The 72,089-nt window shown below is 33.6% G+C and overlaps 1 protein-coding gene across 1 annotated transcript; it reads left to right on the forward strand.

The window, feature by feature from the left end:
- Nucleotides 1-8,322: 8,322 nt before the first annotated feature.
- Nucleotides 8,323-52,504, forward strand: LOC107505291 (serine/threonine-protein kinase MRCK alpha-like). The gene is made up of 11 exons (XM_036218261.1): nt 8,323-8,677; nt 10,898-10,991; nt 11,355-11,485; nt 12,224-12,288; nt 14,407-14,483; nt 34,254-34,364; nt 42,897-42,980; nt 44,911-45,016; nt 45,371-45,507; nt 46,176-46,315; nt 52,447-52,504. The coding sequence occupies exons 1-11, from the start codon at nt 8,607-8,609 to the stop codon at nt 52,502-52,504; spliced, it is 1,074 nt and encodes a 357-aa protein (XP_036074154.1). The 5' UTR covers nt 8,323-8,606.
- The last annotated feature ends 19,585 nt before the right edge of the window (nt 52,505-72,089 follow it).

Raw genomic sequence — 72,089 nt, forward strand, 5'->3', positions numbered from 1 at the left:
GACATATGTGCAGGGAACCTTTACCAGAACGTTGGAGGATATGTCCAGAACCAGTTCAGGGAGGAACCAGGTGACCTGATAGGAACCTCAGCTAAAATGGAACCTTACATGTCTGCCAATGGTTTGCTCTGGGTCATCTAGAGTGAAGAAAACATTCATATGTACCCTGAACAAAAATATGATCAAACCATAAAGCAAAAGGACTTCAAGACATGCTTCTTCCTCCCATTTCAATAACTGAGATTTAAAGGAAGGAGTCAGACACTTGGCACAGTTTTCTTTGGCACAGGGAACAAATGGGACCCTTTGTGACTGACCACTCTCTGTGCTTGGTGCTCCTTTGCTCGATGTCCTGGGGTGAGCCATTTCCCCTCTCTTGCCCTTAGTTCCTCTCGTGATCTGTAACCAAGGGGGTTTGCTAAGATTCATTCCCACTAACTCTCCTTTGTGGCCATCACAGGGGCCTTTGTCTCCTCAGATGAGCCTCAGGATTGATTGAAATGAATTGAATCTGTCTGGGAAACAATGTAGAGTCAGCCGAATGTGAAATGGGTAGAGAGCAACACAAGAGCCCATTATGAGTTGCCATGTTGGTCCAATTGGTAGGTGCTCAGAGACGAGCTGAAAGAAGAAGTCGTGGAACCAGGGCAATGCAAAGGAGAGCATTCTATGGGTTTGGATGACTGTATGATGACATGTTTCCACTATTGTAATACTGTATAGAATAGTTGCACTGCTCTAAAAAACCTCTGTGCCTGCCTATTCATTCCTCACCTCTCCCCTTGACAACTGATCTTTTACTGTCTCCATAGTTTTGCCATTTCTAGAATGTCATAGAGTTGGAACCATATAGTATGTAGCCTTTTCAGATTGGTTTCTTTCACTTAGTAATTTGCAGTTTAGTTTCCTCTGTCTTTTTGTGACTTGATAGTTCAGTTCGTTTTAGCACTGAATAATATTTCATTGTCTTGATGTACCACAGTTTATCAATCCATTCTCCTATCTAGTTGCTTCCAAGTTTTGGTAACTATAAATAAAGCTGCTACAAACATCTCTGTGCAGGATTTTGTGTAGTCATAACATTTCAATTCATTCGAGTAAAACTCAACGAACTCCATTCTGGGTTTGTATGGTAAGAGTATCTTTAGTATATACCCAGACATAAATATATATAATCAAATACATTGCTGCTATTGTTATTTTGAACAAATTGATACTGTTGGGTCAATTAGAATAAGAAAAATACAGTTGCCCCTTGAACAACATGGGTCTGAACTGCTTCAGTCCATGTATACATGGATTTTTCAAAATAAATATCTAGACTCTTTTTGATCTGCATTTGGGAGTCTATGGATATGGAGTGCTGACTGGAAGCTTTAATCTATGCCATTTAATGCAGGAGATTTGAAGCATACTCCTTCACTTTCGGTATCTCTAGGGGTTCCTGGAAGCAATCCCTTGCAATACAGAAAGACGACTTAAATTTGGGAGGAGTCAAAGATTATACACGGATTTTCAAAAGCATGTGGGTGGGAGAATCACTGTCCTTAACTCCTGTGTTGTTCAAGGGTTAACTGCAAAAAAAATTTATTCTACCTTCAATTTATTATTATTTTTTAAATTTATTTTTATTATGGTAATATTGGTTAATGAAATTCACTGTTTCAGGTATACAATTCAACAGTAAGGTATTCATGTATATTGCACTGTGTGTTCACCGCCCATAGATAAATTTCTTTCTGTCACCTCATATTTGACCCCTTTCACCCCATCTACTGCCCGCTTCCCCTCTTCCCCGCTCACCCGCTACTCTCTGGTAACCACTAACCTACTGTCTGTGTCCATGAGTCTCTGTTTGTTTGTCCTGTTTGTTTCCTGCTTTTGAGTTTATATCCCACATATAAGTGACATCATGTGGTTTTCAACTTTTTCTGTCTGGTTTATTTCGCTTAGCATGATTATCTCAAGGTGCATCCACATTGTCCCAAATGGCAGTATTTCACCTCTTCTTATGGCTGAGTGATATTTCATGTGTATATGTACAACAGCTTCTTTAACTAATCATGTGTCATAGGACACTTTGGTTGCTTCCATGTCCTTGCCACCATGAATAATGCTGCAATGAACATCAGTGTGCAAATATCTTTTCGGATACAGGTTTTCAAGTCTTTGGGGTATATACTCAGTAGAGGGATTACTGGGTCATATGGTAGGTCAATTCTCAGTTTTTTTGAGGAAACTCCATACTGTTTTCCACAGTGGCTGTACCAATTTGCAGTCCCATCAGCAGTGCATGAGAGTTCTTATTTCTCCACATCCTCTGCAACCCTTGTTATTACTTGTCCTGTTGATTATAACTATTCTAACAGGTGTGAGATGGTATCTCATTGTAGTTTTGATTTGCATTTTTCTAATAGCTAGCGATGTTGAGCATCTTTTCATATATAGTTTAGTCACTTGCGTGTCTTCTTGGGAGAAGTGTCTGTTCAGGTTCACTGCCCATTTTTCAGTTGGATTTTTTAAATATATATATTGTTATTGAGTTGTTTGAGTTCTTTGTATATTTTGGATATTAGGCCCTTATCAGAGGTGTTCCTTGCAAATATATTTTCCCATTTGGATGGTTATCTCTTTACCTTGTTGATGGTTTCTTTTGCTGTGTAGAAAGAAGCTTTTTAGTTTGATGTAGTCCCATTCATTTATTATAGCTTTTACTTACCTTGACTTTGAGGTCAAATTCATAAAATCTTCTTTAAGTCCGAAGTCCTTGAGTTTAGTTCCTATGTTTGCTTCCATGCAATTTGTTGTTTCAGCTCTTATATTCAGGTTCTTAATCCATTTGAGTTGATTTTGGTGTGTGGTGATAGACAACAGTCTACTTTCATTCTTTTGCCAGTGGCTTTCCAGTTTTCCCAGCACCATTTATTGAAAAGGCTTTCCTTTCTCCACTGTATGTTTTAGGCTCCTTTGTCAAAAATTTATTCTCCATATAAACACGAGTTTACTTCTGGATTCTTGATTCTGTTCCATTGGTCTGTGTGATCTGATTTTCTTCCGATATCAGGCCGTTTTTATTATTGTCACTTCGTAGTATAATTTTAAGTCAGGCCAAGTGATGACTCCAGACTCATCCTTTTTTCTCAGATAGCTTTGGCGGTTCAGGGTCTTTTGTGCTTCCATACAAATCTAATGTTTTTTTTTTTTGTATTTCTTTAAAACATGCCAATGAGATTTTGATGGGGATTGCATTAAATCTGTATAACATTTTAGGTAATAAGGTCATTTTAACTATGTTGATTCTTCTGATTCAAGAACACAGGATATCTTTCCATTTTTTGTGTCTTCCTCAATTTCTTTTAAAAGAACCTTATAGTTTTCATTATATTGGTCCTTCACGTTTCATTAGATTATTCCTAGATATTTTGTTCTTTTTGTTGCAATTGCAAAAGGAATTAGTTTTACTGCTTTTATTTCTGATGCTCATTATTAGAGTATAGGAATGCTATGGATTTTTAAACATTGATTTTGTATCCAGAAACATTACTGTATTTCTTTATTGTTTCTAGTAGTGCTCTTGTGGAGTCGTTAGGATTTTCTATATAGAGAATCATGTCAACCACGAATGGTGACAATTTGAGTTCTTCATTTCTTATTTAAATGCCTTTTATATCTTTCTCTTGCCTGACTGCACTCGCTAGGACCTCCAATGTTATATTGAATAACAGTGGTGAGAGTAGACAGCCTTGCCTTCTTCCTGATCTTAGAGGGAAGGTATTTAGTTTTTTACCATGTTAGCTGAGGGCTTGTCATTATATGGCCTTTATTATGTTAAGATACTTTCCTTCTATACCAATTTTGTGAAGTGTTTTGATCATAAATGGATGCTATATCTTGTAGAAGACTTTTTCTGCATCTATTGATATGATCATATCATTCTTATTTTCTAATTTGTTTATGTGATGTATCACATTAATCGATTTGCATTTGTTGAACCATCTGTGTGCCCCTGGGATGAAGCCCACTTGATCGTGGTGTATAATCTTTTTTACTATGTTGCCGTATTCAGTTCACTGGTATCTTATTTAGGATTTTTGCATCTGTGTTCATGAGAGATACTAGTCCGTAGTTTTCTTTTTCGTGTTATCTTTGCCAGGTTTTAGTATCGGAGTAATATTGGCCTCAAAATGAGTTGGGAAGTATTGCTTGTCTTCGACTTTTTGGAAGAGTTTGAGGAGAATAGGTATAAAATCTTCTTTGAATGTTTGGTGGAATTCACTGGTGAATCCATGTGGTCCTGGAGTTTTACTTTTTGGTAGGTTTTTGATAATTGTTTCAATTTCCATACCACTAACTGGTCTATTTAGATTGTCCAGTTCTTCTTGATTCAGTCTAGGAAGATTGTATTTTTCTAAGTACTGGTCTAATTCTAGGTTATTCAATTTGGCGTTATATATTTTTTCATAGTATTCTTGTATTTCTGCAGTGTGAGTCATTATTTTCCCTCTTTCATCTCTGATTTTGTTTATTTGTATCCTCTCTCTGTTTTTGTCTTTAGTCCTGTCAGTAATTGCTTTATCTATTTTGGGGATCCCTGATTGGGAGCATAGATATTCATAAATGTTATGAATTCTTGGTGCATGATTCTCTTTATCATTATGAATTGCCCCTCAGTATCTTGCTTTATCATTTTATTTTGAAGTCTATTTCATCTAATATTAGGACTGCTATTCCCTCTTTTCTCTGAATGCCATTTACTTGAAATATCATTTTCCACCCTTTCACTTTGAGTCTATATTTATCTTAGGAACAGAGATGTGTCTCCTGGAGGCAGCATATGGTTGGGGTTTGGGTTTGTTTTTTGATCGAATCTGCAACTCTGTCTCTTTTTATTGGTGAGTTCAGTCTATTTATATTTAGGGTGATTATTGAAATCTGAGGCCTTCTTATAGCCATTTTATGCTTTGTTTTCTGGTATCTCGGTGTTTCCATTGCTCCCTTGTTCTTGTGTTTCTGTTTTCTTTATTTTGGTGGCTTTTGTGGATTTACCCTCTGGTCCTTCTTGTTTGATGTTATATACTTCAGTTCTGAATCTTTGGCATGTGCTCACCATTATGAATATGTAAAGGATAGTTATCTATGTCTATATCTATATCTTCTATATCTGTACCTGTATCTGTATCTATATCTATCTATCTATCTATCTATCTATCTATCTATCTATCATCTATCTGTCATCTATTTATATGTATATATATATATATATATATATATATATATATATATATAGTCATTCCTTTTCTTCTGTATGTGCCTTATCTCCATTCTCCTTTGTGAATTTGGATCTTTGAATCCTCCCCTTTTCAGTCATTGTTGTCTCCATTTATCCCTATGTATGCTGAACATTCGTTACCATCTTGCTATAGCAAATCTCTTCATATTGTTTAAACTTACAATGTCCTGTTCTTAGTAAGAGTTGCATTCCTCTACTTCTATTTGACTGATAGTCACCTTACTCCTAATTATGTATTTTTTTTTGTCATTTTGTTTTATGTGAACTGACCCATTTCAGTATTTTCTGTAATGCAGGCTTGGTAGTGCAGAATTCCCTTAATTTTTGTATGTCTGGAAAGGTCTTTATTTTTCCTTCATACCTAAAGGAGAACTTGGCTGGATATATTATTCTTGGCTGGTATTTCATTTCATTTAATAGTCTGAATATTTGATTCCACTACTTTCTGGGTTTTAAGGTTTGTGCTGAGAAGTCCAGTGATAATCTAATGCATTTGTCTAGGTTACCACTTCTTTTCCCTGGATGCCTTGAAAATTCTTTCTTTGTCATTGATTTTTTATACTTTTAACACAATGTGTCTTGCAGAAGGCCTTTTTAGATTGAGATAATTGGATGTTCTGTTGACTTCTTGAATTCTAAGCTCTAGCTCATTCCTTAGATTTCGGAAATTTCTCATCAACTGTTTACCTGAAAATGCTTTTAATCCCTGCTCCTTTTCCCTCCTTTTGAGAATACCCATTATTCTTATGTTTCCTCTTCTGATGGTAACAGCTAGTTCTTATATTTCTCTTTCATTACTTTTCATTTAATGGTTTCTCTCTTCCACTTTCTGATTTATTTCTAGATTTCTGTCTTCAATATCACTGATTCTTTCTTCCATTTGATTGACTCTATTTCCCATGCTTGCTACTTCATTCTTCATCTCTTTCAATGTGTTCTTGATCTCCAAAAGTTCTATTTGGTTCTTTTTAAGAGATACAATCTCCTCACTAAAAATCTCATGCTGCTGATGTAGATTTTGTTTGTTTGTTTGTTTTTCAATTCCTGGAATGGTTGATATGAATTATTTTGGATTTCATTGATTTTTTTCAGAAGTACCATCTGGAATTCTCTTCATTTAAGTCACACATTTCTATGTCTGTAAGCTTATTTTCTGGAGATTTTTCTCTTTCTTTCTGAGCTGCCTTGTCACTTTGGTTGTTCATGCTGTTCAATGGACTATTTCTCCACCTTGGAACTAATGGAAGTGTATTCTGAATTTTTCAAGGAAGAAGTTATTCATTCATTAATTCATTCATTCATTTACTTACTTATTTATCTGTCTGCCTATCTATTTATTTATTTATTTATTTATTTATTTATTTATTAATATTTCTCTTTAGCCTGTTGCAAGGAAGGCACTTTTATTTTGATTTCCAGTAGGTGGCATTGAGCCTCTTGTATCCTTTCTTTGTATAAAGCCTTAATGATACTCTTTTTTTTTCTTACAGATGTTTAATCATACTCGCTACTCTCAGTCTCAGTCCTTGTCAGTGTTGACAGTTTCAGTAGCATTTGCTCAGTTTCTCCTGCGGTTCTGTGGTGTTCAGTCTCAGAGGATATGAGGGGAGGGGCCCTTTGGGTTGGGGGATTGGGGCTGCAGCTCAGCTTTGTTTTGCAACGACGGTTGGTAGAAATCAACTCTTGTTTCTCTGCCATTCCCTCTTCTCTGCTCTTTGCCCTGAAGACCGGCCCTGCCATCAGCTGCATAGAGCTTACTGCTCTCCCAGGCAGGGCTGTTCAGGAAATTCGCTGCACCTTCTCCCCTATCCTTCCTCCTACAAGGAGCGCCATCTGAAAGAGGCAGCTTCTTTGTTTCTCCCAGTCCACTGCTGGATATCTGAGGTTGTGACCTGTGATAGCTCTTATGCGCAGATCTGATGCTTAGATGTGTTGGTGTGCAGTTTGGGTGTTTTTTGTTGAGTTTTAGATGTTTAGCTTATTGTTGTTTCAAGGAGAGAGATTTGGGGATGTCTCACTCTGCCATGTTTTTCCCGCTTTAAATTTCTATTCTTTAAGTCACCTAGTTTATGGTGTTTTGTTATAGTAGGTGGAGCAAACTAAATAGGATACAATTGAGCATCAAAATAAGGAATAAGATGAAATATAAGTCCATGAATGCATACTCATATAAATAAATTAATGAATAAATATAAATGAGAGTAAAGGAAAAAACATTTCTCACAGTGAATTCCAATTAAAAATGTAGAAGGAATAGTGGTGTTAGAGCCATGTCTTGCAAGCATAACAGGAACATTCGGGTAAGAATGATCAGTGGATGAAAGTTTAATGAGGGAAAGAATACCTATTTAATCTTGAAACATTTCCCCACAAAATAGCTTGTTAGTTACAAATGGAAAAAAGAAAATTTGCAATAAAAAACCTGGTTACCCAAATGATGAACTAAATGCACCAAATGATCCTGGATTAGATCTTGAATCTAGGAAAAAAATCTCAGAAGGACATTTTTGGTACAATTAGAAAAATTAGAATATGGGCTGTGTTTTAGTTAATAGTGTTGTGTCAATATTGAATTTCTAGTTTTTTATTCTGTACTGTGGTTATGTAAGAGATATTTTTATTTTAAGTATTTAAGGGGTAATAAGGCCTAAGGTCTGCAACTTATTTTCAAATGATTCAGAAAACAAACAAACAAATAAAACACCATGCACATGTTATGTATCTGAAGAGCCACAATGAGAGAGAGCATGCGAAAGAGAGAGAAATGGGACAAAATGGTACATTTGATAAAGAATTTATAGCTTTGTCTATTATACTTTTCCACAAGTTTGAAACTACATCAAAATTAAAGGCTATAGAAAGGATATGTGTCAACGAAGCAGAAGAAAACTATAAAAATCATAATTCCTGCTTGCTTCGCCCCCCCCCCCATTATATAAAAGTTCATAAATAAAAGGCTGTATTGAATGATCCAGTGTTACAGGGTCATTATCGGAATGATCTCTTAGATTTTTCCCACCCTATTGTCCTTGGAGGGATTTCCTTCCTCCTCAGAGGTTAGGCCATTAAACATGGGTTCCCATGAAGCATCTACAGTTGAGTCTTTATGTTTAACTGCCACTTGGGCTGGAGCCATCCTTGGAATCCTGGAGCAGGACTCTTCCAGCCACAGAGAGCAGCAGTTGGGCTAATACCAGCAGTTGGGCTAATACCAGCAGCTCCTCTGGACTGTTGGAGGACTGGGAACTTGACTTTCAGGCCTCTCTGACCCACCAAGAACACCAGGAGGGGAACCCCTGGGAGTGTCCCTGTTACTATGAGCAAAGAGAAAACTCCCTTATTCTGTAGGATGAACGATTATAAGCCCCTGCAGAATGTCTCAGGCAGGTATGTAAGGCCCATATTATCAGTTCTTTTCCTATTAATTTATGAGTAATAACCCTAGTATCCTTTTTAATATAATAAATAGTGGCTGCACTCATAGTTGGGTTTCAGGGCTTTTGCTTTTTTTAAAAGGAAAATTTCTATTTTACAAATTGTAACAGGAAATGCTACTTTAAAATACTGGAAGCACTGTGTTTAAAATGCATCATAAAATTTTTGACTTAAAAATTAACTCTGTTTATTATTCCTAAATATTCTTCAATTCAGTTTTCTGATTTATCCAATCTAAGTTTCTGATTGAGACTTAAAATTATGGCAATTTCTGTAAGGTAACTCTTTGGATATATATTTAATAATATATAACAAAAAGTCATATGCCCAGCAAAGTACAGACATCAGAAGATAGAAGATATATATATATAGATAGATAGATAAATAGATATAGATAGATATAGATATATAGATATATAGATATATAGATATATAGATATAGATATCAGATTCAAAGAAATATATTTTCAGATATGTATACATATGTCCTGATACAATCATATATACACATAATATAAGTATAAACACATTTTTTGGATATTTCTAACTACTCTGCCAGTTAAGTTTGTATTAATACCTTATTTTGTGCCTTCAGTTCAGAGATGTTTTGTAACAGGTCTGGGCTACATAACTTTTAGGTACTTGAATCAAAATGGTTCCCAGGACTATGTGACTCAATGCGTGTACTACTTTCACTGTTATGTTTCTTCTCTGAACACATCGTGGTTTGAGTTTGTCTTGTCTAACCTATTTTAATTTTCATTTGTTCATGGGTAGTTATTTCCATTTTATTCCCATAAAACATTGTGCAAATGTTGTGCCAATTTTACGTCTTTGATTATTAATATACAGGAAAGCCCGTGCCTGAAAATACTTTTTTCTCCTAAAAGTCTTTTGTATCATGTATCATGTGTAAGTATATTTGAGATGGAGGCTTATTTCAACAAGTTCTACTATAATTACATTATATAGTATAAAAGCATCATAATTGAGCCCAACAATATCTCTGTTGATCAGATTCAAAGAAATAGGTTTTCCAAGTATATCGAGTTCAGTTATATGAGATTCAGTGATACTGTCTCTTATGGTAAGGATACTAGATGCTCTAATTTTTCATTAGCAATAAAAATATTCAAAATTATGTGATTAGTTGCTGTAGGGAATATACTTTCTAAGGTGCTCAGGAAATGTGATTATTTCCTGGTTGGTGTTGATTTTAATACAGAAGAGTTATTATTCTACAAGGGATGCTACCTTCACATAGATCACATGGCTGGTGGAGACATTGAGAGTAGGATTCTTATTTCATTCTCCTTGTGTTTGGTCAAGAACTCTGATAGTTCCATTTCAATCCTAATGCCAGTATCATCTAGGATTTTAAATCCAGATTATGATTTATTCACAGTAGCTTAGACTTAATCAGGAGTTACTAATATGTTGCCACTATTCTTTTGTCCTTTGTTTCCCTCTTTCTTAAATTCAGTTTTTGCTTTGCACTAGAGAACATCTCGGAGGAATTCTTTCAGAAAAGGCTGTGTGCAATAAACTTTCTATCTCTTTGTGTGCACAAAAATATCTTTAGTTTGCTTGTACACTGAATTCTTATTTGCTAGCCTCAGAACTTTCTAGGGAGTGATAAGACTAACCATCCCAGTAACTGGGCCATCCTTCTCGGAGTGGAGGTTAATGCTGGTACATTAATAAGTGGTGAATATTATACATATTGCTTACCAGTAAGCTATTTCACAGATGGGCATAGTGTAGAATTTCAATGCCCACATTAAAACTTAAATTAATTCCTAATTAAGAATGAAAAGTTTGGGGAAAAAAAGTGACCTTTCTTAATCAAGTCAATAAATCTGTTATTGCCTTGAGAGAATTAATGATTTTTCCAACTGCATAATTTGAACTAGGACACAGTCTACTCCCACACATTCAATGTGTCTTAAATTTAGCCAGACACTTCACATTGTCTAAGAACTTTGTGAAAATTTTGGTAGCATCTCTAGGTTTTTACTCCTTTATTTCTTTGGTAGTAAATTATTTTTTGTGACTCCTTAAATAGTCTTATGTTAAGATTTACTATAATGTATATATATCTTGTATCTCTAGGTTGATTAAGTTTTTTACACATTTGCATTTGATATCTCCCTTTTACTTTCTATATTCTAGCATCAGGGCTGAAAAGGATTCCCAAAGCTTTACCTTAGAAAGAATCAAAGAAGTGGAGTCTTTAAGAAATTCCAGCTTGGTTACAGGAGCAAGAGTGAGTGTCAGTTATAGCCCTGGAAGGCTCATAGAATGGAAAAAAAGTAAAGCTAAAAACAATGATGAAGTTGCCAAATGATGTCAGTTTATCTAGGTTTCTACCTACAAAATACCTTTTCATAAAAAATTAGCCTTTAGTTTGGGGGGCAATTATCATTATAATAAGCATAAAAATAAGACTGTTTATATGAGTCTTTAATATTGTCTCCAAATTTAATGAAAATAATATATTTTAATGAGCAATTTTTCTATTTACTATTCAGGAACAGTAATAGTCCCAAGCACCTCCTAAGTTTTTCTGGATTTGTTTTAAAATGTAAATATAAAATGGAAATGAAAACCTACTTACCTGATTTTGTAGAAAACGCTGGGGATGATGGAGCAATTTGATAAACGGGACATGTCAGCTATGCTTAAGTTGGAGTCGGCTCTGGACAGAGAGCGAATTTTCAGACAAGTCCTCCCAGAGGCTGCTCCAGTCACTCTAGACTGGTAAGCCCAGATGTCAAAGTAGTTACAGTGACTTTACATGTTCAGTCTCTTTCTATAACATAAAGTTTAATTCTATGCTCTCAAAAGAAAAGAATTCTTCTATGAAATGAAAAGTTATGAAAATCAGAGAGTGATTATTACTTTTAACATACGTATTTCCCACAGGCTTTAATTGGTTCCAGTATCTTCACAAAATGGTATCAATAATACTGAATAATACTGAAAATTGACACATTTGTGAATGAAGTTTTTGTTTTCTTCTTATTTGCAAAATTTCAATTCGCTAGCACTCCAAATCCTCATGTAAGGAATACCTTGTATATGTAGAAAACATTTTAAAATGAAAACAGAATGAGGTAAATTAAAAATTGTGGTCTATTTTCCATAGATCCTTAACTTCTGAAAGATCTATTGATGTTGGTTTCCACATATTTTTAATTACAGCTAATCACTTACATTGTATATTGCCATATGTATATTTTTTTAAAAGTGCCTCTCCTCATTTTGTTTGCTGGTTTGTGAAGCATTTTATTCCATTCTTTCCACACAAATACAGCAAATTAAACTCCAGTAATGTGAATGACATTATGATATAATATTTTAAGTATAGATTTCGGCTGGACTAAAAATTCTAACCACATTAGCCCCACATTTCAGTTATGTGGGATCCAATTATAGGTCAATTGTCTTCATCACTTAATGCTTAATGACGTTTTCCTTCCTTTCTGCTTCTTTTAGTAAAATGAAAGCCAGAGAGAAGTACCAATCCGACCTGTGGTTAGAAATTGAACACCTGAATAAGGGTGAGGAACTAACATCTAAAAGGGTATGGGGCTAATTGCTGTCTAAATCAGGACCTATTGCTCTCCACTTCCAGGGGTCCATGTACAATTTAGAGATTTTTGTATCATAGTAAAAGCAAGATATTTTGCTTTAAGTGGAACTGCTATTGTTCAGTACCATAAAATATTTCATAAACCATTTTTATAATTGATAAAAAAGTTTTTTCTCATAGCAGTGACTTCTCAGTTTGGAATTCTGCAATGTGTTGCAGCATGAGGCCAAACCACTTTGGCGGTGTGAAAGGCTGCTGCTGTTCAAGCTAGACAGGATGGAGGGGATGCATGCCTTTGTCCATAGCTATTTGGGGAGACTGTAATTTGCAGCCAGGATACATCATGAGAGACTCACTTGACGGACAGTGGGATGTTCATGATCATCCTCCACATTTGATTTGTGAAGTGCCTTCCACTTTTGATTATTTATTAGCCTTTTTTTTTCTTTATTAAGATTTCCTGGACATTTTCCCAAGAATTTGGAAGCTAGTCATATGTTGCACTTTTAAATACATGAATTTCTTAATTTTCTTTCATTTTGAGGATATTAATGATATGAAAACTAAGAAAAAAATAAACTGTTAATGTAACCCTTTAAACGAAGGGATATTTTATTTTCTTAATAGAGACCCTTTTTGTTAATGACAAATTAGTATACCTTCTTGCACATATATGAGTTCCCTTTGCCTTCAATCCACAGTTCTTCAGGTCACATTGGACTGAATCTGTGTGCAGTGGGCCTGTACCAGCTAATGAATATTTGGGAGGATAGAGGGTAGGGTAATAAGGAGCTCAGGATAGGTCAACTCCGGAAAGCAGTGATCCTCCAATAGATATTTGAGGATCGACTTTTCATGGACAATAGTTAAAGAGAATTTGAGTACCCTTACAAAAATGAAAATTAAGGTAGATTCTAATTCAAGAGAGGTGTAAGGAGGCATAAGGAGGTGCTGAATGTAAGATAAGTGATTGTAGAGCATTCAGGTGGTAGTGGCCTGGGGTGGCTGCTCCAGCACAGAAGTCAAGGCCAGAGTATTGCTCACTATAGAATACCAGTAGATGTGGTACTTTGGATCCCAAAACAATGATTGATGGGAGTACTGGCAGGCTGGACAGTTTTTAGAAGCAACTTAAAAGAGAAAGACCATATATTATCTTGGTTTATGAAATTAACATTTTAACCTAGAGTTTTATTTTTACCATTATTTTCTCTCTAAATGCTGCAGAGTAATAAAATCTTTCAGCAGTGTTATGTGACATTTCTGAGTACACTTTCTTATTTGACTATTTAGCAATTATGTTTGCAGTTTAAGCTGAAAAACTCTCACTCTTGACAATGTCAGTTGCTTAAGTTTTGCTTGTTAGAGAAAATCTAAATTTGTGCTTTTTCTTCTCTGATATTTCAATAGAATTATAATAATTCATTATTACAGGAATTATTTTGAATATTTAAAATTAGTACAATTGCTAGGTTTCTTTAAAATTCCTTTGAGGAGAAAACCTTGTAGTTGGATACTTTATTTTACCTAAATAAGTAACACCTTGATACTATGATAAAAGTACCAAACTATGTTCTTATTATAGATAACTGAGGTTAGAAGTGCATACTAGATTCCTGGAAGAAGTAACTAGAAATTAAGTCCTTGAATGAGGAGAAACTAGCATTAACAAAGTAGTCATTGTTGGCATGACCATACTGAAATCCCCGTGGGTCTTCTGAAAATGTTTAAAGTTTTATTTAAATGCAATAATATTGGGGAAACAGGAGCAATGATTTGATAGACAGGAGTTAAATAATTTATAAAGCATGTAATATATTTATGTACTTTCATGATTAGTTTTCCATGAACTTGAAAATTATTTCATTTGACATGCAGAATGTTGAAATATATAAATGTATTTAATAGAAAAAATATATAAATAAATATATAAATATAAACATTTTATTTTAAATATTTATATATGATAAATAAGATTCTTTCTGAAAAATATTGTTTGAGAACAATTTTAAATAGATTAAAACTGAAAAAAAGGCATGGACATTAATTTCAAATTTCTAGCTTTAAAACTGCCATTGTCTCCCAGGTTTAGTGCGACAAGACCAAAGTTCATCTTCCTTGGCACTTTTTAATGCAACTGCCAATGTTGTGGCTCAGTGTGAAGTAAGTACTAAGCTTAAGTATGTTCTACATCTACTTCAGAAGTCACTGGTGTTCTCAGAATGACACTTTTCTCTTGTCCTACAACTGTTTTATTATCATTTCATGTTAGAAGACTGAGGATTTGACATAAGCACATAAGGAATAAACAGGTGTTGGTGGGAAGTAAGGCTGCACATTTTCATAAATTGTAGTCACCTGTATCAGAATTAACATAACAAATAAAAGATGTTACATTGTGTACTATGACATATATAGAAGTGCATCAAACACCTGAGTGACCCCCATTCAGGTGGGAAGCATGGCTGCCACCTCAGAGCATGTTTTGCTTAGTCCCAAATCCTCCCTCTCTGTTGGGGGCTACTCTGCTGCTCATAGTACCAACTTCCTCATTTTTATGATGTTTTGACACTTGATATGTGCATCCCTAAACAACAGAATTAATTTTGGAATGCAGGTACATAAGTTGTTATGTGCAGCAATAATGTGATCAGCTGTATTTCTGCCTAATGCCCCATTCTGTTGTTGATAGAGCTTTGGATATGTGTATGGCTCCAGTCCTACAAATAGGAACTATATCAGTTATTTTAATAGAGATATTTAACTTAATTTTTTTAAAAAAGCTTTATTGGGGTCCCATTGATTTGTAAAAATCTATACATATTTAGCATATACAATTTGATGCTTTTGAACATATGCATACACCTGTGAAAACATGATTACAATTAAGGTAATGTATGCATCTATTACCTCCAAAAGCTTTCTTGTGTGTCTTCATTATTTTGGTTGTAAGAACACTTAACATGAAATAAACTCCCTTAATTTTTTAGTGCACAATACAATAGGCAAATGTTGTACAGCAGAGCTCTACGACTTATTTATCTTGTATAACTGAACTTTTATACCTATTGACTGACATCTCTTCACTTCTCCCAACCCCTGGCAACAATCATTCTATCCTCTACTTCTATTAGTTAAACACTTTTAGATTTCTTACGTAAGTGGAGTCATACAGTATTTGTCCTTCTATGTATGACTGGCTTACTTCACTTAGCAAAATATCTTCTGGGTTCATCAATGTAGTAGAGACATTTTAAAATGGGAGAATTGTTTAGATAGACATTGGAGGATTAAAAGGCAAAGGGCAGAAAGTGAGGTACACAGAGATGGCAATTATAAGGAGCAGCTACCACTTCTGGGGCTTGATAGATAAAATTAAAGGGTTGGGTTTTCAGAACTTGGAAGAGGGACAACCCAGACCTCTGAGGTGGTACTGAAGATGGCTCACAGAGTGCAGAATATAACCGCAGACTGGGACCAACTGCTACTTGAATGGAGAACTCTGCAGGTGATTATAGAGTCATTGTGCATTAGGCAAGAGGAAACACCCAGATTTTTTAGAGATTATAAATACTGACTCTATGTTGATGCTAATTCCTGAGACCCAAGACACCAGTATTGTCCAGTCGGCATAGAGCTATATCACACTGGGTGGTAAGTGATATTTTGGCTTGAGACTGTCTCTCAGTGGACCAAGTGTATCCATGGATCTAACCTGTGGTTGGTGCCATGGTTGCTTAATACACAATAGGAATAAACATACTCCAAAGCTAGTATGACTCATGCATCACCTCCATGGCCCAGGTTGTGGCGGAGGCCTATTATGGTAAGAGGAACCGAATGGAAGCCCTGAGACCCCTCTAGGATATCCCATTAGGCAGAATCCTAATTGACCTTTAAGATTTCTGCCTCTTGGTGTACACACCCTGTACAATGCCTTCCCCTTGAATGTGGGTGGGACCAGTGAAAATGATAGAATATCACTCTTATTACTAGGTTACTAATCAGCTAATTTTGAGTTAATATAAAGAGAGATTATACTAGGTGGACCTGATCTCAACAAGTACACTCTTTACAAGAAGGCGGAGTGTGAGAGAGATGCCTTCCTGTCGTCCTTGAAGATGGAGCACTCAGGAGTTCAATTCTGGAGCTGCAAGGAAATGAATTCTGTTAACAACCATGGGAGTTGGAAAGAAGACCTAGGGCTTAACATTAGAAACTAATGCTTTTTAACACCTTGATTTCAGCCTTATGAGACCCTGAGCCAAGAACCCAGCCTAGTTTCCTGATGTGCTTAACTGGGAGATAATAAATATGTATTGTTTTGGGGTGCCAGGTTTGTTGTAATTTTTTACTCAGCAATAGAAAACTCAAACAAATAGTAAAGCAAAAGCAATGCCATGTCCTGGGAACAGTTGCAGAGGGTAGTGCAAAAAATTTTAAATGCAGGACTTGTTGTCTTCATCAATTCTCCTTTCAGCCTAGAAATGTACACGCAGCAAAAATACCTTTCAGGGATGAGGGTAAAATATATTTTTCATTTATAGACAAATGAAAACTAAGAGAAGAACATTTGTCATCAATGGAAGTAATGCCTCTAAAGAATGTGAATTAGGCAGAAATAAACTGATCTCAAATGATAAGTGTAAGATAAGAGATGAAAAAGAACAAAGAATGTGGTAAATATGTAATTAAATATAAATTAATGTTGACTGAATAAAATAGTGATAATAATGTCTAGAGAATTAAAGAATGAGACACAATAAGATGGCTTTAAGAATGGAGACATTAATATTTAATTCAGAAGAGGGGCAAATGAATTTAAATATTTAAGATCCATGTATTGTCTAGGAGGGTAAATTTTGATCAAATTCAGATTTATGGACTTAATTGTGCATAATTTAATTTCTAAGAAAACTACAAGTGGAACAGACACTATGAATGAGTGGAAAGGTAAAAAAGTAAGGATAAACCTGTACAACTAATCTAACAAGTCAAGAAAGAAGAGGAAACAAAATAATGAATAAATATCACAAATGGTAAACACAAACACAAACTAAAATAGTAGGGATAAATCTCAATAAACTATTAATGAAATTGATTGCAAGTTAAGAAAACACTACGGTAAGAAAATAAGAATTATCAGAGTAGATAAAAATAAAATCTAATATGTTCATAAGGGAAACTTACAGACAGCTTTAATATCCATTAAACATTAGCTAAAAAAAAAAGGCTAAGATGTTGTATAAATGCTAGATAAAATGAAATCTAAAGCAAAACATTATTATTGGAAGGTAAAAAGGTCAATTATGTGATAAAAAGTTACTTTAATCTAAATAGTCATACCAGTTTTAAATATATGTGGACCAAGTAATGTGGCCTAAAATATATAAAATATGAAAATTAATAGAAATAGGAAAAGAAATAGTCAAATCCATAGTAGAGGAAGGTCTAAACACATATTTCTCAGTAGTTATAGAAAATATTTGAACAAAATAACCTACTGTGCAAATGTAGAACAGTACACATAACAAATGCTGAACGTATTCTCTTTTTAAAATCACAAAAACTTCCGTTTTCAAAAAGCAAGCATATGATGGACTGCAAACTAAGTCTCAACAAATGCCAGTGCGTTGAAATAATAAAAAGTATGTTCTCTGACTATGAGAGAGCTAAGTTAGAATTAAATATTTAAAAAAATATACTAAATTCTTGCACATGAATTAATAAATACATTTTAAAGTAAATCATGAGTCAAAGGAGAAATTATAATGAAAATTAGAAAATAGTTTAATCTGAATAATAACAAAAATATTATACATCAAAACTATGGAATGTAGCTAAAGCAATATTTAGAAAAAATTTATAGACTTATGTACACAAAATTGAAAAGAAGAAAGCCTTAAAATTTAATGAAATAAACATTCATTTTAAGAAGTTACAGAAAGAACAGTGATTTAAACCAAAAAGGTAGAAGGCAAAGAATAATAAGCAGAAAAGCAAAAATTAATTATATAAAAAAAGTAAAAAAGAGTGAATGAAATGGTAAAGCCAATATTTTCAACTTGATAAACTAATAAAAGCAATAAAAGTATATGGCATGGTTCATTAAGAAACAAACAAACCAAAAAAAAAAAAAAAAAGAAAGAAAGAAAAAAAAAATAGTAAAATGAGCATCATATCTGGGACAGATAGTTAAGGATAATAAAGTACATAATGACTTTTAGACCATTTTAAAGTATTAAAGTTTTCATGTCAATGTCTAAAAAAGGGACAAATTATTATAAAATATCACTATTAAAATCAGCTCAAGAAAAAAATGTAAAAAATCTGAGTATTCTTATAATCATTAAAGAAATTGAGTCTGGTTTTAATTATCATCCCACAAATAAGCACCAAGCTCAGATAACTTTTATGAAACATTCAAGAAGAGGTAATTCCAATTTTATACAAAATCTTTCTGGAAAAAGAAAAGATGGTACACTCCCTGAGATGGTTAATTTTATGTTTCAAGTTAACTAGGCCACAGATGCCCAGACATTTATTCAAGCATTGTTCTGAGTGTGTCTGTGAAAGCTTTTTTTTTTTTTGTGGGGTGGGGGGATAAAATTAACATTTGAATCAATACACTTCGTAAAGCATATTGCCCTCCCTAATGTTGAAGGCCTCCATAGACACAAAGGCTGACCTGGAGAATAAGAGAAAACTCTTCCTGATTGACTATTGAACTTGGACATCAATCTTTTTATGCCTCTGGATTCGTACTGAAACATTGGCTCTTCTTCGGTCTAAGTGCCAGCTTTTGGACTGAAATTGATATCAACAGCTCTTCTGAGTCTCAGGCCTTCAGTTTTGACTGAAACTACACAATTGGCTCTCACAAGGCTCCACTTTGCCAACTGCAGTACTTGAGATTTCCAACGTCTATAATCATGTGAACTAATTACTTACAATATCTATCATCTCTCTTTCTATCTATCATCTATCTATCTATCTATCTATCTATCTATCTATCTATCTATCTATTAATCTATCATCTATCTATAGATCATCTATCATCATTCTCTATCTATCTATCTATTTATCTAATCTATCATCTATCTATAGATATAGATAAAATACATGCATGTAATGATATATAAAAGGTAAATAAATGAGGAAATATTTTGAGAAATTAGCTCATGTGTTTATGAAACAGAACCAATAGGCAATATAGATATAGATAGATAGATAGATATTGAGGTATAAACAATATAGATATTGATACAGTTAAATATAGATATATAGGTATCCTGCTGGTTCTGTTCCTCTGGAAAACCCTAACTAAGACAGTTTTGGTATCATGAAGAAGAGTGATGATATTACGAATATCTAAAATGTGGAAGTGGCTATGGAGGTCGGTAATGGGTAGGGACCAGGAAAGTTTTGTGTTTGAGAGGTATGCATGCTGAACAAAGCCCAGATTTCCATGAAGGGACCATTGGTCAAAATAAGGATGTCAAAGGTGATTCTGGTGAGAGCTCGGAAAGAAAAAGTGAGAGCTACAGAATATGTAAATAATCACATAAATAATCTTACAGAATACATAAATAATTATAAACAGAATATTAGTAAAAATATGGATGTTAAGGGCCATTCTGGTGAGGATGCAGATGGAAATGAGGAAAAGATTATTGGAAATTGGAGAAAAGGTGATCTGTTATAGAATGGCAAAGAAATTGGCTGAACCATGTTCTAGTGTTTTGTGGAAGGTAGAACTTGCAAATGATAAAATTGGATATTTAGCAGAGATTTCTAAGCAAGGTACTGAAGGTGTTGCTTAGGTCCTTCTTACTGCTTATAGTAAAATCCAATAGGAGAAATATAAATTGAAGAAATAATTGTTAAGCAAAAATAAATTATAAATTTAGAAAATTCTCAATCTATCCACAGTGCAAAAAATGAGAAACCTTGGCCTGGACAAGAACCCTTGTTAGAGGCCCCAGAGCCAGTATACCCAGTGGCCAGCTTCTGACTGATCAGGAGCACCACCCAGGTCAAATCCAAGGACAACATACCCAAAGGGCAGACTGGGCAGACACCAGAGCCCTGCTAAAGTGAATCCTGCTCTGTAGAGTCAGTCTCTGTGCAACAGCTCCTCCACTGTAGTCACTGTCCAGTCCTCACAACCAATCAGCCAGAAGGTCAATCCCTACCATTGATGTGCAAACAGCAATCAAGACTCAACTACAATAAGAAAGCACACGCAACCCACATAAAGGACATACCTAGAGCACATGGCTCAGGTGACAAGGGAGTCTGTGCCACTGGGCCCTACGAGACACCTACTACATAAGGTCACCCTATTAAGATCATGAGACATAGCAGCCCTACATAATACATAGAAACATAGAGAGGCAGCCAAAATAGGGAGGCAAAGAAACATGTCCCAAATGAAAGAAAATGACATAGCTCCAGAAAAAGAACTCAACAAAAATGGAGACAAACAATCTACCAGATTAAGAGTTTAAAACGCTGGTTATAAGGATGCTCAGTAAACTTAGGGGAAGAGTAGGTGAACTCAGTGAGAACTTTAAGAAAGGGATAGAAAACATAAAAAAGAAACAGTAAAGAAGAATACAATAATTAAAATAAAGGATATATTAGAAGGAATTAATAAAAGATTAGATGAAGCAGAGGGTCAAATCAGTGATTTAGAAGAGAAGGTAGCATAAAACACCCAATCAAAACAGCAAAAAGAAAAAAAAATTAAAAATGAGGCTAGTTTAATGGTCCTCTGGGACAATATCAAAAGTATCAACATTTACATCATAGGGATAATGGAGGGAGGAGAGAAAGGTATTGAAACCCTATTTGAAGAAATAATGACAGAAAACTTCCCTAACCTAGTGAAGGAAATAGACATATAAGCCCAGGAAGTATGGAGAATCCCAAAAGAGATGAACTCAAAGAGGCCCACACCAAGACACATCATAATTAAAATTCCCAGGTTTAAAGACAAAGAAAGATACTTCAAAGCAGCAAGAAAAAAGCAGTTAGTTACATATAAGGGAGCTACAATAAGACTGTCAGCTTATTTCTCAACAGAAATTTTGCAGGCCAGAAGGGATTGGCATGAAATATTCAAAGTAATGAAAAATAAGGACCCACAACCAAGATTACTCAGAAAAGCCATTATTTAGAATTGAAGGAGAATTAAACAGCTTCCCAGACAAGAAAAAGCTGAAGGAGTCTATCCACATCAAATGAATATTACAAGAAATCTTAGAGAGACTTCTTTAAGAAGAAGAAGAAAAGGTAAAAAATGTGAATAATAATATGACAATAGTTGTATATTTATCGAAGATTACTTTAAATGTAACTGGATTACTTGTTCCAATCAAAAGATGGAGTTGCTGAATGGATAAGAAAACAAACCTGTTACACATGCTACCTACAGGTTACTCACTTTAGATCAAAAGACACAAAGACTGAAAGTAAAGGGATGGAAAAAGATATTTCATGAGAATGAAATCAAAAAAGAAAAGCTGGGGTAGCAATACTTATATCAGACTACATAGACTTTAAAACAAAGGCTATAACAAGAGAAAAAGAGGGACCCAGAAATTCTACCCTGAGTATTCGACTGGAGAAACACTATTTTAAATGGACATGTGACTCCATATGTTCATTGAATCATTATTTACAATAGCCAAAATATGGAGGAAACCTGGGTGTCCCTCAATGGATAAATAGATAAAGAAGCAGTGGTAGATATATACATTGGAATAGTACTCAGCCATGAAAAATAATAAAATCTTGCCATTTGCAACAAGATGAATGAACCTAGAGGATATTTTGGTGAATGAAGTCAGAAAGAGAAAAATAAATGCCATATGATTTTACTTACATGGGGAACTTAAAGAACAAAATAAACAAACAAAATAAGAAAAATAAACAGAATATTTTGATATTTTGCCAGTTGCTAGATGGAGGGGGTGAAAAAAGGAAAGGGATTAAGAAGTACATATTAGTAGTTATAAAATTGTCATGGGGTTATAACATAACTTAAAAAATCTAGTCAATACTACTGTAATAACTATGTATGTGTCAGATGGGGTGATTATTGGTGTGATCACTTTATAAGTTATATAAATATATAATAACTATGTTGTACACTTGATACTAATATATTATCTGCCAACTATAATTGAAAAAATTATTATTAAAAAAGAATTTTAAAAACATTGTTAAACCAAATTTAGTTATATATGAAAATGATACAGCATGACCAATTTGCTATGATTTCAGTAATACAAAATTTGACACTAGAAAATGAATTAGCTTAACACAGTAACAGATTAAGAATAAAAAACATATAATTTTAGTCAAAACAAAAAACATCTGATAAAATACAACATTCTTTTCACAAAAACAAAAATGAAAACCCTCTTTCCAAGCTTGAAATATCTTAATATGATGAAAAGTATAAATAACAGCAACAAAATTCATAGCAAATAGCATAATAAAGGTGAAATACTGAAACGTTTTCATTTTTATGTTTAGGAACAAGAAAAGTATGCCTGCTATGACTGTTCTTATTTAATATAATATGGAGGGCCTTTTCCATAAATTATTAGAATTAATAAAAGAGTTTAGCAAGGTGTTTGACTACTATGTTTATACAGAAATCAATATACAGAATAGATTGTATATACTGAATATATTGACTACAATGTCAGTATAGAGAAATCAATATACAATTCACCATGTCAATATAAAGAAATCAAATGTATTTCTATATACCAATAAGAAATATTAAACGATTTTTATCAGGCACCATTTATAATAGCATAAAAAATCAAATATTTAGAAATAAATTTAACCGTGGCTAAAGGACCTCTAGGAATAAATATTATAAAATTTAAAGAAGTACATTTGAAAAGGCCTAAATTAAATGGAGAGTCACAATATATTCCTAGATTGAATGACTCAATATCATAAAGATGTTAAATCTCCCTTAACCGTTTATATATCAATTTAATCAAGATTTTATCAAGAGTGAAGATTCAAATATCAAGATACAATGTGATAAAAATCCTAATGCTTTTAAAGAAATGATATCTATTTATTTTTTAAAAATATGTATATGAAAATGCAAAAGGCCAAAAAAGTAAAAATGCTTTTGAAGAACAATTTGGCTGAGCTTGCTCTGTAAAATGTGAAGATTTATTACAAAGTACAATAATTAAATCAATATGCTATTGGCAAAAACATAAACACATAGACCAATGGAACACAGTATTCTCCAGAAACAATATATCTGTTGATACTTGATCGATTATAAAGCAAGAACTACAGAGAAATGGGGAAAGATCAGTACAACATAAGCCTCACAGTGGAGAAAGATATTTGCAGCACATACAACTAACAGAGGCTCATATCCAGAAACATACAAGTAACCCTATAAATCTGTAAATAAGGCAGTCAACCCAGGGGCAAGAAACTTAACAAGCAATCCATTAAAAGAGGACATCCGAATAGATAATAAGCATATTAAAAGATCTAATCCTCATGATCTGCCACTTGTTAACTGAAAAATAGTATCAAGTAGGTGTTTTTTTTCACCAAAAGTATTTATTAGGGAAAAATGAAGGGGTTGCAACTCAGAGCATGGAAACTTGGCAAGCCACATGCACACTTTAGCTTGCGTACCAAGATGGCAAGGTATTTACATAAGGGAAAAAGATGTAAAGGGAAGGGAAAGTTAGAACCATAGAGCTTTATTATAAACACAGGAGTCTTCCTGTAGGGGTCTTGCAATTAGGCAGAGCATGAGAACTTCCATAAGCCCAAGCTCTTCCCATGGGCCTTTCTGACTGATTATGTTTGTTTAAAGTTCCAGTTTATCTTTATCACATTGCACCATGAAAATAAAATGGTTAAAATAAAAAGATGGCAAATGCAAGTATGGTGAGTATTTAGAGCGAAGGGAAACTGCATGTACTATAATTCCATTTCTAGAAGTACATCCTATAGGAATCCTTGCACATTATATGCCAGAAAATATGCACAAGAAATTTTAGAACAACTAAGCAAGAAACAAACCCAAATGTTCATCAAACTGCATGATGAATAAAGAAATTCTCTTATATTAATATAACGAAATACTATACGGTAATAAAAGTGAATGAATTACAGCTATATACAATACTATGAATGAATATCATCAGCATAATTTTGAGTGAAAAAAATTCAGGCACAAAAGAGAACACACTATGAGCAAATTAAACTACAGGTATGTCAGTCTCAGCTTATGTCTAAGACATTCCCTTCCCATGGCCTTGTTATTTGTAGAGAGTGCCACAGAGTTTTTCTGATCAGGGCCAATGTTGTGGCTAGACCAGCCCTGATGGTTCTTATTATAATCACAAGATACACTTCAACAAAAACCCCTAGGTAACTTTAAGGAACAAGATTTTTCACTCACAGGTCCTGCAGGTACCTGAACACCTGTAGGCCACATAGCAAGATTGCAGGTAGGGAGGGAGGGAGGGAGGGAGCTCGAATATAGGGTTCTACCTTTATTAGGATAGAAGGTGGGATATCTTGAGTTTTGTGGGTTCACTCTTTATTGTCTAATTTAAAGACAGAGAGCGGTAATTAGGACACAGAAGGGATGAGTGAGGTCACTTTACTAGTCAGTCATCTAGGTCAGGGATCTCCAACCCCTGGGCCATGGACTGGTATTTGTCTGTGGTCTGTTAGAAAAACCGGACCACATAGCAGTACATGAGTGGCAGGCAAGCGAGTGTAGCTTCATATGTATTTGCAGCCACTCCCCAGCCCTAGCATCACTGCCTAGTTCCACCTCATATCATCAGGCATTAGATTCCCATAGGAGCACTAATCCCTGGCACCAAAAAGGTTGGGGACTGCTGATCTAAGTCATCCAGGGCTTTCTGAAAAAGAGATCTTCATGGGTGGAGGTGAACTACTTCCTTATCTTGTTATACTAGTAGCTGTGTCATGCAACTGGCAGAATGTTTATTCAAGATGGATGTATTTTTAAGTGTATGGCTCTGCAATCAAAAGCTTAATGGCAGGAACATACATTATAGTAGTGTTTAGGGACACATACCTAAGGTGACAAATTTTTAAATGAATGCATAGAGGTGATTACTGTATCAAAGGTGATTTTCCTTTGGAATGAAAGAGGTTGTGACTGGACACATGAGGAGTGTCTGGCTGCTGGAAGAGATCTATTTTCGATGTAGGCAGTACTTTCCTGGCTGTTAACATTATAATAATTAACATTATATATTTAATTTATGCCCTTTTCTCTTCATCCCTCATATTTCACACTGAAAAACAAGTTAACTATAAAAATAAAAGGAAAGAAAGAGAGAGAGAGAGAGAAGTGATTTAAACAGTATAGCTGGTGAAATAGAAGGTGGGGTGAGTGCGAATGATATGGCTATGTTCAGAAGTTTGGAGGTGGTGTGTAGAGGTAGCAGCTGATGGAGATGGAAAGACTTGAGTTTCAGTTGTGCTGGCAATGAGATATAAGCTGGCTATGCCCACTGAAGCTCTCCTACAATTTGGCTCATGGCCCTATTAGGGAATACATCTCTTAAAAAATAAGTGACAGGCAAATATAGTTGGTTTTTAAAATTCTAACCATCAGTGTTAGAGTTAATTATTTTGGGGGGAGGCCTGTTGATTTCTAAAATATTAGCCACATAGAAAATGTTACCAGGAATTAATCCAAAAGCAGCCTTTTAAGCTCTTCACACCTCAAAAACATCAATCTAATATTATATGAACAGTATATATTTCACAATAGTGGTCACATGAATTAATAATGGTAGATACTGTTTTCAACTTGAAAAAATACATAGGGCATTTGGGGATTTAAGCCACATGTTTGATGCTGCCTTGAACTTAAAAGCTTAAGATGCCAGAATGGTACTTCTGAAAAAACTGGTGAGATCCTAAATGAATTATATCAACAATTTCAAGAACTGAAAAAACAATTAGATGAGCAGAATGAGTTCTTTAGCAAAGAGAATGAAACCCTCGAAAAGAACAGAATAGACCTTCTGGAGATAAAGAACACACTGCAAAAGTTGAAAAATGAAATAACAAGCTTGGGAAATAGAGTCCACCAAATGGAGGAAAGGATCAGTGATATTGAAGACAGAATTCTAGAAATAAATCAGAAGGAAGAAGAGAGAAACTGAAAAATGAAAAATAATGAAAGAAAAATACAAGAACTAGCTGATACCATCGAGAGAGAAGACTTAAGAATAATGGGCATTATCAAAGGTGAGAAAAAGGAGCAGGGACTAGAAAGCATTTCAGACAAAGAGTTGACAAGAATTTCTCAAATCTAACGAATGAGCTAGAGCTCAGAATTCAAGAAATCAACAGAACACCCAATTATCTCAACCCAAAAAGGCTTTCACCAAGACACGTTGTATTAAAATTATTAAAAATCAGTGAAAATCATTCCATTTGCTATTGCAACAAAAAGAATAAAATACCTAGGAATAAATTTAATGAAACATGTGAAGGACCTATAATGAAACCAAGACACTACTAAAAGAAGTAAAAGAAGATACAAAGAAATGGAAAAATATTCTGTGTTCTTGGATTGGAAAAATCAACATAGTTAAATGACCATATTACCTAAAGCCTTATACAGATTTAATTCTTTCCCCATCAAAATCCTATTGGCATTTTAAAAGAAATAGAACAAAAAATCATCAGATTTATATGGAAGCTCAAAAGACCCCGAATTGCCAAAGCCATCTTGAGAACAAAGAATGAGGCTGGAGGCATCACTCTGCTCAACTTCAAATTATACTACAAAGTGACAGTAATCAAAATGGCAAGGTATTGGTAGCAAAACAGTCACACGGACCAGTGGAACAGAATGAATCAATCACATGGGGAGATAATTTTTGCCAAAAAAGCCAGACACATACAGTGGAGAAAGGAAAACCTCTTCAATAAATGGTTCTGGAGAAACTGGAAAGCCACCTGCAAAAGAATGAAACTAGACTGTTGTCTATCACTGCACACCAAAATTAATTCAAGATGGATTAAGGACCTGAATATAAGACCTGAAACAATAAAACACAGAGAAGAACATAGGAACTCAGTTCAAGGACCTTGGACTTAAGAGGATTTTATGAATTTGACCTCAAATGCAAGGGAAATAAAAGCAAAAATAAATGAATGAGACTACATCAAACTAAAAAGCTTCTGCTCAGCAAAAGAAACCATCAACAAGGTAAAGAAACAACCATTCAAATGGGAAAATATATTTGCAAGCGATTCCTTAGATAAGGGCCTAATATCCAAAATATACAAAGAACTCATATGACTCAATAACAACAAAAAATCAAATGTCCCAATAAAAAAATGAGCAGAGGACCTGAAGAGACACTTCTCCCTAGAAGACATACAAATGTTTAACAAATATATGAAAATGCTCAAAATTGCTAGCTATTAGGGAAATGCAAATCAAAACTGCAATGAGATACTATCTCACATCTGTTAGAATGGCTGTAATCAATAGGACAAGTAGTAACAAATGTTGGAGAGGATGTGGGAGAAAAATGAAACCTCACATACTGCTGTTGAGACTGCAAATTGGTACAGCCATTATGGAAAACAGTATGGAGGTTCCTCAAAAAATGAAGAATTAGTCTACTATATGATCCAGTAATCCCAACACTGGGTATTTACCCCAAAGACTTGAAAACACATATTTGAAAAGGTATTTGCCCATGGATATTCATTGCAGCATTATTCACGGTGGCCAGGACATAGTAGCAACTGAAGTGTACTTCGATAGATGATTAGATAAAGAAGCTATGGTGCATATATACAATGGAATATTACTCAGCCATAACAAGAGATGAAATCTATTATTGGTGAAACATGGATGAACCTCACAAAATAAGCCAGTCAGAAAAAGTTGAAAACCACATGGTATCACTTATATGTGAAATATAAACCCAAAGCAACAAATGAACACGACAAAGAAACAGATGCTCATGGACATGAACAATAGACTAGTTGTTACCAGAGTTTAGGGTTCGGAGGCAGAGGTAGATGGGATAAAAGGGTCAAATATGTTGTGACAAAAAGAAATCTAACTTTGGGCAGTGAACACAGAATACAATATATGTATTACTTACTGTTGAATTGTATATTTGCAACTTATTGGATTTTGTTAATCAGAGTCATCATAAAAAAATAAATAAATAAAAAGAACCACCCAAAGAAGACAGAGAGTAAAAGATTTTGAATCTAGTTGAAGAAATAATGACAGAAACCTTCCTTAAAGTGGCAAAGGAATTAGACATACACGTCCAAGAAGCACAAAGTGTCCCAAGTAAGAAGAATTCAAACAAACCTACACCAAGACACATCATAATTAAAATGCCAAAGGTCAAATACAAAGAGAGAATCTAAAAGGGGCAAGAAAAGACAACTAGTTAATTACTTCCAAGGGTATCCCCCATAAGTATGTCAGTTGATTTTTCCACAGAAACTTCATAGACCAGAAAGGACTGGCAAGAAATAATCAAAGTTATGAAAAAAAACAAGAATCCACAGTCATGAATACTCTACACAACAAGGCTTTCAATTAAAATGGAAGATGAGATAGATCTTTCTAGACAGGGAAAAGTTTAAATAATTTATCATCGCCAAGCCAGTATTACAAGAGATATTAAAGAGACACGCTGTCTATAAAAGACCCACTTCAGATCAAATGACACACACAGACTGAAAGTAAATGGATAGAAAAAGATATTTTAAACAAAGGGAAATAAAAAAAAAAGCCAGGGTAGTAATACTTATATCAGAAAAAATAGACTTTAAAACAAAGGCTATAATAAGAGACAAAGAAGAACATTACATAATGATAGAGGGATCAATACATTAAGAGGACACAACCCTAGTAAACATATACACACTCAACATAGGAGCACCTACATATATAAAATAATTATTGACTCACATAAAAAGAGAGATCAACAGTAATACACTCATAGTAGGAGACTTTAATACCCCATTGACACCAATGGACAATCTTCTAGACAAAAAATCAATAAGAAAACAACAGGCCTTAAAGACACACCAGGCCAGATAGATTAAATAGACATTTTCAGAGCATTTCACCCCAAAGCGGCAAAATATATATTCTTCTCAGGTGCACATAGAACTTTTTCGAGGATAGGCCACATGTTAGGACACAAAACAAGTGTCAGTAAATTTAAGAAGATTGATATTATAGCAACCTTCTCTAATCACAATGTTATGAAATTAGAAATCAACTACAAGAAAAAAACTGGAAAATACACAAACACATGGAGGCTAAATAGCACACTTTCAAACAATGAATGGGTTAACAATGAGATCGAGGAAGAAATCAAAAGATACCTAGATAAATAAAAATGAAAACACAATGGTTCAAAAAAAATCTATGGGACACAGCAAAAGCGGTCTTAAGAGGAAAATTCATAGCAATACAGGCCTACCTTAAGAAACAAGAAAAAGCTCAAATAAATAATCTAACCTTACACCTAAGAGGACTGACAAAAGAACAACAAACAAAGCCTGAAGTGAGTAGAAGGAAGGAAATAATAACAGAGCAGAAATAAACAAAATAGAGTCTAGGAAAATAATACAAAAGATTAATGAAACCAAGAGCTGATTCTTTGAAAGGATAAACAAAACTGACTGACCTTTAACCAGATTCATCAGGGAAAAAAGAGACAGGACTCTAAATAAAATCAGAAATAAAAGAGCAGAAATAACTACAGATTCCATAGAAATACAAAGGATCATAAGAAAATACTATGAGCAATTATATACCAACAACTTAGACAATCTGAATTTAAAAATGGGCACATTCCTAGAAACATACAATCTCTCAAGCCTGAGTCAAGAAGAAAGAGAAAATCTGAACTGACTGATTACCACCAATGAAATAGAATCAGTAATCAAAAACGTCCCAAAAAAAACAAAAGTTCTCAACCAGGTGGCTTCATCAGCGAATTTTATCAAACATTCAAAGAAATAACACCTATTCTCAAACTATTCCAAAAAATTCAAAAAGAAGGAAGGCTCCCTAACACCTTTTATGAGGCCACCATCTTCTTGATTCCAAACCAGACAAAGACATTACAATAAAAGAAAACTATAGGCCGATATTTCTTATGAACATTGATGCAAAAATCCTCACAAAATATTAGTAAACTGAATTCTGCTATGTGTTAAAAATATCATACACTGTGACCAAGTTGGACTTATTCCTGGGATGCAAAGCTGGTACAATACCCACAAATCAATTAATGTGATACACCACATTAATGAATTGAAAGGTAAAAGTCATACGATCATATCAATAGTTGCAGAAAAAGCATTTGGCAAAACCCAGCTTCCATTTATAACAAAAACTCTCAGCAAAGTGGGAATAGAGGGAACATACCTCAACATAATGAAGGCCGTATGTGACAAACCTACAACTAACATCATACTCACTGGAGAAAGGTTAAGCATTTTCCTTAAGATCAGGAACAAGACAAAGATGCCCACTTTCACCACTCCTCTTCAACATTGTATTGGAAGTCTTAGCCACAGCAATAAGACAAGAAAGAGAAACAAAAGGCGTCCAAATTGGAAAGGAAGAAGTAAAACTCTCGTTATTTGCTGATGACATGATGCCATATACAGAGAACCCTAAAGATTCCACCAAAAAACTCTTAGAACTGATCAACGAATTCAGTCAAATAACAGGATACAAAATTCGTTATCAGAAGTCAGTGTTATTTTTATATATCAATGATGAACTTTCAGAAAGAGAAATTAAGAAAACAATCCATTATCGTAATTCAAATTATAGTTGCATTAAAAACAATAAAATACCTGGGGAGAAAATTAACCAAGGAGGTAAAAGACCTGTTCTCAGAAAATTACGTCATTGAAAAAAGAAATTGAAAAAGATACAAATAAATGGAAGCATATATCGTGCTCATGGGTAGGAAGAATCAACATCATTAAAATGGCCATGCAACCCAAAGCAATCTATAGATTCAATGCAATCTCTATCAAAATATCAATGGCATTTTTCAGAGAGCTAGAACAAATAATCCTAAAATTTATATGGAACCATAAAAGACCCTGAATAGCCATGGCAATCTTGAGAAAGAAGAACAAAGTAGGAGGTATCATATTACCTGATATCAAACCATACTACAAGGCTACAATAATCAAAACAGTATGGTACTGGCATAAAAACAGATACATTGAGCAGGGGAATAGAATAGAGAACCCAGAAATAAATGCACATCTTTACACACACTTAATATATGACAAAGGAGGCAAGAAAATACAATGGGGTAAAGATAGTCTCTTCAGTAAATGGTTTCAGGAAAACTGGACAAATACATAACTATCTATCTATTTATATCTATCTCTATCTCTATCTCTATCTCTATCTCTATCTCTATCTCTATCTCTATATCTATATCTATATATACACCTTAAACAAGAATAGACTCAAAATGGATCAAAAACTTAAATGTAAAACCCAAAAGCATAAAATTTCTAGTAGAAAACATGGATAGTAAACTCTCTGATATTGCTATTAGTAATTCCTTTTCAGACATATCTCCTCAAACAAGGAGACAAAGGAAAAAATAAACAAATGGGACTACATCAAACTAAAATTTTTTGCACAGCAAAGGAAACCATCAACAATACGAAAAGATGACCAACTAAATGGGAGAAGAAGATATTCGCTTATTATACATCTGAAAAGAGGTTGATATCCAAAATATATACTACTCAGCAACTAAAAACAAACTATCCAATTAAAAAGTAGGCCAAAGACTTGAATAGATATTTCTCCAAAAAGGAAATATAGATGGCTAATAGACATATGAAAAGATGCTCAAGTTCACTAATCGTCAGAGAAATGTAAATTAAAACCACAGTGAGGTATTACCTCGCACCTGTCAAAATGAGTATCATCAATAAATCAGAGAGCAATAAATATTGACGAGGATATGGAGAAAAGGGAATCCTCATACAGTGTTGGTGGGATTGCAAGTAAGAGTGGCCAATATGGAAAACAGTCTAGAGGTTTCTCAAAAAATTAAAAATGAATATGCCTTTTGACCCAGCAATCACACTTCTGGGTACTTATCCAAAGAAAACCAAAATAATAATCGATAAAGATTTATGCACCCCATCCCTATTTTCATGGCCGCACAATTTACAATAGCTAAGATATGGAAGCAACCTAAATGTCCATCAACAGACAATTGGATGAAGAAGTTATGGTTCATATATATAATAGAATATTACCCAGCCATTAAAAAATAAAATTTTACCATTCATAATGACATGGGGGACCCAGAAGTTATTATGCTGAGTGACATAAGTCAGACAGAGGAAGATAAATACCATATGATTTCACTTATCTGCAGAATCTAAGGAACAAAAAGAGCAAACTAATCAAAGACAGACTCACAAATATAGAGGACAAATATAGAGGGGAGAGGGTGGGAGGACTGGGAGAAAGGGGTGAAAGGTTAAAGAAGTACAAATTAGTAGTTGATATATAATCATGGTGATGGGGAGCACAGCATAGGGAATGCAGTTAGCATTAATGTAATGGCTAGGGAGAGAGCCAGAGGAGAGAGCGAGTTATCAGGAGGATCGTTTCATATCTATATAAATGTCTAACCAATCTACTATATACTTAAAAGGAAAAAAAAAAAAAAAAAGAAAAAGAAAAAAGAAAAAAAAAGAAAAAGAAAAAAATAGCCTTTATGATTTTGGAAATCACTAAATTATGCCCTGTATGATCTGCCATATTAAAGTTTAAAAATTCTTATTATAAAAGATGATAATCCTAAGTGTCAGTATTTTTATGGTTTAAAATAAGCAGGGGTTTGAGTTTGTGCCGTAAGTCACAATGTTGATTAGTTTCTTTTAGTTTTATTTAATGCCAGTGTAAGGGAGGAAAACTCTCCTCTACCCTCTTTGGGTCTCTGGGTGAGCCTAAGAATTTAAATGACAAAGACAGTTTAACAGGAGAAAAGCCTACGAATTTTATTGAGTTTCTACATGTACGTAGGAGCTTTTACCAGAGAATGAAGACCCAAAGAAGTGACCAGAATAGGAAGATTTTATACCTTTTAGACAAAGAAGCAATAAGTTGTTGGTGAAGAATTGACAATACAGAGGAGTTGGGCTATGGATACTAAATGGTGAAGAAGTAACTAGGAAGTTAAAAGTTAAAGGAGGTTTGTTATGTGGCTTTCTTACCCCAGAATTTCCTGTCCCCAGTGATAAAAATGTCTTCCTTCCTCCTAACACTTTTCATAGGGGAGATTTTTACATGCTTTCAGGAGGACAAAGGAGGGTCAGAGTATCCTTCCTGCAATGGCTGTTTCTCAAGCAACTTTAATTTAAAATAATTAATATGCAAAAGTGACATATTTGGGGTTGGCATATTTGAATCCCTTCATCAGATACCCTCAGGGACAGGGTTATTTAGTTTGTTATCTATTTCTTTATTACCCACTCTGGATGGAATCCACCTGCTCAATTTCTTTTCTTCTTCTTCTTCTTCTTTTTTTTTTTTTTTTGACATCATAGTACATCCATATGGAATGAAAGGACAAAGGTGCTAAAGAATACATGCTGAGGAAAAGAACTCAGCAGTACCGGCAGGACAGCATTATCCACTGTTGTAGCATTCTATCTATATATAGCCTTATATGTTGAAATACTTCTAACAAAAATGCTAAAATTATAGACTTGTTATTAAGAAATACTGTAATGTTTATGACTTACATTAAAAGCTGTGAATTCTATACAGTGATCTCTTGAATATTTGTTTTTCCTAATGTGTTTTTCTAGACTGATCCAGTTGAGAACATATTTGAACAGAATCTAAAGATCAAGTTTTACATCAGTTCTGGGTCCACATCTTCATCCTCATACAGTGGAGATGAAGCAGACTCAGTTAAGGTGCCTCACTGGGTTATCTTTGCTCCCCACCTATTGACTTGTTTCTCTCCTAATAAATACATTGCTTAGTTAGACACAATCTATTAGAAATTATTAAGTTTAATTGATAATTTTAGAAGATTTTAAACTCAAATGAGAAAGCTCTTTCTGAAAATCAATGAAAAAATTCTACTTGCATTTGAACAATGAGCTTAATGACAATGTCTACTATGAAGCAAGGATTTAAAAGAGCAGAGAGCAGTTATGTGAAATATGAAATGATTGGTTCAACCGTGTTGAAAACCACTAGGAAACCTGGTCTGGCAGGGACAATTCCCTTGCTATTTGCATTGCTTTAATTAAGATTTATTAATATAACAGGAACATTTTATATAATCATATCAGAATATCGAATCTGCTATTATATATTAAAGTATAAAATTACTTGTGACTGCACTTACTAAAATTAGAAGTAAGTTTATATCTTCTGCATAATGCTACAAACAACTCTTTATTAGCTCTTCATGTTAATTAGAGTATATACTTCTCTGCAAAAGAAAATATTTCTTCCAGAAGTCAAAAGGTTTTATGTCTCCCTGCTCACATTCTTGCTCTTCAAAAAAGCCATTCCCTTTCTTCTCTGTATCTCACTCACCCTGGTTAATCCTGGCAAAGGCTCTTCGCCACCCACTTTAGAATCCTTGGGTTGGGCTGAGAATTCTGACAGAGGTATGCAGTTTAGTTTGGAAAACTTCAGGGTAGCTTATAGCCAGGCCAGAACTTATTTTCATATTCTGCTCAGAACCTCTGAAATTTTGATAACAATTTTATCCTATTTTTTAAAAATTTTAATACTGAAATATTTCTATCATAGAGAAAGGTACAGGAATAATTTATCACAAACCCACGTACCTGCTACCCACAAATTTAGAAAAACAGCTCGCCATTTTTGATTCAGATAAAAAACAATTAAGGTGATACTAAAACAGTTGAATTCATATAATGCATTCTTCTCTCCTGGGAGGTTCCTGGATATTCCAAAATAGTGTTATTTTTTCTGTCCACCCTCTTATACTTTCTGTCATGCACATGCATCTTTAAAGTACATAGAATTGCTTGGTCTGTTTAAAACACATAAATATTATACTTACTGTTTTGTGATTTATTTTTTTTTATACCACTTAGTCCTGACAAGATAGATAATTCATTTTGAGTACTGTGTAAAATTCCTGTACATAAACATACTTAGAATTACATAACCACGCTTCTTTTGGTGGACATTTAGATCAACTATATTTTTCATTATTATACTTTATTATGATGAGCATATTGGGACCTATTTGCTTGTACACATATGAGAGAGTTTGTTGGTTATTGGCTAGTAGAAATGCATATTTTCAATGTAAACTTTTACCAACAGGGTGGTTTAATCTTTTGGAACAATCACAATTTTTATAGAAATATTGCAAGCACAGTGTAAATAAATTTTTTCTAAACTATTTGAAAGTTGACATCTTGTTTATCTTGAATACTTTAGTGTATATTTCTTACAAATAAGAATGTTCTGTTACATATACACACACAATACAGCCATCATCATTAACATCGATGCATTAGTACCATCTAATCCTTAGACCCCATTCAAGTCTAACAATTGTCCCTATTATAACAAAAGAATCCCTTTCAAAATCGAGCTTTACATTTGGTTGTCATGGCTCTTTAGTCTCTTTCCACATGGAACAGTTTCTTACTATTTGATTTCATGACTTTGTGACTCTCAAAAGTCACAGGTCAGGGTATTACAGAACGGCCCTCATTTTAAAAAAGGTTTCCTTATGACTTAATTCAGTTATGTATCTTTGGCAAGAATATCATAGAATGATGCCATGGTTTTCTCTGTGTATCCTATCCAGTGGCGCACGATTTCGATTCATTCCATTGCTGATGGTGTTTACTTTGACTGTTGCACTTAGGTGAAAATTTTCAGGTCCTCTTTTTTCTTTATAATTACTAAATATTTTGTATCAAGTTACTTTGAAACTATTTAAGTATCCAGTTTCTTACCAAACTTGCAATTTTTATATCCATATAGACTCACCATTTCTTACTTTATTCAATGGCTTATTATTGTCATTATTCTGATATTTAAATGGTTGCATAGGTGGCCTGTGTGAGCCCCTTTGGGTTTGTTCCTGTGTCTTTCTGACATGCCTCTATAATTCTTAGAGCACTTTATCTGGCAAAACAAGATGCATCAGCATATCTATATTGCCCAAGCTTTAGCGTCTATCATTTGTTCAAGGAACATTGATTGCGTTTAGTGGAGAATGGTATTTAGAAGTCTTGATCTGGATGTTAGGTGTGTTCATTGCTATTTGAGTGTCGCTATTCCAGGCCCTTTTTTTAGACAGAGCTAGAGAAAAGAAATTTATCAGTCTATTTAAAGAAATTTGTCTATCATCTAGCTATCATCTATCTACCTATCATCTATCTATCTATCTATCATCATCTATCATCTATCTATCAACTAGCTAGCTAGCTATATCATCCATTTATGAAAACTATGAGTTTATACCCACATAAGTACCTCTAATTTCTATTCAATATCATAGGGATCATTCTACTTTTCTTCTTTTCCATATTTGTAACTACCTCTCATGGCAGTGAGAAACTTGTCTTTTATTCTCAGTATGCTTACTTGTATGATCGATTTTATTCTCTGTAACTAGTCTCCTACCTCTGCAGCTAATTTATTTCTTCTTGTACCACTTGGGCTCTGTGTTTGAACCCTAGGTTATTGTCCATGTGCACACTCTTTCCAGTCTGCCTGGGCAATATTTTTTAAAAGCCAATTTCCACTTCTATCAGCATGTAAAAGTCCTTGTTTCCTTATAATCGTGCCAACACTTGCTGATGGTAGACATTCAAAATTTTACAATTCTTTTTAAAATTAAATTTATCGAAATGACATTGGTCAACAAAAGTATATGTTTCAAGTGTACAATTCGATAATACATCTGTATATGTATGCATATTCTTCACCCAAAGTCTAATCGCCTTTTATCACCATACACTTTGCCTTCTTTACCCCTCCCTGTATACCTTCCCCCTTCCCCTTTTCCCTCTGGTAACCACTAAATTGTTGTCTGTGCCTGTCAGGATTTTTGTCTGTCTTGTTTGTTTGTTGCTTTCAGTTTTATATTCCACATATGAGTGAAATCATATTGTTCTCAATTTTTTCCAACTGACTTATTCTAATGGGTATGAAGTGGTATCATATTATTGCCTTCATTTTGTCATGCAGAGGGTTTTAAATTTTAATACAGTCAAATTCACCAGACTTTTCTTTTATTGCTTGCACTCTTGATTGTTTTCCAATAAATTCATTTCTATTCTATCCTTCTATTCTAAAAGTTCTTAAAAGATATAAAATTTTGCTTTTTACATGTAAGCCCTTCAAGCAATAGGAAATTATATTTTTGTTTACTGTGAAGTAGGAATTTAATTTTTGCTAATTTTAGCTGTTCTAGTCTCATACATTGATTAGTCTATCATTTCCCTAATAATTTGTGATGTCACTTCTGTCACTTATCAGCTATTATTTATTTATGTTGTAATAAGATATACATAACATAAAGTTTCTATTTAATCACTTTTAAGTATACAGTTCGGTGACATGTTACATTCTGTTGTACAAATAGCACAAGTATTTATTTTCCGAACTTTTCTATCTTTCCAAACAGAAATTCTATCCCCATTACACCATTATTTTTTATTCCCTCTCCACTCAGCTCTGGTAACCTTTAATCTACTTTCTGTCTCTATGAATTTTCCTATTCTGAATATTTCATATTAGTGAAAATCATTGAACCATATATTCAAGGGTAAGTTTCTATTAAATCACTCTTGTTTCCTTAGAATACCATTCAGACCTAATGTTTAACTCTTTGTATATATTGCTGAATTCTATTTGTTAATATATTGTTAAGAGTTTTGCATTTATATTATTAGAGTATATTGGCCAGTGGTGTTCTTTCTATGTACTGAGTTTATCTGATTTTAGCATCAAAGTAATACCAAATTCAAAAAAATATGTTGCGAAGTATTCCTTTCTTTTTAATTTTCTTTTCTATAATAGATTATGGAGAATTGTTGATAATTCTTTTTTAACCATTTGTTGGAAATTTCTAGTAAAACCATTCTAGAGATTTCTTTTTGGGAGTTTTATAATTATAAATTCGATTTCCTTAATAGTTATCAGGCTATTCAAATTATTTATCTCATATTGGGCGAGTTATGGTAGTTTGTACTTTTGGAAAAATTGGTTCATTTAATCAAAGACGTTACTTTAAATATACATAATTTACTACTATGTTGATTTCAGCATTTTACCAGATCAAGGGAAGTGTAGAAACTTCATCTTTTTTGCATCCTTTACTCTTCCCCTTGATAGTACATTTGTGTTAACATATTTCCTCTATATACACTGAGAAATAGTATTATAATTTTAATTGAATCATCCAACATAACTTAGAAAATTCAAGAAGAGAAGGAAAATCTATTGTATTTACCCATATTTACCCACTCTTACTATATTCTTTCTTCATTTCAACTCTATCTTATAGCCTTTCCTTTCTGTGTTAGAGAACTTACTTTAGTCATTCTAGATGTATTGGAGACAAATTCTCTTAGTCTCTTCATTTGAGAATGTCTCGATTTTCTCAACATTGAAAAAAACAAACATTTTATTTTAGGGGGTAGGTTTAGGTTTACAGTAAAAGTGAGGGGTGAGTACATATAGTTCTCATGGACTTCCTCAACAGCCCCCACCCCTGTTTTTCTCTTATTAAAAATTTACACTAGTGTGGTAATCAATTTATTACAATTGATGCACCATTATTATTAACTACAGTTCATAGTTTAAGGTTCACATTTTGTGTTGTACATTCTATAGATGTACAACTAAGATAAATAAATATGGACAATGATATGTATCCAACATTATAGTACCTTGTAAAATAGTTTTACTACCCTAAAAATCTCTTCATTTCACCTGTTCTTCCCTTCCTCTTTCCTGAATCTCAGGAAAGCACTGATTTTTTTACTGTCTTCATAGTTTTTGTTTTCCCACTATGTCATATAGTTGCAATCACATAGCCTTTTCAGATTGGCTTCTTTCATTTAGCAATACGCATTTAAGTTTCTGTGAATTTTTTATGGTTTGATATTTATTTTTATTACTGAATAATACCCCATGATATAGATGTATCATGCTTTATTTATCTACTAAACTACTGAAGGACATCTTGGTTACTTCCAGGCTTAGGTAATTATGAATAAAACCACTATAAACATCCATGTACAATATTTTGTGTGGAGATAAGTATTTATTTTGGTGAATTCCAAGGAGCATGAATGCTGTATCATACAGTAAGAGTATGCTTAGTTGTGTAAGTAACTTCCAAGATGCTCTTAAAAGTGGCTGTATACTATTTTGTATCCCCAGCAATGAGTAAGAGCTCCTATTACCATTGCCGGCATTTGGTGTAGTCAGTGTTTTGGATTTCATCCACTTTAAGAGCTTGTAGAATATTTCATTTTTGTTTTAATTTGCATTTTCTGATGATATACGACAGGGAACATTTTTTCATATGCTTATTTGCTATCTATATGTTTTCTCTGGTAAGGTGTCTGTTCATATTTTTGTCTATTTCAAATTAAGGTTGTTTATTTTGTTATTGTTGAGTTTTAGGAGTCCTTTGTTTTTGAATACTAATTTCTCTTTATCAGATGTTATCCAAAAATTCACAGTCTGTAGCTTATCTTTTCATTTTATTAAAAGTGTCCTTTTTGGAACAAAAGTTTTTAGTTTTAATGAAGTCTAACATGTCAGTTCTTTTTTTCATAAACTACGCTTTTGGTCTAAGAAGTTATCACCAAACCTAATGTCACTTAGATTTTCTCCTATGTTGTAGTTTGGTATTTTACCTTTAGGTCTACTATTCATTTTTAATTAATTCTTGTGAATTAATTCTGTGTCTAGATTCATTTTTTTGCTCATGGATGTCTCGTTTTCCCAGCACCATTTGTTTAAGAGACTGTTTTCACTCCATTCAATTGCTGTTGCTCCTTTGTCAAAGATTAATTGACTATATTATGTGGGTCTCCATCTGAGATATGTATTCCGTTCTATTGATCTATTGTCTATTCTTTCACTAATACTACACTGTCTTGATTATTGTAGCTTTATGGTAGATCCACAAAAGTAATTGATAAGTTGAATTTCATTAAAATTAAAAATTTCTTCTATATGAAAGACAATGTCAAGAGAATGAGAAGACAAGCCACAGACTGGGAGAAAATATTTGCAAAAGACAAATATGATAAAAGACTATTATTTAAAGAACTTTTAGAACTTTTAGAATTTCACAATAAAAGAAAACTTGATTAAATACAGGCTAAACATCTAAATAAATGCCTTCATAAAAAAGATATACAGATGGTAAGTAAAAATATGAAGAGATGCTTAAAGCCAAATGTCATTAGGAAAATGCAAATTCAAACAACAGTGAGACACCACTACACACCTATTAAAATGGTCAAAACCTGAAATACTGACAATACCAAATGTTGATGAGAATGTGCATCAGCAGGAAATCTCTCTTATTCATTGCTGGTGGAAACTCAAAATGATGCAGTCACTTTGGAAGATAGCTTCTTGGTTTCCTACCAAGTAAATATGCTCTTACCATATAATCCCACAGTTGAGCTCCTTGTTAATTACCTAAATGAAATAAAAACTTAACCTCCATGCAAAATATTGCACATGAATGTTTATAGCAGTTTTATTCATAATTGTAAATAAACTGATACAATGAAACATTATTCAGGGCTAAAAGAAATGAGCTATCAAGCCATGAAAAGCCATGAAGAGACCTTAATTGCATATGAAAAGGCTACCTATGTATAATTCCAACTATATGACTTTCTGGAAAAGGCAAAACTATGGATAAAGTAAAAAGATCAGTGGTTGCTAGGGTTTAATGGAGAGGGGATGAATGATCACAGAGAATTTTTAAGGCAGTGAAAATACTCTGTATGATACCATAATGATGGATATATGTCATTATAATTAATTTTTACATCACCCTTGTGTCATGTGACCTTGCCAAACTCAATAGTTTAGATTTTTTTCTTTGACATTTTTTTGGAATTTTCTATGCAGACAATCATGTCACCTGCAAATAAGATAATTTGATTACTTTCTTCTAATCTGTGTGCCTATTAATTCTTATTCTGTTGGTTGACTTTTCCTTTGGTGTTGAATAGAAGTGGTAGTGGATATTCTTGCCGTGTTTCCATTCTTGAGAGAAAACATTTGTTTTTTTCAATATTAATGGTAATGTTTGCCTTTTTTTTTTTTGGTAGATGTCCTTTATCAGGTTAAGAAAGTCCCTTTTAGTCCTAATCTGCTGAGAATTTTTTCATTAATAAATGTAACAGTCTGTCGAATGTTTTTCTGCATCAATAGATATGATTATGTTACTTTTCTTCTTTAGGCTGCAGATATCCTCTTTTAAAACAATAAGAAGGAATCTTTGTTATATTAATTTTTATAAATTCATTATTTTTATAAATTTTATAAATTTTTATTATATTAATTTTTAAAATTTATAAATAAAGTCTATTTATGGAGATACATAGTAAATAGTGAAGTTAAATGCCATCAACTTATTCTTAATATCTTTGTAAAATTGGTAAATGTTCCAAATTTCCTGCATTTACTACTACTTATTTCTTTTTGTCTGTTTTTGCAATGATATTTGCCATCTGGAAAGAAGGGATATTCTTCAAGTCTATATACTTATAATGCCTATTCAACCATGTAGCATCTTTACTTACAATCAAACTTTATTCCTCACAAACATCCATTTACATCCTGTTCTTTCCATTTCAAACAGTATTTTTTACTAGTTCCCAGGAAAGAAAAGTTTTATAACATATAGAGAACTAAGTTTTATATAATCGTTGAAGTCTGATTTTACATAGATAATTAAATTACCCAAACATATTTTTAGATTATTACTAACAATCTCATGAAATTTTTCTGACCCCTCTCAGTTGATTTTAATATATTTCTACATATTTATAGTCATAAAATCCATTTCTCACTTATAAACAGCTCAAAGAATCTCTTGAAGATTCTGGTCATATATCTACTTAATGAAAGTCTCTTTCAAATACATTTGTGATTAATATTCTCTTTTTAATGTAGTCTGCATACTAGAACACACATTTAAAAATAGCCAAATTGAAATAAATTATATGAAATATACATATATTTTGTTCGTAGACACTGAAAGCATATAAATCACTTAAAATACATTTTCGGCACTATAAAAATTTTAGTTTTACTGTGTTTTGGTCTATTAACAAGTATAATTATTTTGCCTTATTAATTTCTCAAATTAAATCATTTGAGAAATTATTTAATTTTTATAATTTTGAAGATAAGTGCAACTTGCTTTATTTATTTTTATCTCTCTAATTCAGATTGTAGATTCTGCTCATCTGCCAGTTCACACACCAACAATAAAGAGAAGGGAAGATAATAGTAGAATCCTTTTTCCAACGAAGGTACTTTATTTAGTTATAAACTTAACAGATAACTTAAAAAGTGATAATAGTTAGGATTAGAGTTTAGGTTTGGGTTTGGGTTAGGGTTAGAGTTAAGGTTTGAGTTTAGGGTTATTTTTGTTGTGTTAGGGTTAGGGGTTAGGGTTAAGATTAGGGTTTACAATTAGGGTTAGGTTTTATAGTTAGGTTTTGGGTTAGCGTTAGAGTTAGGATGAGGGTTAGGGTATGGTTAGGATTAGGGTTTAGGGGTTAGATTTAGGTTTTAGGGTTAGGGTTAGGTTTTAGGGTTAGGGTTAGAGTTAAGATTAAGGTTTTGCTGTTTAGGGTTATAGTTAGGGTTTGGGGTTAAGGTTAGGGTTGTTGTTTTAGGGTTAGAGTTAAGGTTAGATATTCTGAGTTATGATTAGGGTTATGGTCAGGGTTAGAGTTAGGGTTACGGTAAGGATTAGGGTTACATCAAGGTCAGGGGTAAGGTTATGTTTATGGTATCATTTAGGTGTTAAGATTTGGTTTGGGTTAGTGTTAGTTTTAGGGTTAGGGTTTATGGTTTAGCTTTTAGTGTTAGGGTTAAGGTCAGGATCATGGTCAGGGTCAGGGTGAGGATCTTTGTCAGGTTTCAGGTTTAGGATTAAGGTTATGCTTGGGTTTCGGCTTTAGAGAAAGAATAATGTGAAAATAAATTGTTTTTTTTTTTCTGTAACCCCTTCCTTCCTCCTTCTCTTTCTTACTTTCTTCTCAGTCTCTTTTTCTCCTCTCTAATTTCCTTTATATTTTCCTTTTTTTTAATTGACAACCTTAAGTTAAGCACAGTATATTAAAAAATGCATACTTGTATGCTTTATAATAAGATTAACCAAACTCGGTAAAGAAAAAAAAAGTAGATAAATAATTCAACATAATTTTGGAAGATGAAAGCCTTAATGAGGTATTAGGAGAGCTGAGAAACCTGTCACAAGACAACCAGTGTGGGAAGCATGGAAGTTCTCAGGGATTAGAGACAACAGATACCTCAGGAGACAGGGGTGATGTGCAGTGCGGATCATGGGAATAAATTGGAAGTCTAATAAGGAGCAGGTGACTCTTGTTCAGAGACTTTCCATGGCAGGGTGGCAAGTCTGTCCACTTTGTAGATAAGGTAACAGAGATGCAAAGAATGTAATAAAATTTGCTAACTATTATTTGGAGAAACTAGAATTTGTTATAATTTACATATTGCTAATTTATGACAACAATAATTTGAGGGAAGAGAGACATGATCCAGAAATGGAAAATTCATAGTAGATTATCAACTTGTTGCTAATTCCATGACAACATCTGCAGTTTCATTTATTGGGTTTCAGTTAGAAATACAGGATGCCATATTATAATACAGCCTGCTTTGTAAGAGCTCACCAGTACTGAAGCAGATTATTTTTTACTGATGGTAGAAAATGAAGCATATAATTTGCTATATAGATAAAAATTTCAAATTATTTTTTTTCCAAAAAAGGTATAAAAATTTATCGTTTTTTTTTACCCCTTTCCAATAAAAATATGTATACATAGGTAATTCTTACTTTATCTATTGTTATTTAAAGAATCATTTGGAAAATTTATCAGTCTAGAAAGCGTCTTTTCAAAGTTCAGGATATATCAGCATAAAAAAGGCCAAGCTTTATTGATTTGCTTTCGAATAGTACTTATGAACATTTGATCACCACTGAAATAATTCTTCCTCCTCCTCTTCTCCCTCCTCTTCCTCTTGCTCAAGATTTTCCAAATATGACGTATTCAAGGGGCAAGAATCTTAAATGTTGGTAAGAAAGGAAGGGAGTAGCTTTTCTTTGTATATAAAATGATGTTTTGAACAGGGTGGTTTGAATGAATCACGAGAATAACTTTTTCAAGGTTATTTAACCTTCAGTGCATGTTTGGTCTCTTTGCTTTGTAGATTAAGACCCACCAGTTTTTCCTCACCAACTTTACTGCTCCCACCAAGTGTCACCAGTGCACATCTCTGATGGTGGGTTTGATAAGGCAAGGCTGTGCCTGTGATGGTAAGATCTGAAGAATTATATGTTGAGTCAGAGCCATAATCTTTATACCTAAGTGTCTTAGTCTGCTCAGGCTGCCATTATGAAGTACATAGACTGAATGACTTCAAAACACAGACATCTATTTCTCGCAGCTCTGGTGGCTGAAATTCCAAGCTTGGCTCGACTCAAAGTTTCACAGAAAGCCATTTCATTAGTGGAACTTAAATGAGGTCTAAAACTTAGTTGCAAGGGAGTCTGGGAAATGAGGTTATTGGCATTTTGACCTCTACAAGAGTAGACAGAGTTGTAATTGAAGGCAAGGGAGTAAAAACATTGTATGCACCACAACCATACCTCTTTATTTTCTTTAAAAAGTGTGTGGGTTCTTATGTCACACAACCTGTGTGGAAAAAGCTCCAAGAGCTTGTCCAGTGCCTTCTCAACGGAAGAACAGTGCCCTCTATCTAGATCCACAGGAAGGCATGGGAACAGCCTATGAAGGCCATGTCTGGGTAAGAGTCAATATTTTGAGTTTAGATTAACTCTTTAAAAGTTTATTAATCACCTCTGACTCCATGAGCGCAAGATTTGTCAGAAATATAAATATGTATAATATTTATAATATTTATACAATATAAATTATATGTCTTGAAAATATTTTTTTCATCTTAAGAAGGTTTCAGAACAAAATTTAGCTTTCCCAATAGGATATTTTTAAATGTTTCATAGTTTTCTGCTTAAACCTTACCTTGTGATGAACAAATGCTGAAATCCCTACTAATGATGTAACTTGACATTCAATCAGCAATAATAAATTATGAGACTGAAAGTGAAATGATCATCTGAGTTGAATTTGAGACACAAAGTTATCAAATTTGAATTTAATATTACCCAGAGACAAAGCTGTGATGTTATTTGGATGAACTGCTAATGTTAATTGAAATGGTATAAACCTTACTTTCACAACACGAAAGTCATTTATTTCTTAAAGGAACTGCTTTGTTTTTAAAATTGCAACCATGTTATATAGTTCTGTTCTATATCTTTAACAAGAAAAGTGACAGATATATATATATAAAAATTTATTACTTTAATTTTATACATAATAATTGGGTAGTATTTGATGTCTCAGCTTGGATTATTTTTATTTGTTTTCAAAAAATAAAATAAAATAATAAAGATCCCAAAGAAAGGAGGGACAAAAAAAGGATGGCAGAGAGCCTTGGCTATAGTTTGTGACTTCAAACTCTTCCTGTATGATATGGATGAAGAAAAAGACTTGAAACCTAATGTTGTAGTGAGTCAAGTGATTGACATGAGGTAAGTTTTAAAAGGAAAATATTTTTTATGAAGAAAAGGAATAAAAATGTTTGATGATACTTCCTTTAAATAGTGTCATCATTTAAATTTAATTTTATATTGCTTCTAATTTTCCCCATTGCTTTGTGAACTTTAAAATAGAAGACTTTTTTTCCTTAAAGTTTGCATCACCACCTCTTAGATACAGATTGTAATTCAATGTGATATTTGTAAGAATTTTTTTAGTCAAAAGTTACTTCTTTATTAAGTAGTGTGTGTGTGTGTGTGTGTGCGTGTGTGCGTGTGTGTGTGTGTGTGTGTCAAGAACAATAATAAAACCTCAAAACCAGACATTCTTTATATTGAGATATATATAATTTACATACTCTAAAATTTACCATTTTAGAATATATAATCCACTGGTTTTTAGTATAGTCACAAAGTCGTATAACCATTACCACAACTTAATTTAAGACATTTAATCACACCAAAAAGAAATCCCATACTTGTTAGCAGTTACTCTACATTTTCCCCTATCAGCCTTTAATCTACTTCTATCTCTATGGATTTGCATATTCTGGATCTTTTATTTAAATGGAATCATATAACATGTAGAGTTTTGTAACTGGCTTGTTTCATTGAGCATAATGTTTTCAAGGTTCACCTATGTGGCATGTACCAATACTTCATTAATTTTCATGACTGACGCCCTTTATCAGATTGAAGAAATTCCCTTCTAGTCCTAGTTTACTGAGTGTTTTCATCTGGAAAGCATGTTAGATTTTGACAAGTGCTCTTTCTGTGTCTATTTTGAAGATCATATAGTTTTTCTTTCCTTTATTAACATGTTGATTTTTGTGTAGAAGACCAATCTTATATTTATGGGATAAATCCCACTTGGTTATGGTGTATTATACCCCTCCTTTTTTTCTTTTTTTTTTTTTTTACTGCTGAATTTGGTTTACTAAAATTTATTGAGGATTTTTATGTCTAAATAAATACAGAGTATTGGTCTATGGTTTTCTCTTGATACCTTTGCCTGGTTTTGGTAATAGAGTAACACTGGCCTCAGAATGATTTGGAAAGTACTCACTTTCCTTTTATTTTTTGGAAGATTTTTAAAAAAGGATTGGTATTATGTATGCTTAGTAGAATCACTAACAAAGCTATCTGGTCCTGGACTTTTCTTTATGGGAAGTTTTTGATTGCTAGTTCAATCTCTTTACTTGTTATAAGTCTTTTCAGATTATCTGTTTTCCTTGAGTCAGCTTTAGTACTTTGTGTTTTTCTAGGAATTTTTGCATTTTATTTAGATTATCTAACTTTTGACATACAAGTTTTCATAGTATTCCTCTATACTTCTTTTAATTTCTGAAAGGTCAGACATAGTGTTCCCACTTTCATTTCTGATTTAAATAATTTGGGTCTTCTCTCAGTTTTTCTTGGTCGGTTTAGCTAAAAATTTGTCTATTTTGATCTTTTCAAAGAACCAAATTTTAGTTTTCTGGATACTTAAAAATTTTTCTATACTTTGTTTAATTAATTTATACTCTAATATTTATTATTTCCTTCCTTTTGCTTGGCCCGGGTTTAATTTTCTTTTCCTTTTCTTTCCCCCCTCCCCCCCAGATTTATTAAGGTGGAAAATTAGGTTATTGATTTGAGATCTTCATTCGATTATTCTTTCTGCTCCCTCATCTCTCTCCTCTCTCGTTGAGACTATCATTATGTGTATTTTAGTATTTTTATAGTGTCCTACAATCTCTGAGGCTCTATTTTTAAAAATTCTTTTTTCATTCTTTTCCTCAGATCAGATATATCTTAAAGTCGACTGATTCTGTCTTCTGCTTGCTCAAATCTATTAGTGAGCTTTTCTAGTAAGGTCTTTAAAAAAAAATTTTAGTGAATATATTGTTCAATCTCAGAATTCTTATTGGTTCTTTTTCTAAAAAATAATTTCTATCTTCCTATTAATATTTTCTATTTGATGAGATATCATCCTCACAATTTTCTTCAGTTCTTTAGATATGGTTTCTTTTTGGTCTTTAAACATATTTAAAACAGCTGACTTAAGTCTTTATCTAGTAAATTCAATATCTGGGTTTCCTCAGAAACAGTTTCTACTGATGCTATTTTTTTCCCGTGTATTGATTGGTCATACTTTTGTGCATTTTGCATATCATATTTTTTTTGTCGTTGCTGTTAAAAACTGGACATTTCAAATAATAAAATTGGCAACTCTGGTTGTCAAATTTCAATTCCTCTTCAGAACTTGTTATTGTTGCTTGTTTGTTTAGTAACTTTTATGAACTAATCTGTAAAGTCTTTATTATTTGTCATGTGTGGTCACTGGAGTCTACTTCATTATCTTAGTAGTCAGCTAATGATTGTGCAGAGATTTCTTTAAACATCTAGAACCAGTAAACCTTCTAGTCTTTGCTGAGGAGCTCTGTGTGTATGTTGGGTCATTCCTTCAGTACTCGGCCAGGCAGTTGTTAACACTATCTTAGTCTTCACTTTCTACTGTGTAGAGCTTCAAGAATATTGAAAGAAATAATGGCTAAAAGCTTTCAAAATTTGATGAAAAACATTAATTTACCCATCCAAAGTCAGCCAGAGGTGAGACTTTATGACCTTCTCAAGTCTTTCCTGAGTGTATGCACAGACCTAGGCATGTTCACAGCCCCATGCATGTGCATGGTCGTCTAGATTCTTACAACTATGTCAGAGCTTTTCAAGACCTCTACTATGTAAATTTTTGGTTAATCTGTTTTTTTTTTATGGCTGTTAATAACGATTCCATATAAAACATGATAGGCAGATTATTCTAGGCAGCTGTGCGGTTAAAATGCTTTCACACAATTGTTTTCTATAAGTGCCCCTTAGGAATTAGAGTTTTCAAAATGGGGGAGCACTGAGTAAAGTCAAATAACATCAGCTACTTTTCTTTCCTTCCTTCTTCCTTGAGCTTCCTCAAGTCTTCAGTAGCATTTAGAACACCCTATGAATGCAGGCTGCCACCTTTCAAAGGTACTGAAGAGCTGGAGAATGGAACATGGAACTAGGGCAAGTTTAACTACCACAAAGCTTAAGATTCTTACCAAGATTTAACTATTTTTTTTTAAAAAATAAGTTCTTCTCAGATTGCCAGAAAACTTGGTAAAATTACAGAGTTCTGAAAAAGTTGATTCTGATAAATTTTTCCAGTTTTCTCATTCTTTTATGAAGGAGAGAATCTTCAGAGGTCCTTATTCTGCCATTTTGAAGATGTCACTCCAAACATTCTATAACTGTTTTATAAAGAATATTGAATCAGTAAACTTGCAGCAAATATATTCTGTGGAGGGAAATTCAGTATGTTCTCCACTTCACCCAACTCATCTGAATCTTTTAGGCTCCTCTACACTCTCATCTCAGTGTCTCTGAGCATCTGTTCTTGGTTTTATTCTCTTCTTTTTCTGCACACTCCCTGGGTGATTCAGTCACTTCCTTTTGCTCCAGATGTCACCTGAACTGTGATGGTTGGGTGACTGCTCAGCCCGAACTACCTTTTTATCTCAGATTATGTGAGTCTCTTTTTTTTATTTTGTCTTATTTTGATTTCTTACCCACAAACTCTGTTTTTATATTCTTCACCTCAGCTAATGTCACTCTTGTCAGAAATTTGGTAGCACTTTGAATGACTGGCATAGGAAATTAGGTGATCTCAAAGGCGACTTTAGAAAGATTATTCTGACAGTAGATTTTTTACAATAAATTAGTGTGGGTGTTTGGTGTTTGAGACAGAGAAAATGAGAGTGATGAGGGAGCCAAGAAGTCCAGCTTGCAACAATCCATTATTATACTGAATGAGCGTCTGCACTAAGGTGGTAGTTGCAGGAATTTCCAAGAAAAGATGAGTACAAGAAATATTTCCATGGTGACCTCATGGTGGGACATGGCGAGTGACGGAAAAAGGAAAATGAAAGGAGTGACAATCACAACTAGTATTTAGGTTTTATGCCATCAAGTCTGAGAAACTAAGGATAAAATTGACAGTCATGCAGTTATAATGGAATAATTGTATTGGTGGGGAAAGAAGTGAGTTTGTTCTAGATGTTGAAGAAATAGAAAAACATCAAGTGAGCCAGATCAATCAGATGTCTACTTTCAACCAAGATGGAATAACAGGGGCCACACTTAACCTTTCACTAGAAACAACTGAAAAACTGACTTAAGGTGATGAACATGAAACGATGAAGGGCATGGATCCCTGAAAAATAGGAACAAATAAAGTGAGCTCTATATTTTCCCCAGGTCACTGCCTTGTGAGAGTTCTCAATGCATAACACAGAAAGCAGAATCCCAGGTAGAGCCAGGTGAACTCCCTGAAGAGATGGAACTAAGAGTCCAGAGAGATCCAAGTAGCCAGAGTTCATAGAGGAACCAGTGAAGAGAAAGCATGCATGAGAGAGAGGAATAGAGGGGGGTGGGGCGGAGAGAGAGATTTCCATGTACCTAGTAGATTTCACTCAAATGTTCAGCAGAGTGCTGATAAGCACATGCAAGTGAGGAAACTATCAGAAGCCAGTGAAAGAACAGCCTGAAAAGATTAGTGATAATAGTGCCTGTTCTAACCAGTCAAACTAGAAATGTCAAGATAATTGAATAACTCTAGATCTATTAAGTAAATGAACTTTAGTTAAACACTGTATTTCAAAGAAAACCCCAAGTCCAAATGGTTTCACTGAGGTATTTTTAGCAAATATTTAAGGAACAAAAAATACCAGTTCTACATAAAATCTTCCAGGAAATTGAAGAGAATGAGTCACTTCCCAACTCATTCTATGAAGCCTGTGTTACCTTGATACCAAAAGCAGACATTATAAAATATTATTTTAAAAGTACAAAGCAATATTCTTTGCAAACTTTGATGCAAAAAGTCTTTACAAAATGCTAGCAAGTCAAATCCAACTTCATGGAAAATCATACTGTTTCATGAGGAAGTGAGATGTATCTCAGGAAGACTGGTTGATAATCCAAAATCAATGTATTTTACTATAGTAACAAATGAAAAATATATTATGTCAATAGATACATTAAACATATTTGACAAAATCATATGTTTATTCTTGATGAACATTTAGAAGAGAGCTTTCCTCATCCTAATAAAGCCAATCTATGAAAATCCTACAGTTAACATAATTAGTGACAAAAAAACTCAATGCTTTCTCCTGAACATCAGTAACAAGATGAGAATGTTTGCTCTTACAACTCTTATCTAATATTGTACTGGAAGTCCTCACCAGGGAAAAAAAAGAAAGTACATCCAGGTTGGAAAGAGGAAAGCGAAATTTTCAAACAACATCTATGCATAAAATTCAATGCATTCTACAGAAAAAGACATTAGAACTAATTAATAAACTTAACAAGTTTATAGGATACAAGATCAATATGGAAAAATGAACTGCATTTCTTTATACTAGCAACAAATAATCAAAAAATGAAAATTAAATAAGCAACACCATTTGCAATAGTATCGAAACATATTCATTACTTAGAAATAAATATGATAAAAGTTATGCAAGACTTGTACAATAAAACTATAAAATATTGATGAGAGAAATTAATGAATAAATAAATGAATGAAGAAACTGTTAATGCATTAAAAACCTCAATATTTACAAAATATTAGTGCTCCCAAAATCAACCTATAGTTTCAACACAACCTTAATCAACATCTCAGCCAGCATTAAAACGTTTTTTGTAGAAATTGACAAACTGGTTCTAAAATTCTTAGGAAATGCAGAAGAGCTAGAAGAGCCAAAACAACTTTGAAAAAAGAAGAAATCCAGAAATACATATGAAAAAATATATGTAAAATATATTTATAATACACACAAAATATCTTTAAAAATATAAAAATATATATTTATAACAATATAAAAATGTAAATTATACTTGTATATATATTTCTGGATTTTCTAGTCTGTGATTTTTATACATATAATATTTTTCATAGGTTGCAAAAGCTATCAACAAATGGTATTGGAATTATCCTGATAAAATTTTTGGACATTATCAGTTACTACCTAAAACAATGTTAAACAGCAATGAAATAAAAATTGATGATTATGTATTATTTTCTTTTAGGTGATTCTGTTCACTTTCAGTGTCTTGCTTTTTCTTCAGGGATGGAGCCTTTTCTGTCAGTTCTGTCTGGCCCTCTGATTTTATTTCTGTGAGGAGAAAGGAAATGTCCCGTATGTTTAAAGTAAGCATGTTGCTCTTGTATCCTTTGATTATACATTTTGCTTCATCCTTTTCTTGCCTTTCCATAGGGGTCAAGTCTTCTTGGGCTGCTGAAGGTCACTGGAGACTTGCTTTCAGAAGTACTACAGGATCATTTCTCACTCCTTTCCACTTGCCACAATAAATCTGTCCCCTTATTCTTATTCAACAATACTATAAATAGCTTTTTGCACATGTCACTTTCTGTCATCCTATAGTTAAATCTCAGACTTAAAATACAAATGTTTCTGAGTGTGTTCATTCATTTTACACTAAGGTAACAAGAAATGCTAGATTCATAGCCGAAAACATAAACTTATAAAACACAGTGATATTGGGCAGAATAAAAGAAGAGAAAAAAAATGGTAGTGGATAAAGATAGATGACATACTTCAAGGTCAGATGTACACATCTGATGATTCATTATGGACTTGCATTTGCATAAATATTCAGCTTCTAAAACTAGAGACACTTTGTAAAATAAATTTTCTTTGAGGCAACATTTTGAAGTCATAATTCAAATTCAAACCATGAGTAAAAAATAGAAAAATTAGGGAAGAATGTAGTTTTGCAATCTCTTAAAAAATAGACAGTCTGCTCTTTAAAATTCATGTAAAAAATTAATGTGATTCTGGAATGTCAGTTAAAGTGACAGAGAAAGCAAAGGATTGCTGTCCCCTTATAGCCCATATGGTTATAGTCAACCTGTGACTCTTGTATTTAACAAGGTCAGACAGAAGTATTCTTAGTTCCTTAGCCCATTTAGATTCTACCCAATCAGCAAGGGACCCTACTAAGGCTTGACCATTTGGAACTGACATATGGAGTGGGAATTTATTATGTCATTGCTGCTTAACTGACACTGACAAAAGAAAGGTTCACATGCAAATTTAGAGTTATGCTAGATTAATTATGTACCTTTTAATTTAAAATTTATAATTGTCATTTACTACTAATGATGTAAGTTATAGGCATGTAGCCAGGAAAGTATATTTCTGAATATTTCTAACTTAACAACAAAAATTCCCTGAGCATTGTATAATAACATAATCGATTATAATGATTACAATTGCAAGAACCATTGCTGTTTCAGAAATATGGAAGGTGCAAACCTGTGCCTTAGGACTGAAGAAATAGAGTGGGGTTTCTGGCATCAGACTGCCTGTATTCTACTGCCCTGTGTCCTGTCTTCTCAACTGTAAAATAGAATAGTAGTATCTACCCTCTGAGATTGCTGTGAGGATTAAATCAATAATATGTAAATTTCTCAGAGTAGTTGCTTTTTCAGTGTCACTATTCAATAAATGCTATTTTCATTTGATGAAGGACAATCTATTATGTATTTAGAGTTCGCCAGAATTTTTATGAGGATCAAAATAGAAGTGACTCTGACATTTTGCTTTTGGCCTGGGTTCTAATGTTCAGTAGAAGTATCATTTACCAATGGCAAGATTAATTAAAAATGCTAAACAGGCTGGCATGAAGAGTGTCTGCTTTCTTATAACCTAGATATTCCTTAAATCATTCTAGGTCACAGCTTCTCAGCTCTCAGCACCTAGTAATAGATATTCAATCCCAATATTAGCAGATAGCGAGAATGAGAAGAGTGAGTGGGTGGGAGTGCTGAGCGAATTGCACAAGATATTGAGAAAAAATCATTCCAGAGACCGCTCAGTCTATGTTCTGAAAGAGGCTTATGACAGCAGTCTACCCCTGATCAAAACCACCCAGACAGCTGCAATTATAGGTATGAATTTACATTTATCCCACTAGATTCACACCTCTTGACTACAGTCCCCAAATCATCTGAAAACCTTAAATTTATTCACAACTCATTTGTCAGCAAAACCTGGCTGAATGAGGCTAGTGGGGGAGGGGGTCCTCCCCACCCTATGACTGCTTTGCAAATATATTCACATTTTTTATTACATGATGGTTCCCTAGGCCCTGCATAGTAGGTTACTTCTTTAAAATATAGTAATACCTTCCTCAAGTATGAAAAATTCTGAGTTCCCATATACATTTGACTCAAAGGGTATCACACAAGGGTGTGGCCCTTTGCAGTGATTGTGAACTACTTACCTTGAGGGCAGAGACTTTCTTAAATCTGTATTCCCAATGTCCAACACTCAATAAATAAATGAATCAGTGAATGAATTGCTAAGACCAATAAAGTTACTACACTTCTTTCAGCACTACTGTGCCCATGTGTTAAATGCAGATAATTCCTGTTTTTTAGTTATGGAGAGAATTAAATGAGCTAATGTATGTATAGTTCTGTGATTTATTTCAATAAGTGCTATCTTTGCTTTTGAAGTTTTAATTCTTGCTTGTTCTTACACACACCCCAATGCTTATACAGTTCAAGCCAAGATCACTGAAAAATTATAAAATTTTTTCATTCATGAAACAATTACTTATTTATAGCAAGGTTAAAAGTATACATTACTTGAATATTTCACTTTCTTCAAATATTACTTTACTTTCTATTGAGAAAAGTCATGTTTTATTATACTTATGTAATCTGAAAGAAAAATAATTTTTTAATTAATTATTCTTATGTTTCTTTTATTTATATATGCTAAATATGTATTTAATTTGAATTCTAAATTCCAATATTTAGCTTAATATTTGCTAAATAAAATCAATATTTAGCTTAATATTTGCTAAATAAAATCCTTCATGTTTTTATTTATGTGTCAAATATAGATTGCAAAAGAATTGCTCTGGGAAATGAAGAAGGGTTATTCATTGTGCACATTACCATAGATGGTAAGGAGAGTTTTTACTGTTCTGGAATAACTTAAAACTCTAACAATAATAATACTAGATTTGTTCTCTTTTTTCCCATTAAAAAAAATCTTCCACATCTGGTTTGATGTGTTTTCAAGTCAAATGATGACTTTTCGAATTTCCAGAGATTCATATTCCCCCAGTGTCAAAATATTTTTATGGGCAATTTTATCTAATAAGTCTCCTATAAAAACTTAGTTTAGCATATTTCAGTTGGTGCATGAAAGGCAATACAATTCTACTTGATTCTCTTTTTCCCATTATTATATTGGCAGGCACCACAAAGAGTAACAACATGAAATTGGGTATTTTCTGGATAAGGCAGCAGAGTTCTTTGTGTTTGTTTAGGCTTTCATGGTTGTTTAAGGAAGAAATGAAGAGGAGTCATTCTTATATAACTCTCCTCTTGAATGTCTTGAATCCTAACAATAAGTTAGACAAAGAAGTATCTGCATTTGAAGGATATTAGTTAGCTATGTTTACCTATTGATCTCCTATAATCTTTCTATTGAGAAGAGCTATGATCTTCTTTGAAGGCCTTCTAGGCTATGTGAGTAACTCAGTCCTGGTGAGAAGACCCATTAAAGATCCACTATGTGTCTATTATAAGAGCAGGGACTTGTATCTTTTTGTTCAGAGTTGTTCCCACACACTTAAACAGTGCCTAGCATATATTCAGTTACTCAACAACTATTTGTGTACTAAAGGAATCAATTTACTTCTGGAAAATAAGGGACATTTTTTTCCCTAAAGAAGTAATTTGTTTCCCTGTATCAGACATTGAGAGATATTTGCTTCCTGCCCAGAATTTCAGGGCTAAGTTTAATGCTTTCCTATGCTAATTTTTTTATTAAGGTAATTATTATTTCTGGAATAATTATTTTTTTCTTTCCTCAATGATTTTTGATCTATTATCCTTCTCTTCTATCTTTTTTATCCTTCTCAAACCTACCCTGTGAGTTTACATCTCTGATTTTATTAGAACATGACTTAAATCCATTGGAGTAATAATTGAGAGAGAATTTTAAAATAAGAAAATACTCTTCCGCACAGCAAAGGAAACCATCAAAGAAATGAAAATGCAACCTACCAAATGAGAAAAAATATTGCAAATCATAGATATGATAAGGAGTTAATATCCAAAATATATTAAAAACTCATACAATTCAATAGTAAAAAAAACCCCACACAATCTGATGAAAAAATGAGTGGAGGATCTGAATAAACATTTTTCCAAAAAAGGCATACACATGGCAATCAGTACATGTAGAGGTGCCCAGCATCACTAGGTAAATACAAATTAAAACCACAATGAGAAACCACACACCTGTTAGACTGGCTATTATCAAAAAGACAAGAAATAGTAAGTGTTGGAGAAGTTGTAGAGAAAAAAATTCTGTTGGTGGGAATGTAAATTGGTGCAAACACTATGGAAAACAGTACAGAGATTCCTAAAAAATTAAAAATGGAAGTATCATGTGAACCAGCAATTTCACTTCTGGATATTTACCCAAAGAAAATGAACACTGCAGCCTCACGTTTATTGCAGCATTATTTGTAATAGCCAAGATATGGAAATAACCTAAGTGTCCATCAATGGGTGGTGGATAAAGAAGTTGTGGTACATATTGAAAATGGATAATTTTTCAGCCATAAAAAAGAATTAAATCTTGCCATTTGTGGCAATATGGGTGGATCATTAGGGCATTGTGCTAAGTGAAATAAGTTAGAGATAGACAAACACCATATGATCTCACTTAATGTAAAATCTGAAAAACGAAAAGAATAACAACAATAAAAAAACAATTTATAGATAGAGAAAAGGTTGGTGGTTGGCAGAGGCTGGTGGGTGTGGGGTGGGAAAATGGGTAATAGGGGTCAAAAGGTACATACTTCCAGTTATAAAATAAAAATATATTCTGGGGATGTAACGCACAGCACAGTGACTACAGTTAATAATACTGTATTGCATAAATTAAAGTTACTAAGGGTAAATTTTAAAAGTTTTTGTCACAAGAAAAAAATTTTTATAGCCATATACGGTGTCAGATATTTACTTGTGGTGATCATTTTACAATGTATAAAAATATTTAATCATTATGTTGTACACTTAAAGCTAATACAATATTTTATGTCAATTACACCACAATTAAACATTTTAAAAATAAGAAAACATTACTAATTTGAAGATGAACTGCCATTTTATTTGTAGAGAAATTACTACGTTAATGACATTACTCAAGTTAATGATATTAAGAAGATTTATCAGATCATTTTTATTGAGACTATTTTTAATTGTCTGTGGGTAAATTGGGAGGACAGTCAAAATAAATAAGTAGAAATTATTTTGAATTTGAAAATGACTTATGATTATGTTTATTTGTGTAGAAATTACTCGAATTGGTGATATAAAGAAGGTTCATCAGATTGAACTTATCCCTAATGGCCAGATGGTTGCAGTGATCTCAGGGCGAAGTCACCGTGTGCAATTACTTCCCTTTTTAGCTCTGGATGGAAGAAAGACTGATGTTCACATGCTGGCAGAAACGAAAGGGTGCCAGATCATGACTTCTGGAACAATATGCCAAGGGGCCCATACATGCCTTTGTGTAGCTAGGAGAAGCCAAGTCTTCTGTTATGAGCTGTTTTGGAGCAAGAAAATTTCCCACAGAAAATTTAAAGAGTTCCAAATCCCAACCAATGTCCAGTGGATGACCATCTTCAGTGAACAGCTTTGTGTAGGATTCCAGTCAGGATTCCTGAGATACCCTTTGAGGAGAGAAGGAATTCCATATAGGATGCTCCACTCACATGATCCAACACTGTCATTTATTACTTGTCAACCAGTGGATGCTCTCTGTGCAGTTGAAATCTCCAGTACTGAATATCTGTTATGTTTTAAAAGCATTGGAATTTACACTGACAACAGGGGTCTCAGATCTAGGTCAATTGAACTGATGTGGCCAGCAACTCCAACTTATTGCCGTAAGGCTATCTTACATTTGTTCCCTTGTTATTCTGTATCTTTCCTGCCTTTTTATTGCAATTCTATATACTATGTCCAAAATATTGTTAATATCAGGTTTTATTTTAAAAAAAACACATCACTGAAGATTTTTAAAAATTTATCTATATCTTTTTTTAGAATAGCTCTAATGAAGTTAAATCTAAGTTGTATATGTAAAATAACTTAGCTTTTAATTTTTATATTTATAGGATAATTTACTTTGAATATTCTTAATCCAAGTTGGTGCCTTTTGTAAGCTTCTGAATGGACATCCTTATGGTCACTGAAAATCACATAAGTATTAAATAACAATAAAAATAGTTGCTAAGTAAATTATTTTTCCCTCTTAGTTTTAATTTATGTCAAGTATACATATAATGTTTTTAAATAATGTTAGCTTATTTCATATTTTATTGATGAAAGTCATCATTTTATAAATTAAATATAGTATTTTTTATTCACTTAGAAAATAGTAATTGAGCACTTAAAATGAGTGACTTACTATGCTAGGGGCACAATATTAAACATAATAAGGTAGACATAGTCTGTATCCTCTTGGAGATTACAGTCATTACATGAGATTGTAACGTTACTGATAATTATACGAGTACTATCATAGGGGAAGTCAGTATTCTACAAGAGCACACAGGAGGGGTGCTTAATCTAAACTGGTAGGTCAAGGAAGGCCATCTAAAGAAATGAGAAGTGTTTCTTTCAATGCTTTAAAAATGTCATTCTGTTGTCTTCTGACTGCCATTGTTTCCGACGACAAATCAACCATTTTTATTTTTTCTTTGTGTCTTTTCTATATGACCACTTTTAAGATTTCTCATTATCTTTGGTTTTCAACAATTTGACTGTGATGTGCTTACATATGATTTTTCTTTGTATATAGTCTGCTTGAGGATTTCAGAACTTTTTGAATCTGATAATTGATATCTCGTTATTTTTAGAAACATTTTTAGGCATTATCTATTCAAAAAATTTTCGAACCTACTTTCTAGGAATCCAATTATATATATGTATTAGACTTCTTAATTTTGTTCCACAAGTTGTTGAAGCTTTAAAAGTTTTTTAAAAATTTTTTAAAACTTTTTTCCTCTGTTTCAGTTTGGGTAATTTCTATTGCCTCCATCTTCAATTCCTTTGATTCCCCATCCCCAGTTTTTTTAATTGTTAAATATTTCTGATGTTATGTTCTTCTTTTCCACGATTTCAATTGTTTTTTGGAAATGTTCACTTTTTTTTGCTGAAATTCTATCTGCTAATTTGTTAATATTTTTCACAATGTCTGGAATTATTTAATAATTATTTATAGTTATTCTAACATATGACTCATCTGTGGGTCTGCTTCTCTTGACTCTGGTTTGAAGATAGCATTACTGCTTTTTTTACATGTTTCATTAATTTTTTTGTCCTATTATGGACATTATGAATGATATGACATAGGGACTCTGGATTGAGTGGGGTTTTTTTTAGAGAATTTTGTATATTTTATTCTGACAGGCGATTAATCTACTGATGAATCACTTTAGTGTTGCTGAGACTTGGGTTTAAACTTTATTATGGTGGGACTATTTTGACTTCTCTTTTTGTTGTTACTCCTAAAGAATGGCTTTTTTTGGGATGAGTGTCCAAGATTTTCACCAATGTTTCTCTTCTTTGTCTAGGTCAGAAATCTAATGTCTTTCCAGCACTATACTACCTATAAAATTTCTGTTCATCCTTCAGTGCTCCAAGCAGGTCTTGTGGAGTCTTTCTCTGTGTTCAGCTTTGGACTTGGTAAAGGACTTTAAGCAAAGTGCTGTTACAGTTTCTGGGACACATTTTTTTTGTAGCTCTTTTGTTTGCTTTTGAAATTCCAGAAAATTAGAATCTGTTTCTTCTGCCCAGTGAAACTCCACTCTGCGCTTGGGCTCCATATTTCTGGTCAGCAGTTTAGAAATTTCCCTTAGGCAGAAAGCTAAGGAAGGGAATGCAGAAACCTCCTCATGTCTTTCTCTTCTATTAGGGATGGCAGTCCTCTGCTGTCTACTAACACCTGCCTAAGAAGTAGTTACTTAATACATTTTGTCCAATTTTGTAATTACTGAGGTGGGAGATAAGTCCAATACCAGCTACTCTGTGATAACTGAAACAGGCCATCCACACTGCATTTTTGTGAGGAGCTATAATAAGTTCAGTGTTTCAGGCATGGAGTTCAAGATTAGAGATGAGGTTAAAGGGGTTCTCATGAGCCAGATCACAGAAGGTTTTTTAATGAAGAGTGACATGGTTAATTTGCATTTTGGAAAAATCCCTAGGTTCCAATGGTGAGATTAAAAATTTTGTGAGGAAAGACTGGAGTCCAAGAGACCAACCAAGAGGTCATTGGTGAAGTTGTGAATTGAAGTTATGTACAGTGGGGGGCAGTTAGGATGGAGAGGAGAGGATTTGAAGATATCGAGAAGATATAATTGACAAAACTTCGTAATTGATTGGAAGTAGAAGCTGAGGGATAGAGCATCAGAAATTGTCCTACTCGATGTCCTACCTGAGCAAATGAGTGGATGCCACAGCTATTTACTGACAAAATAAAACATGAAATGGGGCAGATTCAGATGGACAGGGAAGGAGGGGATATGATAATTTAACTTGTTTTTGTTGTTGTATTGTTGACATATTTGAAATCACATTCCAAATATCATTGTCATTCCACCTCTATACATTTTAGCATGCATCTCTAAAAGTATGGACATTTCACACAAAACCATCTTGCTATTATCATCCCTGAAAAAATTTCCAATGGTTACCATCCAATACATAGTCCATATTCAGATAGCCTTGATTATCACAAAGATGTCTCTTTGGTGGTGGATTTCTTGGAATCAGAGTCCAAAAAAGGTCCACACATTGCGTATTGTTATTATCTATTAAATATCTTCTAATTCTGAGTGGTCTTCTACACCATTGATTGTTGTCCAGTAGGATGTTCCACAATCTGGATCTGTTTGTTTTTTTATGATGCTTTCAAACTTCTTTCTCTATATTCTGAATTTCCAATAATTTAAAATGAGTTATAAATGCTTTTAGTAAGAATACTTCATTCATAGTACTGTGTATGTCATACCAAAGTACATCAAGGAACATGGTGTCTGGTCATCCTACTGGTAATGCTAAAATTGATTTCTAGTTTCTAGTGTTGTCAACCTCATTCCTTGGACATGTTGAGAGTAAGCAGAGTGAGTCGAGAAGAGGGCATAGGTTAGAGAACCGAGAAACATAATTATTTGGGGGACAGTCAGAGGGCAAGAAGCCCACAAAGGAAACTGACAAAATTCTCTCACAAAGGAGAATTCTGGGAGGCAAATATCACTGAATAGTCAAACAAGATAAAGATTGACACTGTCGTCTGCTGGTTTTAGCAACAATTGATGATTGACTACTTGAAGAGAGAGCAGTTTAATAAAAGGGTTAAGGTACAAGTCAGATTGTCATGGACTGAAGAGTGAGTAGGGCTAAGAAATGGAAGACATAGAAGGTGGATAACACTTTCAAGAGTTTGGCTTTAAGAAAAAGAAAAGAAATGGCACAGCATGAGCATAGGATGAGTTGTTGGTTATGTTGTAGTTGTTTTAATGGGGAGACATACTCATGTTGAGAGGTGCCATAAAGGGTTATTATTAATAAAGTAGAAGTTCCAAAAATGTTACTGGCTGGAAGTTTTCAACTCTTCCTTTATTTATTTTATTTTCTACATAAACTTTTCTAATCTTACATCATACTCTTGCGAGTTGATTTTGGGAGTCACAGACTTTGAAATGATACTTAATAAAATTACTTAATAAAACTGCTATGAGATGAAGATATTAGAAAGCTTTTAGTCAGACTTTTACTGTATGTGTTGTACTATATAATTTGACTCATGTGCATCATTTATTCATTTTATTTGTTTCTTACCCCAGTCTAAAAAAAAAAGATTTTGAGGCAGCTATTATATGATAATTAGAATATTATTATTGGATTCTTTTAAATTTCCAATCTGAAATTACAAGAAATGTATTTGGGCTTAGCAGACATAATTAATCACAAATATTATTCAATTCCATTTGCATAACAATTTTAAAGACAAAATTTTAGAAATGGAAGGCAGAATACTGATACCCAGGGGTTCAGGAGGAGGTAAGTGGGATTATAAAAGAGCACTATCAGGGATCCTAGTGGTGCTGGAAATATTCTGTGTCTGACTGTGGTGGTAGATACATGAACCTGTATAAGTGACAAAAATTGTACAGACCTTCACACACAACACACACACACACACACACACACACACACACACACACACCAGTGCTAGTAAAACTGGGGAAATCTACCTAAGGTGGAGAGGTCATTTTGCAAAATGTCACATTGGTGAAACTGGGCATAGTATACAAGAGATCTTTCTGTATTATTTCTTATTAACTGCATGTGACTTTATAATTATCCAAAAAAAATTCCAATTAAGAAATAAATCATGAAACTCATACTTGCTGTCACCTCCCTCTTTCTCCCAGGTTACAGTGCCCCATATCTCTCAGTGTACAGTGAAAATGCAGTGGACATCTTTGATGTGAACTCCATGGAATGGATTCAGACTGTCCCCCTTAAGAAGGTGATTTGACATTGAGATCATGTAAATAAGGAAAAACAGCAACATTCACTGGTATTTGGGGGATTAATTAAAAGTAAATTAAACCATCAATTTTATTACTAGAATGAGAGCTATTTTGTGATATTTAGCTGCATTATATAAAGTAGGATTATCATGCTATAAATAATATGATACAAATATTTGTTTATATCATAGAGTATAAATGTCACTTCTCACATTTGGTTTGTTACTTTTATTTATTACTCATTTCCACTTAGTATAATTTTGCATCCTGTGAAGGCAAATTTTACAGGCTGGAAAAAATTTAAAAAGTATGTAAACAAAGCTATGTTTAAGAATCTCTATTAGGATTTCACAGATTCACAATAAAATAACTTTTTTTTTATCTACTGCAAATGATTTAAAACATAGATAGAAATTCAAAAGTAAAAAAGCTGCCATTTTGTTAAGGGAAAATCACTAAAAATTTAAGAATAATTAATTTCTGGGTTATGTAGACTACATCTAGCATGAGTCATCTGAGAAAGGAGTTTACACAGGAATAAGATGAAAGAAGTAATTATAGTTATGTGTGAGATTTTGGCCCATTTTAAATAATATTAGCAGTGAGAAAAACTTTTGTAAGGACTGTCCCACTACATTAGACACTAAAATACACTTTTCTAGCATTCTAAATATGAACCAGTCACATTTATTTTTTAAAACTTTATTTTATTCTTAGTTTCAAGTATACAGTACATTTGTTAGACATTTATATAGTTTATAAAATAATCTCCCTAATTGCTCTTTCTTTCCTCTGTCTCTCCACCTAGTCATTACCTTAATGCTAACTGCATTCCCTATACTATGCTTCCCATTCCCTATACCGTCTATCAACTCCTAATTTGTACTTCTTTAACCTTTCACCCCTTTCTCCCAACACCCTAACTCCACTCCCATCTGGACATCATTAGATTGTCTTCTATATTTGTGAGTCTGTTTTTGATTAGTTTGTTCTTTTTGTTCCTTAGATTCTGCATATAAGATAAATTATATGGTATTTATCTTTCTCTGTCTGACTAATTTCACTCAGCATAATAACCTTTAGGTCCATCTATGTCATTGCAAATGGTAGGATTTCATTTTTTTAATGGCTGAGTAATATTCCATTGTGTATATGAACCATAACTTCTTTATCCAATTGTCTGTTGATGGGCATTTAGGTTGCTTCCGCATCTTGGCTATTGTAAATTATGCTTCCATACACATTCATTTTTTGATAAAATAAATTCACAAGGGAGATGAATATCCTCAAGATAATCTTTTAGTTACTATGAACTTTTTAAACTAATTTAAAAATTCAAAGTATTTTTAAGTTAGTAATTTTCAGAATTCTTTAACTGATGATACTCATGTTTCTGAAATTTTATTAACATGAGTTTGTAACATTATCCATTCTCTTTGATATTTTCTGTTTTTCTTTGAGACTACAGTATTTTGAGAAAAGAGTTTAAATAGAATACCTTAATGATTAATGCAAATAGCCTGATAACAATTTCTGAAAGTGTTTGCTGAAATTGTAACCTCGTTTTTTATTATTTTAGGTTCGACCCTTGAATAGTGAAGGATCCCTAAATATTTTGCTTTTGGAGACAATCAGATTAATATATTTCAAAAATAAGATGACAAGTAAGAAATGACTTTTTCTTAGTAGAAATACTTCTAAGAAACCATGTCCTTAGCTGACTGCTCAAGGCCACAGAACTATTGAGTGGAGAAGACTTAACCTTGACCTCTGTGCTCTTTACTCAGTTGCGCCATGCACTTATGGTGAAGAGCAGTTCTTCCTCAACCTTGCATAGCTGTATAGATGAAAATAATTCTGGCACACTCCTGTCATTTTTTAGCAGAAGTTATCTATTCTTGATCAGACATAAACATTTGTAAACGCTGTCACCACTTGTAACACTCTCTGGGAAAACTCACTCCCTCCCTGACAGGCCGCAATGTACATGCCAAAAGCATAGCCCTACATCAACTTCTCCCGCCTACATTTTTAGATTCTAGAAGAATTGAATTGCGAAAAAAGCCACATAGATTTATTTTTATCTTTTATTATTTTATTTATAGGATGGACTATCTTGTTAGTTGTGTTAGTGTGTTAGGGTTGTCATAGCAAAGTAACACAGACTGGGTGATTTAAACCACAGAAATTCAGTTTCTCAGAGTCCTGGAGGTCAGAAGTAGAACATCAAGGTGCTGGCAGGGTTCTTTCCTTCTGAGGCTGTGTGAGAGAATCTATTCCAGGCCTTTTTTTTTTTTTTTTTTTTTTTTACTTCTGGAGGTTTGCTGGCAATCTGTGGCATTTCTTGGCTTGTAAACATATCATCCTTGATCACTGTCTTCATGTTCATGTGGCATCTCCCTGTGCATGTCTGTGTCCAAATTCCCTCTTTTTAATGACACCGATCATACTGGATCAGGGCCCACCTTAATGACATCATCTTAACTTGATCATGTAAAAAGACTCGATTTTCAAATGAGGTCACATGCACACGTACTTGGTGTTAAGACTCCAACACCTTTTGGAAGAACACAATTTAACTCATAACAAGTTGTTTTGTTTTCTTTTTGGAGTCTAATATACTTTTGGAGGTTTCTGGGTGATAGTTCTATTTCCTTCTAGATATTAAGAACTAACAGAGCGAGCCCTCTACACCAAGGGGTAAAGAAGAGTTGCCTGAGTAAAGATTGGCTATAACCTCCAACAGAGAGGAGCTGGAGTCACTTTACCTCTGCACCTCTTCTTCCCACCTTGGGCTTCAGAAAAGCTTTGTTCTGTTATAATGATTAAAATCATTTTAATTTACAAACTCACCCTTTATACTTTACCTGACAGCATAACAATATTTTAATGGCCTATTCCACAAAAATCTGGTAGGAGAAACTCTATAGCATAGAAATGTGAGGGCCAATCTAATTAGAAAGACACCAATGCAATTGCTTTTTCCTTCCAGTTAAATGATGCTGTTTTGTACATATAGTCACAATAGATTTATTTTTTAAATATTGCTTTAACTTCATCAGTGCTCTGTTTATATTATCGACTTTTAACTTTTAAAAATCTTTATTTGTGTAGTTCATTAACAATTGTGAGAACATTGTCGGAAAACAGGAGATGAATGGATGGGAGACATTTTAACATTTTAAAGGACATTATTATTTTGTTTGTTTTAAAATATATGTAGATGGAGATGAGCTGGCACTTCCTGAAACATCAGATGATCATCAGAAGCAAGTGGTCCAACACCTCAACAACAAGCAGCATTATTTCTTCAGAGTTCCCAAAGGAAAAGGGGTCCTGCCTAAGGGACTATGATCACCACCCCTTGGGTTTGGGCTGGAAGATCTACTTGATGATCACATAATGTTTGATGTAATTTGGAAAAAAAAAGAAATAAATCTATAAAACTCAGCGAGAAACATCTGTTCACAGCAATTCTGTGTTTATTTCTCTGTGAAAACTTTTAAAAAATCCCTTTACGTAGCAAGTATGAATGAAAGTGTAATATGGTGATTCATGTCTCTGTGAATGTGGAATAATTGAAACTCGGTATGTAAACCTCCACATAATACAAATATAGATCAAATACATACACACATCATAATGTACATCCCATGATCATTTCGTGAACGAATACACAGTACTATGCATACATGTGGACTGATTACTCTTTTACCCTGAATGAGCCTTCTTTTGATTTTAAGATGATCTTCTTTAATGAGCTGTTACTTGGCAGTAATTTCTATAACTGAATAGGCAGAAAAACAATCTGATCTTCTTTGGATTACAAATGAAAACATTTCTAAAATGGTATACATTCTTTTAAAAGAGCCGAATTATATGAAAAATATATAACAGGGCAGAGCTTCTTTGATGTCTGAAACGGTTAAAGGCAATGTGATTTCTACCAAAAACTTTAAAGTACTTAAAAAATCTATTAGGGACTGAATAACTGCATATTCTCTCCATTTACCAAGTTTGTAATTGGATATATTCAGCCAGCTGCTCTTGAAAAAGTCACCAATACAATTTTGTCCTTGTCTTTCAGAGTTGATTGTAGTAGCATATTTGCATACTAATATCTAAAGAAATAATTTTCAATAGAGTAATAATTCCCAAAATGAAGTTTAAGGTCTTCTAATTTCAAACATAAGAATTCATGAATTATTTATCTAAATTGATTGTCTTTCTTTTTTTCTTTTTTTCAGCATCAAAAAACTGGAGCCAAAGGTGGCAGCCTTAGCCCAGACATGCCCATACTTGTGCCCAAGGGCTGGAAAATGCACTTGTTTGCAGACACATATTTTATGTTCAGGTATTTTTATGTACATAGTAACTAGTGTGGTTAATTTGGAATTTTTTTCTATGGAAAATTCCTGGTCTTACCTTAATTAAAATATTAACATTAATAATTTAAATCTGTTTAATGTCTTACCAGTATTTTATTTTGAGAATTTCTGTGAAAGCGATAGCCAATTGAGATTTTATTTTAATAGTAAACTTATGGTTATTTCTTAAATTAATAATAATAAGTGAAATAATAAAATTTCTTATTTTTGTGACATTCCTTTTGGGCATGGACCTTCAATTAAGAAAGATTTCCATGAAATACTATACTGGTTAAAGTGGTTTTTCTTCCCCCTCTCAACTTTTGTCCTTAGATTTAATACGTGCATTTGATAATGCTAATATTAGGAATTTCTGATCTCATAACGACCCCTGTGTTTCTGGTTTGGAGATGTTGTGGAGAGATTTCTGTAGTCAGGCAGATGAGAATCTTCTCTGACTCTTCACATCAAAGATGAGAGTGAGGTGGTGTGGAATGTGATGACGAAGTGAGAGCTCTAGGAAATCCGCCTTCTCTGAAGGCCCTGCTTCCCTGAGACCACCCCTCCCTCATACCTTTCTCACTGATTTTACTGCTCATTTTGTGGTGTAGTAGAGCTGCAACATGTGGTGTTATCACCAGCTGACTTAGTCTTTGTCTAGTGCAGTGGTTCTCTAAGAGTGGTCCTCTGACCAGCTGCACCAGCATCACCTTGGAACCATTAGAAATGAAAATCAGAAACTGGGAGTGGGGACAACTTCTGTGTTTTCACAACCCCCCACCCCCACCTCCCAGGGGATTCTGATGCAGGTTCCTATCAGTGAACCACTGATACAGAGTAATGGAGATATCACTTAGTGTAATAGCTGCCTTTCTAGGGCAGGGATTCAGGATCCTAAATTAGGGCAGCAAGTCTCAACTGGGCTCAGTTTTGTCCCTTATGGGAAGAAGGGGGTGCTACTGGCATCTAGAGGCCAGAGGCCAGGGGTGCTGCACAGATCAGGGTCCCCAACAACAAACACTCAAAGAATTCTCCAGCCCAACGTGTCAATATTGACAAGGTTGAGAAAACTAAGCTAGGATAATGTGAGCTTATGATGATTATTTAGACTTTATCAGGTCTCATATAGGGTGAATTAGGTCTTAGGTAATGTGGGCCTTATCTACTATGACACAGTTCCTCTTTACAGTGATTGATCTTTTCCTGGGCACTAAGGTAATTAAAAGCTTATCTAGGAAAGTTCACAAGAATAATGATTTATCAACAATGACTGATAAGAGTAACCTCCAACCCCTGTCAAATCCATTCTTTTTTAGCAGATATTTTATAAAGAGTGATTATTATGAAAGGTAGAGTGATTTGGAGATTTTTATAAATTCTTAACTTCCTGCTCTCTTTTAAATTTAAAATATTAATAATTATAAAGATCATAAAGTTTATTATTACATTTACATGTTATGTCTAAGAAAGCATTTTATTATGCAGAATTTAGTGAAAGGCATAACCAATTACAATAATTTGAAAATTATTTATATAAATTCCCAGTGATTTCTAGAATAATTTAATAAGAATGACAGTAACACTTGAACAATTTTGACTTCATATATTTTTGAAGCTTTCTTATTAGATTCACGTACATTTAGGATAGTTATGTCTTCTTGATCAATTGATCTTGTTATCGTTATGGAAGTTTTCTCTTTCTCTTTAATAATTTTCCTTATCAGGAGTCTCCTGGTCTGATATTACTATAGCTAGTCCAGCTTATTGTATGTTAGGAGTGGTATGGTTATCTTTTTTATTTTTTTTCATTCTTTAGCTCTTAACCTACCTCTGTCTTTCAGTTTAAAATATATATCTTATATTTATAATATGGCTAGGTCTTGCTTCTAATTAGGTTTTATAATATCTGCCTTTTGAGAATTTAAAACATTTAATTATTTAATTATGTGTTAATTAACTGAGAAATGATCTGTTTACAATGGTAAAGTAATGATATCTTTCTTTAAAAAATGTATAACTCTTTCCATTAATTCAAGTCATCTTTAAGTCTCTGGATACAAATTTATAGTTTTCTTCACACAGATTTGCACATTTTTTATTAGATGTATTCTATTCAATTGAATAGTTATTTCAAATAAGTTTGTATTTGCATATAGGAAAGCTGTTGATTTAAATTTATTAACTATTTATTCTAGCTATTCTTCCCAGATTATCTAGGCATATAATGAAACACATTGCCTGTTCTTTTCCAATATGTCCCAACAGAAACAGTGAAGCTCCCTGGAACTAGTAACGATAGGGCATACCCCCAACCCCCAGGTCTGAAGAGTGGTGGTGGGTGGTGACCAGAAACTGGTAGGAAATGTGTTATGGCCTAAGAGAGAGAAGCTCTGTCATGGTCAACCTGTAGCTTAGCATGGAGAGAGCTGGGGGGCATGAATACCCCAAATTACTCTTAAACTCATATTCTGGGGACATGTATGTGCTCCTGCTCTGTGTCCTTCTCTAGAGGCCCAGCCACATCTTCTCTCCAGTTTTCCTGTCACCAGTTACCCAAACTTATTATTTCCTGGCTTGAATCAGGGCAAGTCTGCAATTTAGGATACCTCCAAAAAATAAAGAGGCCTGCCCAGCTTTCTGTAGCTTCTACATGGTGATGGTGCAAATTATAAAATATGTCTCTCTTTTGAGGGAATATTTCCAAATGACCTAGACCACTGCACCTCTAGAAACTTCTCTGACATGGCAGGTCTATGGAATTTTGCAGGGTTGTCTCCTACTATCTGTCATGGATGCTTCAAAGGAAGACTTCTCAAGTGCTTGTTATTTCCTTCTCAACAGGTCCGCTTAGTATAACATCAACAATGTAATGGACCAACACTATGTTCTGTGTGACATCAAGATAACAGAGTTTTTCCAGCCTATATTATCACATGATTCTGGGTGAGAGAGTACAAATTCTCTGTTGTGTGGTCACAAAAATGTGAACTGATTTTCCTTACCTACGGGAATTGGTGTGGTGGTGGTATACTTGCTAGGTAACTGAAAACTTGGTGCCAGGGCTATGCTGGTTTACTCCAGGAAAGTTACTGCATCTGGAAACAAAGCTGTGATTGTCCTTGCCACCTGATGAAGCTCATGATATTTCAATAACCCAATTGGCTTTGGCATAGCCAGTGTTGAATTGAACGGGATGTGTCTCACTTGCAACATCTTAGTTTTCTCTAGTAACACTGGTCTGTATACTTCTTCCTGGGATCAGTATTGCTTGGGGAGGGGGAGGAGGTGAGCAGTCAAGCCTCCTCTCTGCACCTCCCTACTGGATTAGCCCTATTTCATGGATTTAAGAACCTATGTGGGAATTCTTTTCATTACTCAATGTATCTGTTTCTACTATACATAATGGGACTGGGAGAACAGCTACAGGTTGCAATCACTTAATTCTGACTCACACTGACATAGATTTAGAGCAGGACTCCCCTACCCCCACCTTTGGAGCTCTAGATAGTAGCATCGATGTCAGCATAGTAACTAAAAGCATCAGAAAGATGTACTTATTTCTATTACTATAGATTAAATGTATAATATCTGAAGTAAATGGCTACAAGTCCCTAAAGGGAATGAGTGGTGAGACTCATGATGCATACTGTTGACTGCACTGAAGAATGTCCTGGAACACAATCCCTGCTGTCCCCCAGTTGAAGGGTTCTCTTGAGTTGAAGCACTGGCTTACATTAGAGAAGAGGGCAAGAGGTTGTGAATTCCCACTATGGTGACTTGAGTTAGTTTTCTGCCACCAGGCCTGGAAATCCCCCCATGTATTCTAAGCAGTATCTTTGTAGGCCACCATCTATTTCATTGCTATCACTTGCATAGTCAGATAACTATCCACACAAATTCTATTGGTCTCAGTTCTCAAACTTAACTGCAAACTGCAATCATGTGAGAAGTTAAAAATTACTGATGTCTGAAACTCACTTCAGAGACTTTCATTTAATAATCATGGGGTACAGCGGTGAGATTTTTCAAAGCTCCCAGATGACTGTGCAGGCAAGTTTGAGAAGCATTGCTACAAGGTAAGAAAAAGAAATAAATGACATCAAGTTTGGAAAGGAAGAAATAAAATGATCTCTGTTTGCAGAGGACATCATCGTATATTAGAAAACCCTAACATTACATACACACACAATTAGAACATATAAATTCTAAAAGTTGCAGGAAACAAAATCAACACACAAAAATCAGTTGCATTTTTATACACTAATAATGAACAATTTGAAAAGGAAACTAAAAAAAAATTTAGTTAGAATAATGTTGAAGAGAATAAAATACTTAGGTAATAACTATAAAGGAGTTGTACACTGAAAACTACAAAATATTGTGAAAGAGATCAAAGACAAATAAATGGAAGCTATTCATGTTCATGGATTGGAAGACTTAATGTTGTTCAGATATCAATACTATAGTTGTTAATTGTATAAATCTATCTATAGATGTGATGTAATCTCTACCAAAATTCCAATGACTTTTTTTTGCAACTCTATTATCAATAAATAATGACTTTATTTCTTAAAAATAATAAATTAATTATTTTACAGTGACATTGGTGAATGGAATCCAATAAATTTCAACTGTACATTTTAACAGTAAGGCATATATATATTTACACGATGTGTTCGCCTTCCATAATTAGATTTCTTTCTTTCACCACGTATTTAACC

Source organism: Rousettus aegyptiacus, unplaced genomic scaffold, assembly GCF_014176215.1.
Source record: "Rousettus aegyptiacus isolate mRouAeg1 unplaced genomic scaffold, mRouAeg1.p scaffold_m13_p_3, whole genome shotgun sequence".
NCBI classification, from domain to species: Eukaryota; Metazoa; Chordata; class Mammalia; order Chiroptera; family Pteropodidae; genus Rousettus; species Rousettus aegyptiacus.

Bases quoted from the DNA above. Each gene is read 5' to 3' on its own strand.
- LOC107505291 (XM_036218261.1), top strand. From the start codon at position 8,607: ATGAGCAAAGAGAAAACTCCCTTATTCTGTAGGATGAACGATTATAAG. The intron at 8,678-10,897 runs GTATGTAAGGCC...TCTATATTCTAG, and splicing joins CTGCAGAATGTCTCAGGCAG to CATCAGGGCTGAAAAGGATT. The intron at 10,992-11,354 runs GTGAGTGTCAGT...CTGATTTTGTAG, and splicing joins GCTTGGTTACAGGAGCAAGA to AAAACGCTGGGGATGATGGA.